Source organism: Anas acuta, chromosome 1 (genome assembly GCF_963932015.1).
Source record: "Anas acuta chromosome 1, bAnaAcu1.1, whole genome shotgun sequence".
Lineage (NCBI taxonomy): Eukaryota > Metazoa > Chordata > Aves > Anseriformes > Anatidae > Anas > Anas acuta.
This window is the reverse complement of record NC_088979.1, coordinates 143691883-143747170: the sequence shown is the minus strand read 5'-3', so window position 1 is coordinate 143747170 and position 55288 is coordinate 143691883. Positions and strand designations below refer to the sequence as shown.

The window sequence follows — 55288 nt, the reverse complement described above, 5'->3', positions numbered from 1 at the left end:
TAGGGAATACTGATAGCTACCAAAGTTGCTGTTAAACAGCAGTTTGTCATTACCATGTTATGATGGCCATAGCCCATCTTCTACAGTCTGTTAGAAAAAGCAAATTATTTCTAATGTTAGTTTCTATAAAGTCTTCCCAAACATTGATTCTTTTTGTGCATGTGCATGTATTTCCTTTTTTGTTATCTTGCATATTCTTTAGGAAGAATAGGCTTCCTAAAACAAGAATTCCATTAAGTTTTCATTGCTCCTTTTCATAAAGGAAAGCTGCAACTTTACATTTTACAGTAGAAATGTATCTTTTTTGTATCTTTTTTTTTTTTGAAAAAAAGTATCATAATTATATCCAATGGTTGTTTTCTTCTCTATTATATTAGTGTAAGGACTCTTGTGCCAAAGAATACTTCTCAAATATAACTTTGTCAAATTGCTATGAAAAACTATTCCTACACCTGATATCAATGCCTACACATTGATAAATCCTGAACAGTTAGTGTAAATAGAATACAGGAGGGAGATGTTGAGATGCCATTAGAACTGGGTTCAATACAACAATAACAAATTTGTTTTGTGACCATGCCCAAACCTCTCTGTATATCACCTGTTGATTGAAAAGCTCTTTTCTTTCTTTTCTTTCCTTCATTTTTTATTTGTGCATTTGGCCTGTAAACTGACTGAAGCATTATCTCTGAGGACCTGACACACCTTAAAGTTTTTTATGTGTTCTCAGTCAGTAACCTTCTCAAGAGCATGAAAGAGTTTATTTAACGAGAGAAATGAAACAGATGGGAAGCACACCAACTTCTAATGTCAGAGGTTTAAATGGTAAGAACAAAACTCAACCTTATTAATTAATGAAATTTCTGAAGATAGATTTAAATATTTACAAAGCCATATTAAATGGTAACTTGAAAGAAAAGAGATCCTACGCAATAAGGTTGTATATCCTGTACACTCAAGGAGGTGCTTCTAAGGCTGTGTTCTCACTATAAACAGCTGGGTATAAATTGGCTGTTCTCTCATCTGATTAAAAATAAAGAAATAAAACTGGCATTTAACTGACGGTTGCTTTGGGGGAATGGAATTCCCTTGATCCCAATTTGCAAAACTTGGAGGTTGAGGGTTTTTTTTTGTTTTTTTTTTTTTGGTTGGTTGGTTGTGTTTTTTTTTTTTAATTGCTGTCAGAAGTGAAATTTACTGAGGTATACAAAGTGAAACATACTGTAAATTAATGTTAGTCTCTCTGAGTAGTTTCTAAAGATCACATTTGGCTAGGCTCATTCATTCCCCACGTGTCCAACTTGTAATACGTGCTTTCATCTTCACCTTACCTTCCTTACTGTACAGCTTTCTAAAGCTGTAGTTTGACCCCATAAAAGATGCCATGTGGCATCTTTACTTCCAGGAATGGAAGTATCAAAATCATCAGGTGGTTTTAAAATGCAGCAGTATTGGTGGTGCCAGAGATCCTTGGTGCCACCCTGAAGCAGTTTGTTTGTAATACAGATGTTTTCACCTGCATATTGTTTGAGACCTGGATGGTCTTTTGACTACTTTTCTCCTAACCCTACAAGTCAATAGGCAGCTCTTCGTAAAAGAGGAGAGGGAGGAAAAGAAAAAAGAGGGAGAAAGATAGCTGTTGATAATCAACAGTTCACTGTTCAACTCTTGTCTTTTTCAAAGCCATCACAAACATGAATTTTCAGTGTTTTTTTTTTTTTTTTTGACAATGTTAGTAGAGGCATTTTTTCCCTGTTTATAGAAAAGTTTGCAGAAAGTTTAAAGCTTTCTACTAAAAGATTTATTTTGTCTAGGAATGTAGCAGGCACTGTTCTATGGGAAAGACTGAAGGAAATAAAAATTTGAAGTCATAAATGAGAAAGTGATTGGCCAGTTTAAAAAGAGTCTATAGTCTGGAGATATGTGGAATCATCTGTATTACCAAATATAGAGAAGAAGAAGAAAGGAAAAAAAAAGAAACAGAATGAACTTTTTAGAAGGTTATGAAATATCGCGTTGGTGGTATAGTGGTGAGCATAGCTGCCTTCCAAGCAGTTGACCCGGGTTCGATTCCCGGCCAACGCATGTCAGTTTTTATGGCTGGGAGATTGGATTTAGATGATCTCTAAGGTCCTTCCAACTCCAGCCTTTCTATGATTCTATGAAATAACTGCTGAACCTTGTGTGTAAGAAGTGCTTGTTTGAAAAAAAGTTGCCATTTCACATCTAAACCCCCAAATACTGGCATCATTTGAATTTATCTTTGATGGTAAATGCTGCTTAGCTTCTACACGTGGACCCAAATCTCACTCAGTTTAAGGAGTGTTCTGGACCATCCTTACTGATTGATACAAGGAAATGCTGAAGCTTTTCTTTCTGCTTTGCTCTGCTACTTGCAGAGCTATCTCATGTTACTGGAGGGAAAGGTGGGACGTAGTATAATGGAGTTCTATGTTATGGAAAAACACAAGCAAAGCATTATGAGCAATTTCACTGTTCAGTCTTGGGTTAGCACTGAAATCAGAAATAACTTTATTGTGAGCTGACCCTCTTTTCCAGGCATATATGTTTGCTCAATTCCACTTTGAAACCAGCCTAACTCACTCAGACTCAGAGCTTGGTGCTCTCTTACAATTCTATCAGCTGCTTTTATAAAAGATACTGCTCCTTCTTTACAAACTTGGCTTCACTTGTAGCCATAATGGCTTAAAGATACATTACATGGTGTAAATTAAAAAGTCATCTCAGCCCTTCCTCCTGAGCTTTAATAAATATGATTAGTACTGATGTGATTCCTGCTACTGCAGGTCACTGTTTTAAGTCTAGGATTTAAAATAAGGATATAAGACATGTCCCATGCTACTAACTGTATTATCCTGACATTCATTAAATGTCATTGTCGCAAAAACTGTCAGGATCCTATGCATCTGCCACATCTGTGTGAAAGAGCCTTCCCTGCATAACTACAGTTAATGCACAACCTATTTTGCCATTGTTCACAACACTTTAGAAAAAATATGCAGTTTTTCTAAATTTTCCCCAATATTCAAAGGATCACCATATTCATTCTGTGCTTCAGTTGAGCTTTGTGCTACTGTGCCTGTTTTCTGAAACAAAGAAATTGTAGCTTTGTCTGCTTTAGTAATCATGCTTCAAATTCATAATTGCAAACAGTTTTTGTTAATCTTAGCTCAATGAACTTCGAGTAAATCTTGTAGAACAAGTATGACATGCTTATTTATAGAATCATCTACGTTGAAAAAGAACTTAATCATCAAGTCCAACTATCCACCTTACTTACTGAGTCCCATCATTAAAATGTGTCCCTTAGTGCCATGTCCCACATACCTCTTAAATACCTCCGGGGTGGGGTTTCCACTACTTCCATGGGTAGTCCGATCCAATGCTTGACTACCTTCTCTGTAAAGACATTCTTCCTAAAGTCTAGTCTAAACTTCCTCTGACTCAACTTGAGACCATTAAAAGATTTCAAAATATGATTTAATTCAAAAATACCTGGGCAGATGCAGGCCTCCAAGACCAGACATTTTAATGAGCAGGATGAGTCAGCAATGGATATCTTATTTTTAATTAACTGGGCAAAATAGCATAGTAAAATGAAAACTGTATTTAAAAGACCGTCCATGAAGCAGAAGGTTAAAATGATAGACTTAGAAGCCAGGCAGAAGTGTGAGTAGGCTTGGCAGTATTTTAGCACTTTGTACCAGCAGACTAGAGAGGCAAGTGAAGGATAGAAAAATGACACAATAATTAAGTAGTTTTTCACAGTCTATTTTCTATTTAGAGTTCAGTTCCTCACAATTATCATTATTCATAAACACCTGAGCTTTGGGAAGGTGTGTGGGGAGTGAAGGAGGTGTAGAGGGGGATAAGGCAGAATAAAGAATTACATTAAGTTTTTGTGTTTAACAAGCCATCTTATTTTCCAGAACATTTAGAATTTTAATGAGCAAGCTTTGCTTGTGCGTTTGTGCATTTGTGAGATATAGTCCCATTATCCCAGTAAATGAAACATCTTGTTTTTTCTTATCATTAATATTTTGACTTAAAGTGTTCTGTAACACATTTTTATGCTCATGTTGAAGGCAGTTTTTATTGCATTCCTGTTCTGAAATGATAGATGAAAGATGCTATATGCATTTTTTATTTTTTTTTTCCCAGAAAAGCTTAGGTGTCCTTTGTTCCTCAACCATTTAGACTGAGAATTGTTGCTCTGTTGAGATGGAGGTCTGCTACAAAGTAGAGGCCCATGTAAGCAGAGAGCTGTCTGATGCATGTACAAGCATTTTCACTGCAGAGAGCAGCTGCAATGAATTGTGGAATTCCAATTATATTTTTCCCCACTGGTGGCTGTGAAAACCAATCACTAGGTGAAACCAGTCATTAGGCAGAAATGTGTCACATAATAAATACTTAATTAAATAAACTAAATAATTTAAAAAAAAAAAGTAATGGCCACTCGCTAGAATGAAGTAATGATGATTTGAAAGAGGTAATATGAGCTTGACCTGTCCAATATAAACACTTCTATAGAAAACAGTGTGTTCTTCTGGATCCTCTCCCAATGAAATGTTAAAACCATTACCAGGCAGGTGGTATATGTGCTAGGATGCACCTGCCAACTAGTCATATTATCTCATCTGTTTGCTGAGGATTCAGAATGTCTGTTCAAATGTTCTACATTTCACTGTTAAACTGATGAGTGAAACCAGAAGTCGAAACCTACCTTTGTCACTTGACAGCGGTGGTATTAAGAAAAGGAATAGTACTCAATGAGGGATGCTGGAGTAGCAGGGTTTAAGTTTTATTTAATGTAAGAACAGCAGTAAGAAAGACTAATAGCTAGTATGGGAGTTGACCTATTAAGGTATTTGACAAAATAAAAATAAAAAGCTTTTCTTATAGAGGACTTGAAATTTCATTGAACTTATTGTCAGAACAAGTTAATAGTAGGGACCATGGATGTCCCTTTTTAATGTGTTATTAACACTTGCTTTTTTCTAGGCTTACCTTTGTCTTAATGATAAGTTCAGTCAGCCTTCTCCTTGTGTTCACAATTTCATCTACCTATAAGGGTAGTTTATTGGTTATTCTGTCTTTCAGTTCTCTTATTTAAAATTGGGGTATATGTTTTATATGCTATTTGGATTAAAAATAATAATAAATAAAAAATCCTGTTTGGTCTTTTTGTTTGTTTGGTATTTGTTTGTTGTTTGTTTGTTTTTAAGTTACTTTGCTTTCTTTTCAGAGAGGGAGAGAGAGAGTAATTTTTCTTACTCAAGGACCATTGATAACAAAGTAAGGGATAGGAATTTCCCTGATCTCCGGACTTTGGTACTGTTTTCTGATCAAAAATTGATACCTTCTTCATCAAGATGTCTTTGGCAGGATTAGTGTATCAACAAGACCTAATGAATTTTTTCAGTTTAATTCTATATAAATGGATCATGTCATGGATCGGTTTGTTATAACATCTGGTACCTAATATGTAAGAATTTCCTCTTGAGAGTTGAAAAATTCAGGGCAATTTGTTCCAAGCACTTTCTTTATAATGAGGAGTTAAATTAATGTATCTGGTTTTGAGTGGCAGCTAATAAGCAGGCATGGAAATACCTGTGGGAATCTTCCACTTCCTTTGCAAATGACTAGAAGTGTTGCTAGAAAACTTAAAAAGCAGAACAACTGAACAACTAAACAGAAAGATGTAGTTCTGTGCTCCTGTCTGGGCTAGCTGGAAGATTAGTATTTTGTTCACCAACATTACAGATCTCATCTCTCTACCTGTGCCAAGAGTGGCAGCATCTGAAAGAAGTTACCATAACATTATGTGACTACACAAGAAAAACATGGAATATCAGTCCTTAAAGGTCTGTATATTAGTCATCTGCTTGCCATTTCCAGAGTGTCTTCAGACAAACGTTTTCATATAGCATTGTTTCAGTTGTTAGCCAGGCCAAGAGTCTACAGGGAGGCCAGGCCTTCTCAAAAACTGATGAGGGATGCTGGAGTAGCAGTATTTTGTTACTGTGAGATGTGGGGCTTCCCTTTCTTGAGAAATATTAGGAAAAAAAATATTAGGGGTAGAGCTAAATATTTTATTTCTTTTCATCTGAGTTTAGTTTTTTCAAAGCCAAAATTGGCTTGAATGTTGTTCCAATGTAATTAATTCATTAAAGGAACTTGTATTCAAATAAAACAGTTAAGAGTATGGAAAACTAGGAAGAAAATGTTGAATTTTGTTGTATTTTGGTTTTCCAAATAAACTATGCCACCAGAAAGTACTTTCTGCCTTCTGGATCATAGTTATTTAGCAAATTAATCCTTTAAAACATTGTTTTGGTCTTGTCAGTCATAAGTTTTCCTCTGGATTTAGTTGACTGAAAGTAGTTTAAGCACAGTTAACATGTGTAAAGCTGCACAAAGATGCCTCTTCCAAGCTGGAGAACTCTGAATTTACCCTGTCTGCATAACAAGAAAAGGTATTTGTATGGGGGGAAAATAAAAAATAAAAAAATAAATAAAAATAAAGAAAAAAAGTGAAACAGTGGAGCAGGGTGGGGAATATTTTGTATTGATGAATTTGAATCCTTACCTTTAAACTGATTAATTTTGGAGAAAATTACACTGGAATATGACGGCTTCAGCATTATCTTATAAGGAACATGAAGTACGTATCACAACAGCAGTTGGGGGAAAAAAAAAAAAAAGAGAATGGCAAAATATAGCCAGCATAGTAGAGGAAAGCAATGAGTATCAATCCTGTTTATTGCAGTACATTAAATAATAAACTTCAGGTTTACACAGTCCAAAGGGTTATGCTCCAGAGGATATTAGCTTAGTATGGTGAGACAAGAGTTGAAAACAATTTTTTATGCTATAATTTGGGGGAGAGAAAGAAAGAAGTCTAAACTTGAGGGCAGTCATTAGAATCCATTTTCAAATGGAATAATTATGTCTTTTCATTTATTTTACATTTTGTTTTCTCTTAGTTGTGACTTTAAATAAATACATGAAAGCTGAGTAAGTGAAAGTTGCAGCTTTTGAAGTTCTTTGGCTCAATGTTTAATTTCTAAACGGTGTTATTATTTAGTCCTAAACTGTAAAGGCCACTGTATTCTACAGTGTTGAAATTGTGAAATACGCTGTTGCAAGAAGCACAGGAAAGCAGTTGTAATGTTTATTGCTGAAATGGACAAAACCAGCAACCTCTCTAAAATGCAAGTGTGTTTAAATGTGCGGTTTGTAAGTGAATAACCCTTTCCAAGCTTTGCTTTCTATAGGCTTTCTATACACACATACTGTGACTCTCTTCTCATTGGGAATGACCAAGCTCCAGTTATTTATTTGTAGCTGGTTGGAAGCTGTGAAACTTTCTTCTGTTTTAACACAGATTCTTACACATTAAAGTTTGAGGACCCGTCACCAATCCAATAATCCTTAATAGAGAAATAATGAAGATAAATGTATATTTCAACAGAACAAACCCACACTAAACTTTTCTCTTTTGTAATAAGCAGTCCCAATAGACATTGGGAAGTACAAATCTATTTGTCAGTCTGGCATGACAAAGCTTTGGTTCTCCTGCCAGGGTCCTGTCCTTGGTGCAACTCCCTCTCTTCTAGCTAGCAGTGGCAAGAGTGCCGGTGTATGTTGGCTGCAAATTACTTAATTTTTCACAGCCATCACCTCCAGGCTTGCTGTAAGCAGTGTTAAATGCCTTGTTAGTATATAATATTGCAGACCTTGGCTGATGTGTTTCCGTGAACTATAGCGGAGGAAGAAGAAAATCACTACTCAAAAGGTGATTAGGGACTTGCATTAAAGATTCTTATGCAACTGTTAAGAGAGAGAGTGCTGTGAGTTGTCGCAGATTTTACAGGTGTGTTGTCATCATTGCAGCAGTGGTGGGAGAATTACAGATACCAGAGTACAGAAAGACAAAGTGGACAGCCTGATGTTGCTGGTCATTGCCTTCCTCTACTGAGATGGATGTTCCAAGTGACAAAGTGGCTGTCCCAGATTCAGGAGGGCTAACTTCCTCATATAACAGATTTTGCTTGATCTTTGGACAGATAATTTGTGGTGCAGTTTGATGGAGCAGTTAAAGTAACAAATGCTGCTGAACAGGCAAATCTTGTCCCTTGCCTTAGGCCAAACCCCAGACTCTTTTCCTGCATTAGCACTGATGTTCACCTGGTCCTGAGGAGAGCTGAAACAGCAGAAAATATTGCCTAACAGCAATAACAAAAATATGATAAGCCTAAAACAATATTTCAGCTGTCATTAGGGAGCAGAAGCAAATTTTCTTTCTTAATTTATAGCAGTGACAAAAATCGTATATAGCTATCTGTGGATTCATTGCATCTGGCACATTCCCCAGATATACTACGTCTTTCTAAAGTTTCTTCTAATTCTCACTGGCCACAATAATCTACTGTAATCCAGGGGATATAGTCACCTTGCTGCTTACCTCTTCCAGCTCATTAATACATCGGTGGAATGTCCTCAGTCCAGTCCTCATCGTGGTGCCAAGGTCACTCTAGTATTAACCTCTGTCAACGGTGAGAAATAGCTACTTACATGTATATCTACTTCTCTGTCACATTTTACAGTACGTTATGACTTTAACCCATGCTGGTTGCTGAGTTTCTCCAATAACTTCTTGTGAAGGAGGTTTTAAAAAATCTTTGGAAAGTTTAAACATTTTCTATCTACAGGTTGGTGTATTTTAAAATCAATCAGATAATGTGTAGGGAGTGGCAATAGAGAAGGAATAGCATGGGCTTTTTTTTTTCTTAATATGGTTCCTTAACAATCAATAATTACCTTGCAACTTTAAAGTTCTTCAGCTCCTTCAACTCTAACTTCAAAGGAAACAGGGGATGCAAGTATCCTTAACAAGTGGATAGAAGAGCAATTAAAATCTGGCCAGAAGTTCGATTTTTCCCCAAAGACCTATTTTCCCGCAGAGTAAGCATTGTAGTCTTTAAACTGTTCTTTACAAGGGTAAACTTTATGCTTAGGGTAGTGATCGATACCTCTTCTAAATGAATGAATTGATTCCCTTCCCCCTACCTCTTGTAGCAAGAAACAAATGATCAGCTGCTGTTGAGGCAACTTCAATACAAGACTTCTCACCTAAGTTTGGACAGATCATTGATATTGCAAACCCAGGAACAGAGTGAACTAGCATCTCTGCAATATTTTCAAGTTCTTTGCAATTGAAAATCCAAGTTTTGCCAACAGCCTGACAGTTCAAACAGCACAGCACAAGCCACCAGGCTGTCTTATACATCAATAATTTATCATTATTCTGTGAATATACTAGACAGTCATTTAAAAGTTAAACATACACTTTGAATGATGCATAATCACTTGAGTTCACCACTACCTTGATATCATGGGCAAACAGCTGAAAGTTATAATTAGTAATGCATGGTTCTTGTACACCATTTTGCGAGTGGGAGGTTGATAGAGGAAGCAGACACTTAGAGATAAAAATCTCACGGTCAAGGATAGAAATAAGTTCACATCCCCAAATTCTCAGCCTGATTTGCTGTTACCAAATCAAGTTAACACTTTATGGTGGAGTCCAGAAGCCCCAGTTAAAGGCTGATATCTCTCTTATTTTGTGATACAGTGCAAAAAGGTAAAATAAATCTATAACAAGACATTGTTTTACACCTATTGCTATTTCAGATAACTCTGACAGACCAAAACGTCCTGAATTTTGGTAAGAGCTCTGAACATGCCTTCACACATAGAAGACAGCAGCAAGAGTGGTCAGGGCTCAAGAAAACATGACAGACACAGACAGACTTTCGGATATGTAAAACATGCCCATGACTGTGGTGGATAAGATAAAACAGATACAAATTTCAATGAAGAATCTGACATCAAGAAGTAGATAATGAAGTTCTGAAACTGGTATCTGAGAAAGGTTTCTGGATGTTTTATTTCAATATTTGAATTTTAAATAATGTAGCGATTAATGATGTCAATAATGATAAACAATAAAACAATATAAAAAAATTAATCCACATACCACTCCTTTTCTGATACATATACCAGACTTTTAACAAGTTTAAAATATATAGATAGATAGATACACTTACATACAGATCTGAGAATACTTGGAAACACATTAAGACTTTCCTTCTCTAATATTTTTAAGTGTAGTTAATTTTAAAGTTCTCCCTTTGCTAGTCAACTGATAACACGAAATAGTTGTTTCCACACTTAACAACATTATTACCATAACATATTCTTCCTAGAATAATGATCCTTTGGGCTGTGCTTGCCTCTGACAACCACAATCTCTGGATGCGATAAAATGCAGCTTCTCAATGTACGTGTCCCATGCCACACACGATTCCGAGTGAGTGATCTGAATCATGTAGCTCTCAGTGTCATTTTTATAACATATTTTGTCTCATTCTGAGGCTGACAGAAGACATGAGAATCAATAGAAATACAGGAAAATAGAGAGGAAACTAGAACTAGGAAAAATGGGTATGAAGCACTAGAGATATACATAATCTTCAGTGAGATGAGAACATTTTGGCAAGATAATTTTGACAGATAGCACACCCCCAGCCAGTGGTTGATCTGTGTAAGAAAATGCTTGCTGCTGTTATTTTCTTGTTTGTTATCCCCTAGAGTTCTTGTACTGGTATCTTGAGAAGTTATTTTATCATTTATTGAAATGTTCCATATATCCTAACAATAAATAGTTAATGCTGTGATATTAAATGTCTGACATGAAAGGTCTCAGTTGCAGTTGTTAAGAGATGTGCACTTCAGTTTTCATTTTTAGTGTCCGTTTAAAGATATATATAGGAATTCACGAAGGTACTATATGTGTCTTGTTTACCCTAAGCTTTTTTTTTTTTCTTTTTCTTTTTTCCCTTCTGTTATTTTTGATATATTTAGTTGTTTTGTTTTGTTTTCATACAAACTGGTTGCCTGTATTTCAAGGAGAAAAAAATTTATCTGGTTAACAGGTTTAACAAAGGAACATAACAAGAGGATAAACAGTCCAACCTGATGAAATGTACATTTCTGATATAACCAACATTAAAATAAACAAGATTAAAAAAAAAAAAAAAAGAGAGAGAAAACCTTAGAGTACCTCAAAGCTTTAGGACTTCTTGCCGTTAAAAGGATAAAATATTAAAATTGCTGTTGTTCCTGTTTGTTATTTTCTGGGCATTCCTCTAATTACTTTTACATGTATTCCTGTATGTAAAGGAAATCTTTTTTCTTTTTTTTCTCCCCAACATTCAGAGAGATCTCAGGTCCTAGGCTACCAAACTTAGAGAAACAAAGGCTGGCTTTGAGATTTGACTTTATTTCTACAACTTTTTTAGGTGTCTGAAAAAAAAAAAGTGTGGGGTCTATTAATAGCTTACATTTAAATCAACCCATATTGTGGTTTGGAGAGGAATCAATATTTACAGTCCCAGATATTATGTAAGGTAGATCTTGGTTTATCCTTTACTGCTGGTAAGGTTTTCAGCTGAGTATCTGACAATGAGAAAACTTAGTTAGATTTGGAGATTTCATTTAAATGAAGTTCCCAAAAGTTAAATCTGATATTAAGCTGTATCTGAACTTACTGAAAACAGTGTTCCTTGGTAAGCTCTGATTTACAGGTAGTTCTAGCTTACCTAGAAATGAAAGTAGCTTATTTTGTGCCAGCCAATGCTGGAAATAAGCAGCACAGGAGACAACAGCAATGGTCACAGAATTATGTAAAAACAAATCAGCTTTATTTTGATTTGCTTTTTGTAATAGTGGAGAAAGTTCCTTTTGAGTGTAGCCAGTGTCATCAGTTACAATAGTAAACGTAAATTACTTAAAAGCCAGTTTCAACACATTTTAGGTAGCCTGACTACTCCATTCCATGAGTCAGTAACATTAGGACATATCATGCCCATATCATATCACTTAAATTGGAGAAGGCAGAACTTTCTAAGGTAAAACCCTAAAGTAGGTCTCCAGTAATTCTCCTCCTCTCCCTGCCCTGAGTTTTCTAGCCCTGCTCCCTTTTCTGGCCAGACATTGTGTGACTGACTGAGGAGGGACAAGAAAGCAGCTGAGCCCATGAAAATTCTTGAATTCTGGGGGAGAGTGCCAGGCAGAACTGATGGCCTCTGATGGCCCAGACAAAAGGGCTAATGCAAAGGAGTGGGTGAGAATATGTGTCTGTGGGTCACAGCTAAAAATGGATCATATGAAGCCTCCATGCAGCTGCACAATTATTTAAGTGTTATTATTAAAGTGGTTGCAAGCTGAGTATGGGCAGGAGACAACGTTTGGACTCAACAAACAGGCATGACACTGAGCTTCTGAATCAGACTGCCTAAACTTAAAGAACGTTTTTACAACACTCAAAATTTAGGAAAAATAAGGATTAAAATGCAACTTGTATTCAGTTTCTTCTTGCATTATTTTGTTTGCCTAAAATAATCAGTCTGGAGTACTAGAAGGAACAGCTCTCTAACACAAAATCCTGGAGTAGTTCAGACAACAGCTACAACCATATGATCTAATTCAGTTATCATTCAGGGGATTTTTTTTTCTTCTTTTTTTTTTTTTTTTTTTCCCTAATCCCATTTGATTGGGCACCAAACTCTTATTTATTTATTTATTTTTTGCAAAGAGAGCCTTAGTCTTAACAAAACCTTCCCTTGGACAGCTCTGTGAATGACACCATTTATTTCTCTGGTGAAGATTTCCCCAAGTGGAACACTTTTCAAAGGCAGGGGCCCTCAGGCAGAATCCCAGCACAGGTTGCATGTTCTTTTTATGGTTCTGTGGCTGACAGCATGTGCCTTCTCCACAGTGAATCATCAATGATAAAGAAAGGCAAGAGGGTGAGTATCTGTGCACTTTATATCTGATGTTTGGAAGGACCATGACTAGGGAGCTAATACGCTGCTGGAGAGCTCTAGTCACTTCATTGTGAATTATAGACCGGGAAAGTGAATCACATTAAAGACCTAACCTGCAGATGAATACAAATTTGGTTTTTCATTATAAACGACGTTTGTGAAATGCAGCTTTGCTTCCTAGCAGGAGAAGGAACAATCAAACTAAATGCTAATGCAGCAGCCCTATCCTGTCCTGTGACGCATGGTGATCAATTGCTTGTTCTTCTGCTGTGGACGTAACACATCTTCAAGCAGGGAAACGCTTTAGTCTAAGGTGTGGATTTAATTTGGCTATATTTCTTGCTGCTCTGTAGAGCGTTTCTGAGCTATGGCAAAGAATATATTTATTTATTTATTAGTTTGTCTGTTTGTTTCCAGAGATGTTGGTTGAAAGTAATTTTTTTTATAAGTGTACAGCTTTAAAGAGCTCATAACATTAATTGTTTTATGTCTTGTTCAAGCTGTTCTTTCTGATGGTCAGTGACATATTAGATTTGTTTCTGTGTTATGAAGTCATAGGCTGGGTGCAACATTAAATATCCTTTTTTCTCTTGATTTGGAATGTTTTATGTACAGACTGGAATTAGTGGGGATTAGATCAAACTATGACTGCCAAATTTCCTTTTTCAGTCAGGATACCTGCTTCCTCCCTAACATGCAGATTTGGTAAATTATGAGTCACATTTGCCTATTACTCTCTCTGCAGATGGCTTTGTTAGTGTGTTTTTTTGTTGTTGTTTTCTTTTTGAAAATGCCAGACAAGAGTTTCTCTACTGTACAAGTAAACAGCTCTGTGATTTGGTTAGTTAGGGTCATCTGAAGGAAAGAGAGAAATAAATGCGTTGAAAAGGACAGCTCTACTAATTGAGTTTTATGAGGACCAATGAAAGCTTGCTTCTAAACTTCTAAACTAAAGTTTCAGTATTACTCAGAAGAGAGTTTGCACAGGCTTGCAGAGGGCAGCTTGACTTTCTGAAAGCCTGTCAAAATTGCCTTACACAGGGGAGTGGTGCCTTTTAAGAGAGAAAAAAAAAATGTCCTCAGCCTTAGAAGTGAAGCATGCAGGTGGGGTTTCCTTTGTGGTCACATATCTTGCTCATTTGATCTAAAAATAAGAAATCTAACAGTAGATTTTATTGCAGTTTCCAACTTGTGCTCAAGTTCAGGCAATTTGCTTAAGTTTTGGAAGTGATGGGACAATTTGAACTGGAGCAACTAGCATCTGTCTTGCAAGCACATTCTCTGTTTGGGATGAAAAGATGAGCAGAAATTGAAAGCAAGGGTTAATTATGAACAAATGGGTAATTACCTGGATGTGGGGTTTTCTTTTTCTTTTTTGTTTTCCTGTTGCAACCTTCACTGTCATATAGCTACTGTTAGTTCACTTTCCATTCTGCACTGATACCTCTATGCATTCAAATGGATTTCCCCATTGTCTTTCTGATTAAATAAAATCCTGGGGATTCTTCACACATTAAATAAAATTACAAAAGCCTTTGCATATTGTGCAATTACCTCTTCTTTTGTTTTCCTAAAAAATACAGTAGACAGCTCCCTGTCAGGACACTATAATTATCAGGTGAGTATCACGGCATCACTCTATGGGAGAAATCTCCATATATAACGTCGCAGTCCAAGGTTATATGTTGATAGGCAAAGCCACATCAAAAAGAGTTGTTTGCACCAGTATCTTCAGGGGATGTAAACAGGTAGTAGTCTGTTCATTCCTATCATGACTTCAGAATCTATTACAAGCAGAAAAACATTTGTGATTTAGATCAAGAGGTTTCAGAGTAGACAACCTCATTTCCTGTCCTGCACCCCACACACTCCTTCCCATCCCCAAAGTCCTTCCACATAAGAGACAACCTCATCTGCACATTGCCATTGCCTGGAAACTGATATCCCTCTTCCAGCCTGACTTTAAACAGTGGAGCTCTAATGATGGCATTATCCACTCATTTTTTATCATGTCCATCTTCACTAATGAGTATTTTTCCTGTCATACCTAAGGTGCAGATAGTGAACCCCTTCTGAGAAAACAAATAAATACACATATATATGACTTCAAAAACAGATGTAATTCTGGGAAATTAAGTCTTTTATGTGATGATGTTTATGAAGGTTAAATATTCTAATTCAAACCCATCTTTAGTTCTGGAACAACTAATTTGCTCTAGAAATCAGAAATGTATCTGTATTTTTAAGTTGTATACCAGAAAGGAAAAAAAAAAAAAGAGAGAGAGAGAGAGAGAAAAAACACTTTTTAAAAGCTCTGATCCTCCTTATACATCTACACTTATATATCTATATCTACTGCCAGAGTAGATTGCAGTAGATAAGAGGTAGATGAAACCAAACAGCCAGTATAAGAGGGATCAGCAATACCCGGAGTCTGGTGAAAGAGGTTTTCACTAAGAGGCCTTCCACCTCCAACCTCCCCACCATGACTCTGCAGAAAAGTCAGGGCAAGCCTGGGAATTCCTAAATTCATAACACTGCTGCAGACTGAAATCATGGACAAGACAAAAACACCTTGCCTTCCATTCTTTTTGCAATCATAACAGGTAACTCTTAGCAGCGTTGTGCTCTGCCCCTTCTCAGCTGTTGTAAAAGCATTGGTCCTGTCTGTTTCTGACCAGGCTGAAAATTTGTATGTCCCAGGCCTTACCTTTTTTTCTTTTTTCAATGCACTCAATTGATTTTATAAAGCATTTGACCTGTCCCTTCAAATCTTACTTCTCTGGAAAGATTAGCAGTACTGAGGACATTGCAGTTTTTGATGCTGACAAGCCATTTGAAGGGAGCTGAGAATGTATGTGCCTAATCCTGAGCAGCAGAAGTCTCTCTTTAGTTTACATGACAGAACAGATATAGTTTGGGCATAATTACAGCTGGATGGGGCTGCATCTTCCTCATGTTCCTTCAGTGCCTTCATGCTCAGTCAGAACTGGATACAAACTTCAGTAGAACAAGATAAATACATGAAGGTTAGAGTGGATAAAAGTGTCAGACTGGAATATACCCGCAGTCTTGGCCCAGTCATCCCTCCCTCTTGCACCTTAGTTTCCTCATCTGTAAATTGTGAATGTTAACCTTCTCTTCACAGAAACATGAAGAAAAAAATTACAGAGGGCTACTGAGATCACCGTGGTCTGTAGGAGAAATCCTAGCACCTGGTTCAGTATTCTACTCAGGGAGCACCACAGTTACTTTTTGGTACCCCAACCATTCTTCTTGGCCTAGATTTGCAGGTTATTAGGAGATCTCAGTATTTTGTCTACCTCAGGTGATCTTGATCCACTTGTTCCTTTCTTTTCTTCTTGTGAAGATTGTGAAGATGTGAACTTGTGAAGATGAAAGACCATTTATTCCTAAATATGTGTGGTTTTGTTTGTTTGTTTGTTTCCTGTGCATAAGCAATACTCCGCTGCTACAGCTGCTGCACTTTCTGCTGCTGCTGCTAAAGGGAATCAGAATATTCAAACAAATATGCACTAATGTAGTTACAGCAGAGAGAGAGGGCCTCTGACTGTTGCTAGACATGAATCATGTGCAGAATGAGAACATGGATGTCCCTGCTCCTAGACATTTACAGCCTATCCAGGCAAATGAAATCACATGAAGAAAGAAGTGTGCTAGTAACCATCTCCAGAGAGCAGACAGAGCAGAATAAAAATAAAGGGATTTGCCAAAAACAGAGATGCGAAATGGAGGAAGAGCCTGGGACTTGGTTTGGGTTCCCGAGGAGCAGCCCAGCTCCCTGCCTCGCTCTGGCTTTCTGCCCTGCTTCTCTTTGCAGTATTGTTTGAGTATATCCAGTCATAACATCATACCTCCCGGGGAGGAGCTGTTTATGTGCAGACAGAAGAATCATGTAAGTTATTTCTGGATGAACAGATAATTGGATTCTGAAGTGAATAAAGGTTGCTTATGGTTGTTGTTGTTTTTGTTTGTTTGCTTTTATTTTATTTATTTAATTTAGTCTCATCCCCACCCCCCTTTCAGTCTCTCTATCTTATTCTGTCTTTCTGTTTATTTTTTCAGGTCTGGCTTTCATATCCTTGTATTTGATTAGGATCTCCAGGGGTAAGTGTTTCTTCTTTGCACAACACCTTCTGCTTTTTTTGGGGAAATGAGTGGAAGATAGGAAGTTAGCAAGGCAGAAACATGAGGCAACCAAGCCCCAAGGAATTACAACCAAGCTCACAAACAGGGCTCAGGCACGTGCACACCTTGCACCTTCCTGGTTTTGCTCTGCTGCTTTCAAAGTACATTTTGCACTCTCTATCTCCTGTGAAGTTATCAGGTGAAATCTGCCACCAGCTTGCCGAACACTGGTTACCTTGCAAAAGTGCTTGCAGGGTGTTGGTGCCAATTCTTTTTTCTACAGTGATAAGTGATTCCCTGTGATACAGTCTGCCTGAGCTGTAATTTTGCTCTTGCCAGAATAACTTGACACTGCTAGTAGATGGAAACAAAACCTACATGTTCACATCTGCATGCCTCCTCTCAGTGTTTGCTGCTGTTTGCTGCTCCCCCTGTTCTCACTTGTCTGGCAGTGCTCTGGCCACTTGATAAGCCTTCCTGCCCTGCACCCCAGAGGCTGCACATTTCCCAGAGAAGAAGTAATCCTGAACAGAGAGATAAGGTGTGGGAGTTTGGGCAGTGGTGCCAAGCAATTTATCAACAGCACTATCCCTGCTGGAAACAAGTCATCAACAATAAGAAAAGGGCATGATAGTCCCTTCTCCAGAGCAGCCAGATAGCCCAGTGCTGAATGCTAATGGCTTCATGAAGGTCTCCTTGTCCTCTGGTTTTGCTCTGAAGCACAAGAAGAAAGATGCTTCCACAAGGAAGCACTTTCAGCAAGGCCCATACAGGTGTTGTTACATCCCCACTAAGGGTCTACATAACTCCTTCAGCATTTTGAAACTATTGAGGGGTTTCCACCAGAACGCCAGCCAAAAAAAAAATGCCTTCATGTACCAGCAGGCAGCTGTTTCAGTCTCACTGTGTTGTGCAGTCATAGGCTCACTCTAGCTGTGGCCAAACACCTCTTTGCTGTTGCAGTACTGAGGACCACAGAACATGTGTTTGTGCACTACATCTCTGAGCCTGCATTTGAATCACAGCTGTCCAGGTTTCTGTTTTAGTCATAAAAGAAACAGAGTTTAGTTAAGATATTGTCCCTGCAAAGGGTGTGGGGGTGGAAGAACCTGCTCCTATCCTCTTGCTAGAAGTGCATTTCTGCAGAATTTTGCTGATGATACATTGTCACTACAGGTCTTTTAATCCATGCTACTCCTCTCCCATAAATCCCACACATACATGTTAGAATCTTCCACTCCACTGCAGTGTGGGGCCCAGAGACCTTTCCTGTAAGTTCTGAGTCCTATGCTTTGGTGGATATATTGGCTTTACATAACACTTGCTACTAAATGATTTTTCTTGATTCACCAAATCTCTAATTGACTGGACTTGAGCTGCCTCAGAGACATGCACTGCATCAATGGCCAAAACCCACCTTATTGACCACAAGCCAGAACAACAGTATATATATATATATATATATGTATACATACATACATATATACATACATGTATATACATGTATATATACACATTTTATTTTTTCAGAGAGAGAAAAGTGTGTGGGACTGCAATGCTTCTAACCCTATTATCTGTGGCCAAAGAGCTAAAAACAATCTCAAACATTTCAATGAAAATTTGCAGCTCATCTTGCAACTGTTTCTTCTTTAGCAGTAAGAAAAACAGTCACTTTTAACAGGGCTTATCTATCTAAATTTTTCTCTGCCTGTAACAGGGAAGAAGCTAAAAAACCTCAGTGGGATCACAGATTTAGAGTAGCTACCACATTTACAGTCCTGAGAAATGTTCTCATAACCAAGTGATGTATCACTCAAATATGTAAATAAGTTTTCCATGGGGAGCTCTCAGTCTCTGCCTCAGAGGAAGTTTTGCTTAAATAAGCACAGAACAGCTCTGTTGTTGCAACTTTATGGAGCTTATCCCTTCAGGCTGCTAGTCCCAGAAGCTGTGCAAGTCCTGGCCAGGCTCTCTGACAATCTAGCAGATGTGTTCAGCTGCAGACACTACCTTTCTAGCTCTGCCAGCACTCCTCTCCCAACTTTGTCAGAGGCTGCTGCTGCTGTGCTTTGCAAGTAATGTAAAGGTGTTAAAAGTGGTTTGTGTTTTTTTTTTTTTTCTTTTTTTTTCTTTTTTTTTTTCTTTTTTTTCTTTTTTTCTTTTCCCACAGAAGGACATCTGGGCTGTGCACAGTGAGAGACATTCTCAAAGAAAGTTTTCATGGGACTAAATTATAATAATTCAGCCTTTGGTTTGCTTTGAAGTTGTGCACTCACACTAACAGTTGTGGTTCATTTTCTTACCGAAAATACAATGAGAGTTGTCCCTTAAAATGGCAGTTCTTGCATGGTCCACTTTCCTGACAAAGAACAGTGGCATTGTTTTGCCATTATGTATCATAGAATTCCCACTTCTCCCTTTGGTTTTAAAACAGAGAGATTTTGGAGACCTCCTGTGCCAGCATCAAGAAATAGATTCAAAGGTAGAATTCAAAATTGCACATAAATTGTTTTCAGAAGACTTTGGAGGCAGATTCAGCTCAAGAGGTGCAGAGAAAACAGGACAGAAAAGTTATTCATGCATGGAAGAAAAAGGAGGAGAAGGCAGCAGAGCAGCAAGAGGAGATAGAAGCCAAAGAGATGGAACAGAAACTGAATCAAACCTGGGTTTAAGAAAAAAATTTACATCTCTTTATTTTAGTGTACATAAGTACCAAATCCCAAAATAGGACACTTTAATGACAATGATCACATAATTACGTTTAGATGTAGAGCTTAGGGATATAATTTAGTGGGGACTGTTAGTGTTAGGTTAGAGGTTGGACTCGATGATCTTGAGGTCTCTTCCAACCTAGAAATTCTGTGATTCTGTGATTCTGTGATTATGAAACTTGTCTTTGGGGCGAAAGGGATGAATATGTTCAGTGGCATTATTCCAGCCTTGTACTTGAGATAGCTTTTCTTCTACTCCCATTTCAAGCAAGTGCTATCACAAGCCACATTTAGGCACAAACAAAGCAACTAAGAAAATAGAAATACACATTTTTTCAGGCCATGAAAACAGAACAAGATGCAGATGGCCTTCTTCGAAATCTGGCTTTCTTTCAATGCGTGTCAGCACAGCTATATATCTCTCTGAGCTACTGTGACAAGAACAGAGAATAGATGGATGACTGTTTTACTGCAGGTTTTGATAGCAATTTTGAGAGATTAGGGCTGTTTTGGAAAGACAAGTTTCAGAGTCTTCTTTCTGAAGGTGTTTGAGATTAGCAAGTAACTTTAGCAACTCTGATATCTCCTTCAGAGACAATAGAGGTTGAAGGAAAATCAGTCATAAAAGAGAATTTAACTAAGTTTCTTATCCCCACGTTTGTTTAGGGAGGGCATTTTCAGAGGACTGGCAGAGCCAACTTCATAGGATGCATTTCAACAATGAGAAAGGGCTGTGATCAAAGGGAATTAATATACTCTTGAACGTGAAACATCTAAACATCTACACTGACATAGCATGTGGCCTCTTGCAGAAAGAAACGGAATCAGCAGCCAATAAAGCAGGCAATTTTTCTTTGATTGTTCTTATACTTTTTTTTTTTCATTGAACCTTGTGTGGTTTTTGTTGGGTTGCTGGTGTCCTAGGTTTACCTTCTACTCTCAGTCATCAGTCTCCCTGTCTTGATGGCAGTCACTTCATTCAGCCAATGTGGTAAATTTTGTGGGGGTGATTTCACAGAATAATTATGACGAATGTTGTTAGTATTAATCACTGTCTTCCTGAATTAAGGCACTTGAAGTAAAGCACTGTCTGGTGAAAGGAGAAGAATAATATCCATGCGATAAACTGCTAATGCTCTATCAATGTCGAGAGAGAGGAGCTGCTTAGTTCTGTAATGACTGGAGTCTCTTATTTCATTTAAGAATGTATTTCTCTTCCTTCTGACATTCATGTCTGCTTATTGATATTTATATACTAAGTAAAATCATGTTGTCAAATTTGCATCACATCAGCTGAATACAGTGGTAAAAGAGGGTGTCAGATTATAAAATATGTGTTCCTTAAACACTGCTGAGAAGGGAAATATTAATGTGTCCATCAGCGGTTATTCTTTTTCACTTGTGCTATTCATGAGTGATACAGAAACTTCCCCTGGCCTCACTCTTCAGATAATTAAATTGTGCTGTAACTCCTTATGGTGGATGACTACAGAACTATACTTCTGGGAAATCAACTGGTAGGGAAAGGCACCATCTTTTTCTAGACTTGCTGATATATTTGGGAAAAAAAATAATAATAATAAAAAAATATATATAGATATGCTATCAGGTTCCTCTAGCTGACTCTGTGCTTGAAATATTCTAGATCCAGCCTGGTAATGGATGTGAGCTGTGCTCTAAGTCCTACTTTCTCTGACTGTCACACCTACAACAACACTATTATAAAGCACATAGAAAATTGTGCTTTCCTTCCTGGATTTCCACAGGCCAGAAGAATGATGATTCTGTGTCCCATAAGATGTTGGGAGAGAACAATCAATGGATTTTGTATCAATGGGCAATGATTTTTCTCCAGCTGCTGCCTGGCATTGTCTTCTGATCACTCCAGTTCCCACTTGCTTCTGGGTACTGCCCCCACACAACCCACCATCAGGCCAACAGCTTCAGCTCTATTAAGACCAACAACTTAGACACACATTTTATAGCCATCAGCTTCTGGTATCAATTTTATAGACATGCAAAATAGCTTTCCTTCCCCCAGCAACCATATGCTGAACTGCCAGATTATACTGATTTTTTTTTTTTTTTTAAGTTTTAATTTGCAAAGTCTCACTAAATTGAGAATTAATTGTAAGTTTTGAATTAAATCACTTCTCTAGAATCAATGGTACTCTGCTAAATAAACCCCTAAAATACCTAAATGCAATTTCAGAGAAACCATTGCACTTCCCATCTGTACCTCTGTAATCAACCTTACATGTTAAAAAGAAACAGAAGTCAGGAGAGAAAATGGAGGCCATCAAAAGAAAACAGGTCAAGCAGAGGATTGGAGCTGGGGCAGAGCTGTCCCAGCCCAGCTCAGGTCGTGTGCCCCAGATGTTGCTCATGAGCTGCCTCACTCTTTCATATTTTCAGACAGCAATTTATTATGGCTTCACAAGTTGGTTTCCTGTGCTTCTGTGAGACAAGGGTATTGGAAAACAAGAATACAGGACCGTGTGATTTTCTCACTGTAAATTAGAAGAATAGAGTTTGTGCTTGGACATTTTTTCATGACAATTTTGCCAGTACGATGTAACATACTAAATGTAAGTATTTATACTAATGCACTTTCATAGTCCCACTTGGACCATGAAGATGAAGGATGTTTAGCAAACCCGTTAGCTGTTTATGGCTGCTATTTTTCTCTAAAGGTTATTGTAGTGATTTGTAATGTTCATTTAAATAACAACTTCCCATCTAAGACAGGCTGGCACCCTGACTTCAGTGACCTCTAGTTCACACAGTTGTGTTATATAGGCTTTGCTATATTTGCACTTAACCTAAATACACTTACAATGTTGGAAGAGAACTGTGACACAGCTTAAAATGTTTTGGGCCCATGTTATAAAAGCTATTTCAGAAACCATACCATATACATATGCCTTCCTAATGTTTTGGTCAGTATGCTTATAGCTACTCCAGATCTTTTTTTAGCAAAAAAAAAAAAAAAAATCATACAAAAAAATTACACCTGTAAGTACAAAATTACCTGAACTGATAACTGTAAGAAACAGGTTTCACGTTGAGTTTTAAGGGTTTTTTTTGTTTGTTTGTTTATTTTTTGTTGTTGTTGTTTGTTTGTTTTGTTTTTTGGCTGTTTGTATTTTCAGAAGAAAAAGTAGGTAGCAACTATGAACAACCCATTGTTTTTCTAACTTTGTCTTCATCCCAAATTTAGGAGCTTTTCAAGCAACTGGCCACCATAGTTCTATGTTTGGATTTAATACATTTAGTTAGGGCAGAGTCATAGCCTTAATCAAGACTGTCTCCTGATAGTCTTCTCTTTTCAGGTTAAAAGATTTCAAAAGTTAAAATGTATTCATGTCTGAGTACTCCTTGGATGCCATTTTGTGGTAGCTTTATAAAAAGCATGACTCAGAGCATATAATTAATCCCTAAAGCATTTCAGACTTTTTCAAGTTATTCAACAAATGAGACTTCGCAATAATGGTGAAATAATTTTGTTTCCAAAATGTAAGACTGAGTTCAGCTCTAACAATTCTTCTGGGTGTATAGAAATTTATTTATTTCTTTGATCAGGAAAGAACACAATAAAGATGGATAAATTCCACTTTAAAACAAGGAAAAAATATGAGATATAAGAATATGTATGTATATAGTTTATTATACACTTCTATAGTTAAGTTAATTTTATTGTAATTTGTTAAACAGGGAGAAGAGCTGAAGATCTTACTGAAGACCTTAAACTGAACATTAATGATTTCTTAATAGAAAAAGACTGTTAAAGTTCTGGGACAGTGGTCACATAATTACCTACCCTGCTTGAAGGTAACTATCCATATTGCTTTCAAAGTCTTGTTCACTGAGCATAAGAATGGCAGTGCAGTACCAGAATAAAGATTAATCTAGGTAATTTGCTGTCTGGGATAGTAGCAGATGCATAGAGATGAGCATGAGCTTATGGTTTCATAATACATAGAGCCAAGATAACACCTAGGTACTGCAAAGAGAGAAAGGTCCTGCTCTTTCAGCTTCTGCAACCCCAGATCCTGGATTCATAAACTTGCCTGTGCAGTTCTGATGCACACAACACACCAATTCACTCCAACTCACTGAAAGGGTAGAAAATGCACTTAAAAACAGAAGAGAGAAAAAAAAAAAAAAGTGCATTTGTATTTGGTGCGTTGAGCTTGCTATCCCTATGATCAGTCAGTACCAGAGCCAGACTGAGGTGTCAGGCATCTGGGGTCAGCTGATGTGGGAGGAAAGAGCAAGGAAGGCTGGACAGGAGGAGGAATTGAAGTAAATCTCTTTCCTGAACAGAAATAGCTAATTTAGAATTTATAATCCATACTATATATATCTTTTATTATTATTATTTACTTAAACGTGCATTACTTACAAAGTATTGCACTTGATTTTCATTGGCCATTTTATTATTTGGTCACTCAATGTCATGCAGTCTTTCTGTGGCAATTCACCATACTTGGCACTGTAGGCAGCATGAGGTCTTAGTATTCAGAACCTAGGAGGATCATGACAGTAACTGCTTTCTATTGTCAAAACTGACCATATAGTTGAATGCTCTCTTTCCTACTTTTTAAGCAGTCATCAGTCTTTGAGAGAAACTTTCTATCCAGCCTGAGAGGTCTAAAGGGCTTTTGATAATGAGAGCTGTTGCCACCTTTTCTGGAAGGTGGTAGATTGACCACTTGGGCATTGATTTCTGTCCATATGATGGATGACTTGCCTGAGCAAAAGTCATGTTGATAAACATAGTTACAATGCATTCACTTCTTTGTTTATATCACTGTCTCTCACAGCAGTTGGGATTTTATTTCTTTTTTTTTTTTTTTTTTTTTTTTTCTGTGAGTTTCATGCAGGGACAGAGAGCCTTTGTTAAAGATTGGTGCCATACTGCCACCTTCCACTCCTCTAGCACTTTGTTGGTGCTATGCTATAGATCACACCTCATGGCAATTCCATAGCTGAGATGCTTTAAGCTCTTGAATAAATATCATCTGTTCCTGGTAATTTTTCATTGTTCAGTTTCTCAATTTGTTCCGAGCCACCTATTGATTCTTTAAGCTGAGGCCATTCTTTCTAGTGAAAAATGTCTCCATTGTAGGAAATTCATGGACACTTTTAGGGCCATTAGATACTTCTTAAAATCTTTGAGGTTCTTTTATAGCTTAGCGATATGTCCAAATTTAAACATTAAAAAAATAGTCATTGTGGTAGGCAAAAAACTGCTCTAAACTGGCAGCAGATAATTGCATGTATGCATACATGTGCAGGGTGAATATCCAAACATCCTGACTGCAGGAATATCTTGGAAATAGGTGAGATTTACAGCTTGAGAACTGGCACCACCTGAACCTGATGAGGTTCAACAAGTCAGAATGAAAGTTGCTGCCCTTTGGCTGGGGCAATCCCAGACATGAGTACAGACCGGGAGAAAAACTCTTTGAGAGAAGCCCTGCTGAGAAGGACTCAGGGGTTTTGATGGATGAAAAGCTTGACATGAGCCATCAGTATGTGAGCCATCAGTGCAGAAGGCCAACTGCATCCTGGGCTGCATCAAAACTGTGGACAGCAGGACAAGGGAGGTGATTGTCCCCCTCTGCTCTGCTCTTGTGAGGCCCCACCTGGAGTACTGCGTGAAGGCCTGGGGCCCCCAGCACAAGAAGGGTGTGGACCTGTTAGGGCCACAAAGGTGATCAAGAGGCTGGAGTACCTCTCCTACAAAGAAAAGCTGAGATTGCTGGGGTTGTTCAGCCTAAAGAAGAGAAGGCTCTGGGGTGACCTCATTGCATCTTTTCAGTACTTAAAGGTACTAAAGTATTTAAAGTACTTATAAAAAAGATGGAGAGCGATGTTTTGCTTAATCAGATAATGACAGAACAAGGGGAAATGGATTTAAACGAAAAGAGGGGATATTTAGATTAGAGGTTAGGAGGAAATTCTTCACTCAGAGGGTAAATCAGAGAGTAGTGAGGCACTGAACCCAGAGAGATTGTGGATGCCCCGCCTGGAGGTATTAAAGACCAGGTTGGATGGAGCTTTGGGCAACCTGATCTAGTGGGTGACATCCCTGTCTATGGCAGGGGCATGGAACTAGATGATCTTTAAGGTCCCTTCTGACCTGAGCCATTCTATGATTCTATGATATAGAGACAAATGACAAGAAATGCCCAGGAACCTTAGCTAATAACACTGGAGACTGACACTGGCAAGCAGCTGCTCAGCAGGCCTGACTTGCTGCCTGATCTCCCCAGACTAGGAAGATCTGAGCAGGGAAACTAAGACCTAGGGAAGATGATGAAGGTGGGACAGCAAATGAGTATGTAAAATAACAAATTAGGGCAAAAACATGTTGGTTCTTAAATAGACCCCAGTGTCTAAATCCAAGAGTTGCTGTTTACTCTGTCTCATTAGTCAGATCCACTACATCTTTCTATTTATTTATTTATCTTGTATTTGCTTTACAACAGAAAACAGTAAGTTGAGGCTTCTTTTTGACCTTTATGTTCCAAGTCTTGAAGTGCACTTTCAATGTTTTGAAATATTGCTTTTAAATTAGAAATACAAGAAACCTCCTATATAAATATCCTATTTACCTGATTCCCATAACTGGATAATAAATGAAAACCTTCATTAACCCATATCTTGCCCTAAAAGTTGAAGAACTGTCAGTACTGGACAATGAATACAACTGTGAACGTAATCAGAGTTGCTGTAGCAATTATTTAAGCTGAAAAAGATTTCCTAGGGTATGAATACATCTAATTGAGCTGTATTTAAATTCAGTATGTTTTATTCTGTTCCATTAACTCACAGTTTGTAAGCCAAACTTATATTTATTCTACTGCAAAATTAATCTTTAGAAAACCAGTACGGCTTTTTCCAGACCAGAACTATATAACAGACTACAGATTGAAGTTTAATATACTGTCTTTTTTTTTTTTTTTTTTTTTTGTGTGTGTGTGTGTGTTTTTGTTTGTTTGTTTTTTAACCAAGATTTCATCTCGTGGAATGGTTAAAAAAACATTATTAATGGTCTTTTTCATATGCCACATATTAGATTCCCTAGTCAATGTTTTTTCCTATTAAAAAAAAAGAAAAAAAAAAAAAAAACAAAACACATCTCTGAAAATTGGGACCCTCAATGTTTTAGGTACAAAACTAGGCTACATGACATTCAACAGTGATGAACATTTTCAGCTTTTTTGCTGTCACTCAAGGTCTATTTCTTGTACTAGAACAGACGGGCAGTCTCTTGTTTTACTCTATCATATTTTTGACTCTCCTGTCCTGAAAGCAGGATAGGAGCTATTTCATTACACCTGAATTGGGTGCTGGCAGTGCTCAGTCCTTAACCCTTCTATCCAGCATATCAGTGAAGGTAGGTTCTGTTCCCTAGCCAGCCTACTTCAATGCAAGGAGTTTCATACCCAAAAAGCCTTCATTTTGAACTCAGTTCCTGGGGCTGACTGATAGGCATCTGACTTTCTTGTGGGCACACAGAGCTATAGGCAGATTCAGAACATCAGCTATTTGTTATGATAAAGCTAAACTGATTTGTTTAAGCCAATTTGATTTGTTAGTTAATTACCAACATTGTTTCTTTTTTTTTTTTTTTTTTTTTTTTCTTGGAGTTTTGTTCACACTGAGCTGCAGAAACTGCCTACTTACTCATTTATCTCTTCCAGTCAGCAACATAATGAATAGCAGCCAACATCATTGTAAAGGTATTGCAGATATTTTCAAACTTTATACCAAGCCTTATACTGAGATTTTTCAGCCGAATTCGGAAGTTGATAAGAATTACAATCTTCAGTTTTATGGACTGAGATACCATAATACATACCTGGGATTTAAATCCAGGCTAGCGATAACATAGTGATTTTAATAGTGAGAATGCTTGATCATTGAAACAAATTATCTGTTGATTAGAATGGATTCCTTGTGAACTAAAAATGTTCAAATCAAGATTGCAGAGGCTTTTAGAAGTATGTACTTGCTTCAGTCTCAACAAAATATTTATAGGAAAGAGTGGCGGTAGAAATCAGATTATTTTATTGCAGGGTGTTGTGTGGTTTGTTTTTTTTTTTTTTTTGGTCTTAAAACTGAATTTTATTTCTTAGAATGGAAATGTTTATCTTCTAAATTATTTACCAGTTTACCTTTTAATAATCTTTCTTCATGTCTTTACAAGCATAATAAGAGAATAAATAAACAAAAGTTTTGTACTTTTGTATCCAGAGGGCAGAAAAAATCCCCATTGTTCAATCCCTACTCAACCTCCCCCTTTCTTTCACCTTGTATGAATCGCTGATGAGCATAGATGTATGTTCCTCTCCTCCCTAAACACGTGCTGAGCTCAAATAGTCCATGTCTCAATGTGTCATAGTTACTTTTGGAGATAACTGTTATATGCCTGAGTGCTTGAGAGAAAGGACTGGGTTTATATTGGATTGGATATATATGTATTTTTTTTTTCTGCCTAGAAGGACTGGTAGGAAGGGTAGCAAATCAAACAAAATTAGTATGAACCCTACGGTGGAAAAAACTTCATCCAGCATACTGAACATCTTTGCCATAACAGAAAGATTTTCTTGCCAAAGTCCAAATAAGAGTTCTGGGATTTTTATCATGCTCAGACGGTTTTACCTCTTTGTCATTTATTTGAACCTGTGATTAGTTCAGCAATTCACTTAAGGAAATGTTAATTTCTGTTCAGTTCCTCATAAAAGGAGGGTATTTACCTCACACCACCAGCTACCACAATGGGTTAGCACCTTCACCTTTAATCTTTCCAAAGCCACTGAACTCTTGCGGTTCTGTTGAAAGCTTTGACTTCTCACAGAAAAGTGACCTTTACATGATTTACATGAACATACAGGATACTGCTTCTGCACTTTTTCTTTGATTTTTTTTTTTTTTTTAATTTTTTCATAACATCAAATGTTGCACACTAATTTTATGTTCATAGTTGTTAACATTTTCCCTTCCAGCCAAAGTTCCTGGAAGGAAGCACACAATATGGTGAATATCACCTTAACACTTTAGCTTGGTCAAGTGAAGAGGGTCTAGGTTACCACCAGAATTCTCTAAAGAGCTGTAGTTTTCTTTAACAGCAATAATTATTGTCATTTGATTCACTCTAATTAAAATTACACCTTAAAACTTTATTATTTCAAGTAAATGTTCCTGGTCAGAATGCAAGATTTAATCAATAGTTTCAGTGTTAAAAAGATGCAGCCTTTTGCCCTAGGAGACTGAAAAGAAGACATGCCCCTCTGTGCTTCCAATGGCAATGGATTTTTTTTTCTTATGTTGAATAAAAAGTGAGGAAATGTGTACTCACATTTTCTTGCAGGTAGTTTCCAACAGCCTATTTATCTAACCAGCTGTTTTCTCAGTTCCCCCCTCATGGCTTTTGTAGCAAATATGTTATTTTGAAGATTAAGATTTTGATGAGGGAAAATAGGAAGTTCCTAAGTCATTGTTTTCCATCAGTCTGCACTGCTGTCTAAGGAGCATAAGATGTGCTTATTTGACAATTTAGTGTAAAGGGTTAGAACTAACCAATTTATTTTCCACTGACAGCTGAAAACTACTACTTTCTCTCTCTTTCCTGCCTTCCTTGTCTTTGCGTCTGATTGCAAGAATCACTGCAAACTATCTAATAGCTGTGCTGTTAATTACTTTGTTGGCTATCCCAAACTACCCCAGTAGATAACATTTTTGCTTGATTTCCCACCTCTTCTTTATGTTTCCCCTTGTCCCTCAAGTGGGAATCAACAACTTTCCCAATGCAAGAGGTGAATGTTTAAATAATAAATATATGTATATTTAATTGCAAAGGGAGGTTTGAAGTGAAAAAAAGTACACCGATCTCACAAATACTTTAGTACTTCCTCTTTTTGATTTACAGCCTGAAATAAGTCATTTCTCCACCTATGACCTCTATAAGGCATCATAGTCAGGGAATGAGATCATGGTGTCTCCTGAAATTGTCAGTTGTATCCTGATTACTGTCTTCCATCCCTTAGAAAGCCAAAATTTATAGGGCTATATGACAATAAAGTCAAATATTACAGGCTTGTTATAGGGATGCATTTATGAATTATATACAGTATAAAAGCAAATACAAAGTAAGATTGTAGTTTTAAGAATTCCATTCACTCAAATGGATCTGATAAAATACAGAATTGTTAGGGCTTGAACTAAACAAGCCTACACTGTGTGGTTAGACCAAATACCACACTGATTTTCTCCCCAGTTCTACTACCTATACAAAAATATCTTGTGCCTATGAGTCAATTCATTCCCCTCCAGGAAGGCCGTGGGGCTGGGGGTGGCTACCTTCTGGGTGGATGCTCACTAGAAACTGATTACAAAGCAAGAAGGACACAATTCTTCAATGCTCTTCCTGCAAGTTCCCCAGAAATACAGAAAGCTTTTCATCCAATTAGTAAGCACTATATCTGTACCTGGGGTTGTAGGAGCCGTCTTTGGAGGCAGAAAGGACAGCTATTTTTTCAGGATTTTGCTGAGTGTGTTTCTTTCCTGTATTCTACTACAGAGGCTGCTGAACATCTATGTTAACACAGGTATTAGGTTTTTGCTTGAGATACCAACCCTTTCCTAAAGGTTTTGTTCTGTTCTCTAGAAGCATGTAATCTTTTAACTTAGACAATAGTTGGCAAAATAAAGCAAAGAAAACTTTAGAATTAAATTAAACTTAAAAGTGAAAGAGAGAGAAGTACTACATTCATCAGTAAATAACTGAAACCAATGTCTCAGAGTGGCTTTCATCCTCTTCTGGTAAAACTCTTTCCCAAAGAAAAGAAGAAAGAAAGAAAGAAAAAAAAAAAAAAAAGAGTACCATTGAGGAAACAAAGAGAGCCCTTGTGAAGTCAAGTTCATTTTGTAGAAAAGACAAAAGGGAAGTGAAATTATATTTCATGAGTGAGGGGGTTTCTTAAATTTAACTTTAATTGCACTGAGAAGAATAATTATAAAGATTCTGACTTCTTTATTGCTGAAATATATATGTATTGTTAAAAAGTTTAATAAAACATAGGAATAATTTGCCTGGGGGAAGTTGTGCTGTGTCCATTATCAGTGGCTTTTAATAATACATTAGACTCACATAAACCATCTGTCAATGTTGCTGTAATACAGTAGATCCTGCCTTGGGGCAGATGAACAAACTGGTTGATTTACTGAGGTCACTCCCAACCCTAATTTTCTATGATTGCACAACATCCCAAGGAAAATGCTTGCTGAGCTCATCACCCAGGTGAAGTACTTGGGGCTCTTCTACATGTCTGAAGCCTTTTTAATGTGCCTAATACAACGGGACGGTACGGAGCTGAATGCTGTTTCTGCCCTGCTAGTTGTAGTGGTTGACAAAACTTATGCAATTCTGTCCCCAGCAACTGGCTAAGCTTAGGCTGCACTGTAGATGGTAAACCCCTGACAACTTCTTGATAGGCAGGGAATTTGAGAAGGCAGACGTTTGGTGGGACATCCTTAGTAGCAATTTCACTGTTCTGTGGAAAAGAGCCACAAACTTGGGGGAATATATCTGTATATCCTGCTGCACTTCCTATTTATTTGTCTGGTATCACAGAATTGCTCAGAGACTTAATTCATATTTTTAACTTTGTGGTAGTTACCAACAGGTCCAAGAAAATCCATTTGTTTTCTGTTTAAAAACTCTGTAGTCTGTAGAATGTAAAATCATTTAAAAAAATAATCTTTTAAATAGTTAAAATAGAAAGTAAGTTAGATTTTCATAGGGTGTTACTTTTATCTTCTATTTTAAATTTGACTGATTTTTGAATTCCCCATACACATTGCATATGTATACTAAAAGCTTCTTAAGTGTGTGAAATGCTCTGCCTACCTTTCTGAGATGAAGAATGAGTAGATGCTGCTAGCAGCTGATAAAGAACATCTCACTTAAGTTTCATTTGTATTGTTTTGTGTCATTCTACCAAATTGCTTGGCATTCATTTCAAAATTTGTACTGACAAATTACAAGATAAATTTAGTACAAATGTAGCAGTAATGAGAATTAGGCTTTCTTAGTATATAAAACTTTGTGTGTCAAAAAATAAATAAATCTGTAACTGGATGGATTCAAAGCAGAAATTTCTTCATGTAATTCTTTCAAATGCAACATTTTACTGAAAAAAAGTGGAGTCAAATGAAATTTAATTTAAAAAGCGTTTCAGTTTTGGATTTTAAAATAAAATGTAAATTCCCATGTGCTTTAGCAATAAGTTATCTGGGCTAGAGAAAATTACTGTAATTCCCTACTTTTACATAGGACTGTTCATCTGGAAGAATTGTATGTGGATGTGGTCTACCTTGACTTCAGCAAGGCTTTTGACACCGCCTCCCACAGCATTCTCCTCAAGAAACTGGCTGCTCTTGGCTTGGACTGGCGCACGCTTCGTTGGGTTAGAAACTGGCTGGATAGCCGGGCCCAAAGAGTCCTGGTAAATGGAGTCAAGTCCAGTTGGAGGCCAGTCACTAGTGGTGTCCCCCAGGGCTCGGTGCTGGGGCCGGTCCTCTTTAATATCTTCATCAATGATCTGGACGAGGGCATTGAGTGCACCCTCAGTAAGTTTGCAGATGACACCAAGTTAGGTGCGTGTGTCGATCTGCTCGAGGGTAGGAAAGCTCTGCAGGAGGATCTGGATAGGCTGCATCGATGGGCTGAGGTCAACTGCATGAAGTTCAACAAGGCCAAGTGCCGGGTCCTGCACCTGGGGCGCAATAACCCCAAGCAGAGCTACAGGCTGGGAGATGAGTGGTTGGAGAGCTGCCAGGCAGAGAAGGACCTGGGAGTGATGGTGGACAGTCGGCTGAATATGAGCCAGCAGTGTGCTCAGGTGGCCAAGAAGGCCAACGGCATCCTGGCTTGTATCAGAAATAGTGTGACCAGCAGGGCTAGGGAGGTGATCGTCCCCCTGTACTCGGCTCTGGTGAGGCCGCACCTCGAGTACTGTGTTCAGTTTTGGGCCCCTCGCTACAAGAAGGACATCGAGGTGCTTGAGCGGGTCCAGAGAAGGGTGACAAAGCTGGTGAGGGGCCTGGAGAACAAGTCCTACGAGGAGCGGCTGAAGGAGCTGGGCTTGTTCAGCCTGAGGAAGAGGAGGCTCAGGGGCGACCTTATTGCTCTCTACAGATACCTTAAAGGAGGCTGTAGAGAGGTGGGGGTTGGCCTGTTCTCCCACGTGCCTGGTGACAGGATGAGGGGGAATGGGCTTAAGTTGCACCAGGGGAGTTTTAGGTTAGATGTTAGGAAGAACTTCTTTACTGAAAGGGTTGTGAGGCATTGGAACAGGCTGCCAAGGGAGGTGGTGGAGTCACCATCCCTGGAAGTCTTCAAAAGACGTTTAGATGTAGAGCTTAGGGATATGGTTTAGTGGGGACTGTTAGTGTTAGGTTAGAGGTTGGACTCAATGATCTTGAGGTCTCTTCCATCTAGAAATTCTGTGATTCTGTGATTCTGTGATTCTTTATCCCATATTGGTTTGCATTCTATTCACTTTGCATACATACCAAAATGCTAATATAAGTTGCAGATAAAATGTTTTAAGAGTTAGCTTTTTACTACTGCACAAAAGGACTAGAAAGCTAAAGAACTACCTGGAAAATAATTGTGGGTACATGAAATTTATTGATAGTCTTCTGTTGTCAGTTAGGATCTCCTTGTGTCCATTGCTTGAGATTAATGTCCCTTTACTCTAGCTGTTTAGCACTAGTCATTCAGGGACCCTCTGTAGTATACAGAAGGTCAGGGATACGTTTGGGAGGTGATGTACCTCAGGTGTCTGGACAGCTATCACAGAATAAAGTATGGTCCAGGAGAACCTCTCTTCCCTCCCCACTGATGGTTAATCATGACTTAGACCAGACCACCTAGAATTTGGAGGGCCAAGAGGTAGTCAAAGTGACCCAAATCCTGACTAGTTCACAGATAAATAAATCTTGTCTATTTCCACACTTTTAATTAAGACTCTTCATATAGTTGAAAGCCTTTATCTATGTAGGGAAAATCAGAGCATGTGGAATTTGCATTGGTTGAAGTAGCTCCTAGAAGCTTATTAAAGGGGGGGGGGTGGGGGGGGGGATATGGAATTCTAAAAATGCAGGTATAAATTCTAGTGCCCAGTGGGCCTATTTTCAAGAGCAGCAGAACTTAAGGTTAAAACTTCCTTATGGACTTTTCTTGGTTTTACTGCAAATGTCAGCTACCAGACACTGACACATAAATAAAGGAGAAAAAAAAAAAAAAAAAAAAAAAAAAGAGAGGTACGTTGCCTGATGTGCTTGTATTTCCTGCTGATGTAGGTGAACCATTTAACAACCACAATCTGTGCTGGCTCCTTTTCTTCCTTAGGGAAATAGTTACTGAAACCAGTCGTTTGCTAGAAAAATGAGATGATTGAGCTTTGAAGACTGTCTTCTCTGCTTCCCTCTCACTTGCTTTTCTGCTCTTCTCTGCTTCCCTCTCACTGTGCTTTTCTATTAAGTGCACATAGAGCTTTGTGTTGGAGAGTCCATGCAAACCAGAAAAGGAAATAAGGAAGCATATTGATAGCATCTCTCAAGGTATGAAGACCATTGGAGGAACAGAGAGGACAGTCATTCTCTTTTTAAATTTAATTTTACTAGGTACTTTAAAAAATATTGAACTTCAGATGTGAAATAGCCCATTTAAGCCAAAGTAGAATCCTGAAATGGGACCTTTGTCAACAGTGTTGTTTATGGAAGAAAACTTCCAGAGAGTGCAGTGAATTACTGCATGTACTAAAACAGATGAGCTGGTAGCCTCTGGCTCCCAGAGGGGAATAACTTACAATCATTGCATGAGTCATGGAGACAGGCAGATACAAATATTCTTGTTAGCTCAAATGAAAAAAGAAGTTCTGCACTGGAGATCAGCGTTCCCATCAGACCACCACCTTGCCACATCTTGTATACATTCCTTACTCAATGTCGATAAATAGGTCATTTGGGAACAATGCATTCCAAAGAATTAGAAAACTGTAGTAAAAGGTATGCACTGCCACACTAACTATTTTTCTAATTATTTTCAAAGATACTGCTCAAAGGTTTGGGTTTATATTTAAATATAGTAAGTCTAATTCAAAGTAGAAATTCTAAGGTAATGTGATTGCAACTTTGAAAAGGTTTGCACATCCTTTCACAGATGACTTAGAATAGAGAGCCCTTTAGAATAGAAGCTGGTTGCTTATTTTTTCTGTTCTCTAAAATGAAGTCTTTTGGCTTCTCAGAATGGAGGTTTATAATCCCACTAGGGGGAAGAGCAGAGAGAAGGAACAGGAAAACACTGACAGACTTTTCTTCCATGAATTTGTCTCCTTGCTTCTGAACTCTACACATTTCTTTGACCTCCTGAGATTTCAAGCCAAAGATTTCTACAGTGTAAAAGTTCTTCCTTTTGTGGTTCTTCCTTTATCTGTTGTCATTTTACTGCCTGTCCCAACCCCCCCCCCCCCAAAAAAAAAAAAAAAAAAAAAAAGACCTTTTAAAGCCTGGGGAGATGTGTTTCTGCTAATGTTCATGCATGTTACATAGCTGTTGTTTAAAAATGGATGGATTCAACTTTTTGGACACTTGAAATGATAAGTAATGAATCATTCTGGCTGATTACTTGAGTAATCCACGAACAATTGAAATATGCATGCAAAGAGGAATGATATAAAACACAATAGTACAGCCAGAGGCAGGCAAATTGGAGGAAAAAAATAAAAATAAAAAATGAAAGGGGTTCTTTTTCCAGAGTTTTATTTCCTGGAATTTTTTTGTCAGGTTATGGTCTCAAAACTGCATGGAGGTTGTCCTATGATTCCTCTTTGGGTGACATCACCTCTCTCTACAGCTGTTCAAATAGGATTTGACTGTCTGGCAGAAGTAGCCAGATGCTCCTATGTCTGCTCTGCTTGCAGGTCACAAGTATCATAGGGAAATCACTCTATGCTAAAATCAGAAACAAGTTAGCAATAACAGTCTCAGCATGGACAGGTTGCTTTTATTGCAAGCAGCAGTTCATGAATGTGTCAGTAGCACCCAACATCTTTCCTTTCTTCACCACTGTATCTTCTGCTGTAGAGAACAGCTTTAATATTTTATTTTATCTTATTTATTTTATGTTGTTATGTTATTTTTTTACATTTATTATTATTATCATCATCATTATTATAATTATTATCCTTATTTATTTATTCATTTTCTCTCCTAATGAGAGAGAAATTAATCACATCAGAAGCTTTTCAAAGACAAGAGATATGGTGAGTATGTTTGAGTACCCACCACAGTGTTACCAGACCTATAGATTTGTTTGAAATAAGAGTCTAGGTACTGAAATATCTATTTGTTACTCACGTTATGATCATCATATTCACATGCTCATATGTTAAAAAGCTTGCGTGATATTGTGGCACTACATCCAAGACAGCTTAAGAGGTTCATAAGAAATTCATTTAAGTTTATTCTCTGAGGTTTTGTCTAACTGCTTTGCAAGTGTTTAAGTAAAAACATAGAAATAACAAGCTACAAGCTACAATAGTAACTTGAACTAAGTGGTTGTCTTTCTCTTTTCATGTTTCTCTTTCTTTGGTTGTTTACATGTTTGAAACTTAGAGACATAAAATTAGATCTCTTTCAAGAACCAGAATACCGCCCTTTTCTTCCAATCCCTTTGTTCTTTAGGGACAAAGGCACTGACTGATTGCAGATTCAGATCAAACAAAAACAAGGTACTGTAACATAACAGAAACAGCCTCTTTTACTGTGTAGTTTACTATGTAATCCCTTGAGTACCATGCAGAATATCTCAACTAGGCTGGCTTGCATTCTCACTCTTCCAGTATGCCCCATATGCCCTACAAACGTTATAATGAGACTTATACCACTGATGATGAGAAATTCACCAGAAACTTGACTTCTGGAGACTAAATATTACTGAACTGATCTTTCTCTTTATAACATTTCCTATCTTTTTAAGGGATCGGCACATTTCAGACTTCTCAAAAAATGTGTGGCACCTTCTTGACTGAAATAACCAAGATTTCTGTCACTGATGATGGCAAAATGAAATAAAAATACAACAGAACCTGGATTTATGGCCACCCTGAGTGAAAACTTTCTTTGTACTATTTTCATGTGTTTTTTATGAAACATACTGAAGAAGTGACAGTCAAAAAAACATAGTAGCATTGACTGTCATTAAATTCTAAGGAAAAAAATATCCCCATTTCCTTATCCTGACCAATAAGTTTTAAATCTCACCAGTGTTCATTTGTCTTTGTCTTTGGTGAACTGGCTATAAGGAGGAGTGGATTTTTGAGACTTATTGAGACACTTATCTCAGCCTGAGCCAGTCAGAGGTTACTGTCTCTTTGAAATACCTTCTGTCAGACATGAATTCTAATCAACCACAGATGTTTATTTTCATTCACTGAAGACTTGAAACCAAAAGCTAGAGGTGACTTTAGCTCATTCTTGTTAATCTCCTAGGTCCTCACTTTGCTAAATTTAATCAGTGGCTACTGGTACTGACTTTCTTTCCCTGACATCAAGAAGAAGACGGACCTACTGAATTCATCTCATCCAGCCTGATGAGGAGGCCTACAGTTCCAGGAGAGTGTAGGATGTAGATAATGACATTAATTACTTCTCAAATGATCAAACACAAATGACTCCGTTGGTACTGGTTTTGAGGGGGACAAAAATCCACAATGCTGGAGTAGAAACAGAGTGAATGCAGCACTAGTGCAGATCCTTCCCTGCCCCTGAAGAAAAGTGGAAAAAAAAATTGTGCGTGTATACAGAAAAAAATTATATTCTGGAAGTTATAGAGTTTTATTTTCTCTTTTTTGAGACTAACTGGGATGCATACATTTTTACACATGAGTAATACGGAATGTTACAGTATAAGTGTATATTTGGAATCAGTCTGACTGTCTAAAAAATAAATTAGAACATGATACAAAAGTCTGAGGTCCATATTCATTCATACGAGACTTATTCTCAAATAAACATGAAAATATTTTGTTTCCCTTCTCTTAGATGACTGACAACTACACAAAAAGACCACAACATTTGATGACTATGGAAGGAATAAGGAAGAGGAACAAGAGAGAGAAAAAGCTGAAATAGGCTTTGAAATATGTTTGTGTTCTAGGGGAAGCAAATTACTTCCAAAATATGGAAATGAAGACACAGGGGTAAGATTTCTCTCTTTAAGGATGTATCTTGGAGAAACAGTACTTCTGCTTGGGAGCTGGATCTGAATCCAGCTCAGTCTCTCTCTTCTTCACCTATCCTCCCTCCCCCCCTTCCTCCCCAAGATATAAAAGCAAGCCGGGTAGGGATTTGAACTATGTTCTGTATATGATTGTTAGTGTTTGTTGGTTTTTATTTGTTTCTTTGTTTCCTTTTAAATACAGTTTTATCTTTTTAAACAAGAACATCGAGATTATGACTTCATAGTGACAACAACTCTAAACAAAAACTTATTACACAAAATATTTGAGAAGCTTAGCAAGTCAAGACAGCTTTTGTGATCCCAGTGATTACAAACCATTATCTTCATCTTGGTTTGGTAGCTGGTTTTACCAGGACCTGGGAACAGTTTTTCTGACAAGCAGTATTCGTATCCCTTCGGCCCATGAGAAGCAGAAACAAGGTACCAATATCTGCAGGAATAATGCTTATTGATGCATCATGTTTCTGTCAGGTCCAGATAGCTGTTGTAGGGTTTCACTTAACTTGAGTTGTTTTCTCCATGGACACTTATGTCTGTGTTCTTTTGTATAACTTCCCTGTGAATAAGAGAAAAAGACATCAACTAATTCACTTAAACTCAAAGGGGCATGACAATCAAATCATGACAATTCAACCATTAAAAATGTTTGGTTTTGTTCTTCAAGTACAAAGAGAGCCTAGACAGACATCTAGAGCTAAGCAAAATTAATCTCAGCCTTCAGCAGGAGGTACATAAATTAATAGATGACAGACTTAACATTAATCAGATCATATGGCCCATACACCTCCAAACACGCTTGAGTGGCAAAACAGTGAAAACTACTGAATTTTTCACATTTAACCCAAAAAATACCCTTCTGCAGATGTAGCTATAATATGGCTTTCTGCTTCTCCAGAAGATGAATTCAGTGGTTGCTGGGTGTTAGCTACCTGCTGTATTCTTTGCTTGTGGCAGCTAACCAAATGGAATGCACAAAACCTAACAGGCCTTTTTAGCCTGGTGTCAGGGTATGAAATGACCCTATAAACTGTGGCTAACTCTTCTCATGCCAGGGTGAAGAAATCAATCTGGTAATTATTTTTTTATATTTTTTTTCTTAGCTATTCTCATCCTCATCCTCTCTGACCAAGATGCTGCCCTGCTAGTGTTCTCTTTCCCATAAATATACATGTCCTTTCTCAAACATAGCAATCTGAGTATTATTAGCATAGAAATGATATCAAGAAGTATATGTAAAAGCCATTTCCTTTACTCTCTCCTTGAAATTGTGATTTAACCACTTCAATAAACAGCAAAATCATTTATTGCACACATCATTACCATTGAAAAGATTAAGATAGTCTGGAGATCAGAAAGAAATAAATCTCCCACGCAGAGGAGCAACTTCTGCTTGCACCCATCCATCCCAAATTCCTACACGTTGCTCCTCCTTACTAAGAAATGTCTATAGCTTTCCAGAAGCTGTCTTCTGGATGGTGTCTCCCTGCTTCTGGCCAAGCAGTCCTGGAGGTTTTGAAGGATGAGCAAGGAAAGGCAATAACAGGTCATTAAAAACCCACCGTCAACATACACAACTGGGAAAGTGCTCTGCCTGTAACCTGCCCAGAGATCAAGAAAATCAAGCAGTCTCTAATATGACTTCCACAACCATGGAAGAGGCTGAGAAGGGCCAATATTTCAGTACCTACTCCATTTTTTATTTCAGCCGTGCCTGTTTTATTACACAGAAGAATGTGTTATGATTTGCAACGGGTAGTGATAGTTTATTATCCTGAAGAATGTGTTGGACAGCTTCATTACACAGACAATAGATTCATTTAGCTGGTGCCTATCTTTTCTGAGACAAGTTTTAAGAGCACTCTATTGCTTCCTGTGCATTTGATGAAAATACGTTTAGACTGTTTTCTCTAAACACAAGTTTGTTTGATAGGTTCCATGTCCTAATTATAACATTTCACTGCACATAATATTGAACTCAAGAAAGAGCTATTATCCCTTGTCTGCTCAGCACACAGTACAGGGAGGTCATTTTCCTGATTGAGGTCTCACCATTCTATTATGATGCAAATTATTTTAGAATAATAATAGAAAAAGTATTTCTCATTGATTATGAAGTTTAAGCTACTTTGTAAGGAATATATGGTAGTTTGCATTATGTTTTATACAGTTATGCAGAGCAAAATAAGAACGGTCCCTATCTTATGCATAATGCTATATATGAGGCATACTGTTTTTCTCGAGCCTGCTGTGTCTTTGTCTGTAAGTCTACATTGCATTACAAACACTCATTTGCTAAAATAACTTTAGGTATGTCATCCAGAGCTATGTACTTGGCAATCTCACATTACTGCTGAAAGCTATGAGTCCATTCTGGCAATCTTTGATTTCACTTAGTGAGCTCCTCAACTTGCAGTGATGTTGGTAGCTGGTTGGCAAATGAGCTCCAGCAGTATTAACCAGAAAAAACAGGCTGCACACAAATACTCTTCAACTGTGCACATCTGACCTTCACTGGTCAAAGCCACACACTGTTGGATAATCTCTGCTGTTTCTCACATTTTGCCTCTCTCTCTCTCTCTCTTTTTTTTTTTTTCCCTTTAAAGGCAGGAAAGTAGTGCAAAGAGAAGGCATTTTTCCCTGACCTCATTTGGATATCAAGGACAACTCCTATATCCTTAGGGAACAGATAAGTATGTGGGTTGAACATGCTGCTTCACACAATTCGTGTTCATGAAAACACTTGACTTGTCAAAAGTAAACACCTGCAAAAAAAAACCCTGTTTGGGCCTACTATAATTCCATTGCTCAATTGGCCATATTAAGTGCATTTTAAGAAATTTATTTTGTCTCTCATAACTGCACACTGCTTTGTTTTTGTAATTTATATCTTAAGCTTTAGTCCCAGTGTAGTCACAAAACCTGCAGTATTTAAAAACCCAACTATTACTGTGCTAAGCTAGGGTAGAAGGCAAGTTTCAAGGCTGCTTGAATTAGCTGGTAGTTTCTTTAGACTTGGAGGTTTGAGGGTTTCTTTTTTCAGCATGTTGGTAACTTGACACCTTTTTCTATATTCAGAATGGGCTTGGAAAGTGATGAGCCACAAACAAATTGAAAGATTTGTTTCCCAGCTTAAACAGCATGATCAGATTTGTTTACTCTTGTGACTACAGTGTCTCCTATTATGGGTGTGTACACCAGAATGCTATTTGAATTTTTTATCCCAGGATAACTAGGGAGACAATAACTGCACAATGCTTTGTTTTTGTTGTTCTGTAGCTTTAGATATGTTGGATTGATATGAAAGACAGAGAATATAATTGGATCATTCAGAATTTAAAGTTATCGTTTATCATCAAAGTGCTCATAAACACCACCAATTATGATTAAAGAGGTTTATTATTTGTTCTTCCACAGGATAGAAAAAAATTTTCATAAAATAATTACTGGAAAATATGTATTTTCCCTGGATAATAGTTCTATACAGTTGTTTGAGTTAAAGTTTAAATGTCTTATATTTCTTTATCATAATATGCTTACTCTCTGACTTCCATGGGCCTGAGGAGAACTACAACAATGGTGTAATGATTTACTTCTTAGCATTTTGTTACTAGTCCACACATACAATTTTAAGTGAAATGTTATTCCATCAGTTTTTAAGAATAAATTATTCATATTTAAGCACTCTAAATAGTGTGGCACTATAGATTTAATGTGTTAAATATGACAGATACTTTTCAGTATTTCTAAGGATCTGTTGATAGTAATATTCATTTTTAAATCTTTTAATTAATCATTTTTAATTCTTTTAAATTCTCTCCTAAGAGAATTTAAATTGTCTTCTAATTCTCTTCTCTTCCCAAGGTAGTGCAAGGACAACAGCACGTGGTGGACAGTGAAAGCAAGTTCCCAGCAATATCAAGTCACTTGGGAAACATGATGCAGCCAGTGGTGAAGCCCTTGTGTAATTTACAGTTTCTTTGCTGTCTGGGATGAGTAGGGTATGTTGTGGGGTGTGATAACAGAGTCATTTCAGGAACACCTGCAGAGATGTAAGAAGTGACCCTGTCTGTGCTCTTTAGCCACTCAAAATGAAGTTACCTCCTCCTTCACAAAAAAGGTCTCTAATCCAATTCACTGTAAAGTCATCTGGGTTATGACTTACCCTTGCTCATGATCTACCTGCTATTACTGTGAATTGGAATGGGAGTGTGTGTGTGATTCTTTGCAGTGTCTTGCAATCTCCAGCCTGGTAATGTCTTAAACCATTCTATCTAGACCCAGAAAAACTCCATTACTGAGACTATACTATATAAAAGATGTCAAAAGAACCCATGTCCCAAACAACTCTGTACTTAAAAACTTCACAGTTCCTAACTTATTTCTGGCAATTCTACCTCATGCAACCAAATACCAGTTACTGGAAAACCTGTGGTAGAATTGCAAAAGCTACCAGACCTCTGAGATGAGCTTTTGCACTGGTAAGAATGAACAACATTGACAATGAACATTTCTTCTTCTTGTTTGGGAAAAAATAACATCTCAGCATAGACAATTTTGGAAAGAACAAGCCTCCTCTGTGTCTAGCTTGGGGCAATCAAAGTGTTTATGTGCCCTCTCTGTCCTGGCCTAGGAGGCAGATGCATCAAAACAGTGAATCCTCTTCTGCATCACTTTTCTTAGTGCTTCCTGGTTCTGTTAGATCTGGAAGATGGAGGGGAGACATGAGTACAGGTGTATTCATAGGGTCTCAAAGGTCAGAGACTTGTCCTGTGAGTGCATGTTTATGTTTTGGTATGGACAAATCTCAATTTATCATTATATTATCAACCAATTCACTGATAAATACTTTCTTGCAATCTTACCTTCAGCCTCTGCAAGAACTGAGGACAGGGCAATAGATATCTAAGTATGATATATCATCAGCATGCTTATTACCTGGAATTTTTCTGTTAATCCTATGGAATTTGAGTAAAAGCTTTTAAGATGTTCCCAAGATCTAATAATTCTTCAGTCTCTTCTGCCATGAAGACTGAGAGACAAACCAGTAATCACAACATGAAATATTGCATGCCTTAGAAGGTTCATTTGCTTAGACTTGGTATCCTCAAATGTTAATGTAACATCACTACAAAACAAAGCCTTCTATATACCCAGGTACTGGACTGGCAGAAGAATATAGTTGGGAAATGTGACTTCCTTCTCTCTCCAGCCCTTAACTTGACAAAAGCAATCAGGACAGCTATAAGCAGCCTTCCAAGAGTAAGACAAAACAAAATGCCAGCTATACCTAAGATCTTGAAATATATGTCCTGGTTCCCAAAGATTCATCTGGCTTTAAAGTCAACTGCTACTGCTGTGACAATTGGTGAGTGACCAGCAGCCTTGGAATGTGTGGTGCTGTTAGCTCAGGACAGTGACTGAAAGTCTTGTGTCTCAAAGAAGAAATGGCTATGGTTCTTAAGGTTAGTTTGTCCCTATCCCATCTTCTCCCCAGTGAAGATCCAGCAATATGGAGGCTGGCTCTCCCCATCTCTTTTATTTTCTTATTGGCTATACATAAGCATTTTTTTTTTTGGGGGGGGGTGGAGGGGGGAGAAGATGGGAACATCCCATCTCCACTGCTGTGGAGACAACAATGAGGAAAGGTAATTTCAGGTTGGAAGTTTCCTGGAGCTTCTCACCTTCCATCTCTCCAATGTCCTGAATGCATTTTGGACTGCTCTTCTGGCTTATTTTACAAATGCTGATCCATCCTTCCTGCCCCCTGACTTAATGCTTCCAATTTATTTAAAGATAAGCTCTGTCAGAAGTTTGAGTCTCAAGGTGGATTCCCCTCTGACAATGCCTGTAAGTTAGGTTTTCTCTGCCTTTCTGCTATCCCACTCCTCTTATATGTACCATATATCAACATTGAGCCCGCAAAAAAAAACATAAGGTGATAAGAGAAGGAAAAAAGATTAAACTAACACTAATAAATAAATAAATAATAAAAAATAGGGTTTATCTATTCCTTTAAATAGCTCAACTTCCTAAGACCTCCTGGTATGTAATTACCACAAGATAAGCTCTGCAGAAATCCACTCAAGCCTCATCCCAGGAACATATTGGTTTGCCTGCAACTGCTCACTCTAGCAGATTCTGGCTTTGTTTACCTCTGGGTAAATCTGGACAGATTGATGGACTGAAGATGTGTGACTGAGATACAAATCAGCTTATATAGCACATCCTAACATTCTGCTCCCTTCAAGGAGCAGATGTTATATGTCACAGCAAGATAGGATTTTGGTGTAAAAACAGACTCCTGGCCTCTGCCCTTTGTAGAAGAGGGATTTTCCTTAACCAAGTTTGGAAATAACAAGTGCAATGAGGCAGTGCTCTTTCACCCTCCCAAAAGTAAAAGAGAAACAGAGAATTGTGACTTTGCATCCTTCCTTTCTAATTTAACCACTTTTTTTTTTTTTTTTTGAAATTACTGTAATGATTTTCATATATTGGGTTGTGTCTGTTAATTGTATATTGTTTTCAAGTCTACTGCCTTTAAGTCACTGTGCATATTCTCAGCTGTGTGTACGTGTATTGGGAGACTTACCCAATAAATAGGTAAAATAATAGGCTCACTAGATATGCTACACAATTCACACCTACATCAGTGTATTCACAATTTTCTTTGTTTCCCAGTGCAGCTAGTTTCTTCTTTAGTTTATAACAGTGTGATAGTGATTGCTGAAGTTCAAAGTCCTATGCACTTTTTCTCTTGCGTCAGCCAATCTATCACTCATTTTTTAAGGTATGAGAATAACAGAAGTTAAAATCAAATCATTTTTAATGCTCACCGATAGCAGATTGAATCTTATTTCCTTTTAGTGACAGAAGCGTAAAGGTCATACAGTAAAACATTCTAGAAACAGCTAGAAGAATCTTTTGTTTGTCTTTGTAGACCTAATTGTGTGATTTCTTCTCTTATTCAGACCAATAACTTAAGAGAAAAAAAAATAATAAGAATAATAATGATTAAAAAAAACAACCAACCAAACAAACAAAAACACACAGCTCTGTGGCATGGGACTCTCTTCTACTGCAGAGGCTGAGACCTCATTGAAGACGTTCATTCTCATTGGTAGCACCATAGGAAGATATCACCAACAAAGAGCCAGAAATTCTTACCCCTGTGAATAACAACACCTCAACTAGCATTTGATTTTCCCACTGTTAATTTGCTGTAGGTCCTTAGAACAGCTTCTGTCTATGTTCATCATCATTTCGTTTATCTCTACCCATGTAGAGCTGTGTCAGCTATGTCTTACAGTCAGGACAGGCTGTAGAAATTTGAATAGCCATTTCATAGTATTTATATATGTGGTTTTTGTTTGTTTGTTTGTTTTTTCTGTGAGATACTTAACATGTGACAAATGATTTAAATAAAATTATTGTAAAACATTTCTGTCTGTAGGTCCCATTCGAGTTACTAGATTAATATTGATAGTTGGTATGGAAAGACATAGTTTAAACCAGCCTATTAATTTTTGTGGGAATTATACAATGATTTGTCTTCATCTGGACTTTTATCTAATGTTAATTCCCATAGTACAGGTAAGAAGATTGTTCAGATCTTGTTTCTTCTCTTTCTTTCTGAGAAGAAGACCTTATATTCTCCTTGAAGAATTGTATGAGGCCATCTGTGCATTAGGTCAACACCAAAGTTAGAGGTTATTCTTCTTGATTTCTTCTGGAATATTCACCAGACTTGCTCAAAACATATTAAAATGGGCAGCTTCTCTTTTAGAGATATAAGATCGGAGAGCAATCTGTACAAGCTAGAGAGTGATCAAGCCATTGGGTGGTGGCAGATGGCCTTCCTGATTCCTGAAACCTCAGTGACTGCTGGTTTCTGCAGTGGTCTCATGCATTGTGCTTACTACCCACTCTCTTCACCTTGTATCTGTTTGCTCAGCACCCTTTTCCTATAGGCTTCTGACTCCAAAACATCCAAACTCTTATGCACTGGGGTAGCTTGCTTATTTCGGGAAAAACATGTCTGTTCTGTAAGTCATGACTCTACTTGACAGCTTTACCAGATTGAGACCAAAATACTCAACCCTTTTGAGAGTGGGATTGACCTGGTGTAATCCATGTGGTTGCCAATTAAATTAAGGTTCTGTTGCATTTATAATTAAGAATCAAATCCTGATTTTTTACATGGCAAGGTGGGAGTTGAACAACTATATCATAAAAAATAAGGAGTCACAAACTTGCCTTGGGACTAATTCCTGTTTTAAGTAAATTCTTTAAAATGCTGGCTTTCAGTTCCAGTTTATACATCTCCAAGAAGTACAACTGTTGCTGTCAATACCACAGAGCTAGAAGAAGTTCTGTTTCCCCTCCTGCCCTATTACTCAGCAAAGGACTATTCATAACTGCCCAAAATAAATATGACTTTATAACATAACGCTTTTACTATGTATTGCCATCCATCCATCTTTTTGAAATATTTCACTATTTATGTTCATGCATTTATACTCTTTCTTCTGGTATACTGCTTTTTAAGTAACATTGTCTAGGGTTATGAATTCATGTGGAAAGGAAAACACTTAAGGACTTCTTATTTTCTTCAAGTGAATGAGAAAATGCACAGTTAATGCAAGCAAAAAACATCACCAAGACAAAACAAAACAACAAACAGACCAAAACACTGCTATGCTTTTTCATCTCTTGCTAACAGCACCATTATTAGTGTTTGACCATAATGGTAAAAGAAGGTAAGGGGTACATCAAAAACAAGAAAATACAGGTCAAACGTTGGCTTTCAGGAATGGTGTCAGAGGCAAACTGCAGTAGCTGTTCTCTTTCCTCTAGTATTTGCTCTGCAACAGAGCTCAGACCTTGAGTTCAATCCTATTCCAAAACAAAAAACATTGATTATTTCTCTATAACTAAAAGAAATTTCCTTTTCACACAAAAATGTCAGGATGAATTTCATATTGTTATGTAGCTTTGTATGCTCATTTAAAAAAAAAAAAAAAACTTTTTTTTTTTTTCACCATTTATAAATTATGAAACATAATGTTCATTTCTTCTTTATTCTCAGACATAGTACTGACCTGAGTTCAGGAACAAGAGAGTTGCAGGCAGGGTATTGATATATTTTGATATTGCAGCTTACAGCAACAAAGAGAGAGAAACTGTTGCATTATTTTGGATATTTCTAATAAAAAATAAAACATAAAAAATAAATAAAATAAAAATAAACAATAAAAATAAAAATAAAAACAGAGAGCAACAATTTCTAAGAACAGAGAAACCTTACCTTCCTCAGCATATGTGATATTCTTCCTTGCATAAAATTTCTAATATTTTCTGCAATATATATATATATTTTTTTTCTTTCCATTGAGGAGTAAAAGACTGGATTAACATTTGGGCTGTGCTCTAGGTTACTACATTAGTAAAGTTACAATGCAATGCATTTGATTCTACATGCTACACAAAACCATTTTTTAGTTTCGTTTAGTTGTAAAAAGATAAACTGGAAAAAAAAACACACACACAAAAAAAAAAAAAAACACAGATGGAATATATTCTCCAATGTAAAACTTAATTTAACTCTACTATAACTCTAGTTAGAGCACCTCTCTGATTATATTCCTCATCTCAGAGGGAAAGAGAAATCAGAATTGTGTACTCTTTAAAGGTAAAATCCACAGAGAGAAATGTTAACATTTATATTGTTCCAGTGCCCTTTAATTCAGATCCAGATTTAACATCCTAAATTACCATCTTTAGGTGATCTATTCTCTGAAAGTCAAAAAGTCCTATTTTTTATGCTCATTTCAATGTTGTTCAGCCATTAATGCTCACAACAGTGTCATGAAGTTATGGTATGGTTCTTTATTTGCCAAGATTTTAGCCTTCTTCTACTCAAAGTTAGAGTCACACTGGAAAAATCAACATGGCACTTGGGTGTGGTTTCCTTCAGTATTCAAATTCCCAATAATAAACTTTTTTTAATGTCAGCTATACAGAACTCCATGCAGCACAACTGGCTTTTGTAAAAATTCCTTGACCATGTATAACAACATGTTCTTTCCAGAGAAACACAGTATTTATAATAACCAACAACCAGCAGTGTGACATAGTACTCTAAATGTGGATCAACATTGCAGTGCTCCAATAAAATTTGATTTGCCTCTAAGGTGTGGCTGTGTCAGTGGGGATCTGGAGCTTTTCCCTTGGCATAGGAGTTCCTGCCTTGGCAAGTGAACACTCATCCACTACATCCATTCTTTTCCAACAGCATTTCCCAAATGTGCCTACAAATGATTTGTCTGGGTGAATGGTGCTTGTAGATACCTGAAAGTCAGGCAAAAGGAGGTCATCCAGTAAGGTCTTCCCAACTGTAAAATGAAGTTATTAATCTAGTCACCATATTGGATGATGTTGTGTGATACCTGAAACCAGGTCTTGCATTCCTTTCTGCCCTGGAAATGTCCCCTACCATCCACTGAGTTGGATGGGACCATATAGCCCTGTGTTTTGTATCCCTGCATGCAGAGGTTAGTGGCTCCTCTCATCACATTCCTCCTCTCAATCTCACTGGCTCATTTCACCCTCTGTTTCCTCTTCCTGCTCAAGCTGGCATTAGTGATTTGTCAGGAAAAGGTTTAGACTAGCTCTGCTTCCCTGAATATGGTGCGAACGAACCCATTGAGGTGAAACAGACTCTCAAGTGATGGTGAGGGGCTTCCTCTTGTAGACACCTTGGATGGTCACGTGTTCACTGGAGAGGATTAGGTGTGCCTGTGAAAGAAAATGAAATCTCTCCCTATCTTTCCCCACCCTGAAGACGATAACCTTGCACAGGAGGAAGCTCAATGCTTATGCTTGAGACATAGGACACAATATTGCAATCATATTTATTCTTTTAATTCTCCACAAATTGAATACAATTTGAATCCCATATGATTAGAATAAAGAAAAGCAGGAAGGAAAGACTGTAGAAGAAGACTAAATAATGGAAGAAAAAAATAAAAGTGCACACACACACTGTTAAAAACAAACAAAAAAAACAAGGAAACAAACACCTCTCCCTTAAATTTAGATACTTAAAAGGAATCTTAAAATGACATCTATCCCCTCCACAGACACATTTCTTCTCTAGGGCTTGCTGGGAAAAATGTAGTGGCAGGAAGGTAACTACTGATTCACATAGAATTGCCATGGATGTCAAGCAGGTCACCAGTTGTTTTACTGATGCCTGTATTAGGAGTTTTATTCCACTGTTTAAATTTCATTACAGAGAAGAAAGAAATAAAAAGTTATTTGGTGGTATAGAGGTGGCTTTACATGCTCTGGTTTCCATAAGATGGCACTGCTTATTCACATACCTCTCTGTGGGTCTTGAAATAGGGTGGGATTGAAGCAGTAGGTGAGGGGTGAAAGTGTTCCTGAAAATACCTGTACAGTAGATACAAAAGCATTATTTGAAATGCCCTTTTATTTAACTGACAGCAAAAAGTAGTTTTAAAGGGACCTTTTCTCACCCCTACCTCTCTCCATCTGGCAGTGAAGCCTGGAAAATGGAGTAGTCTGAGGACTCTGACCTCTGGAGACCTGATTTGAATATGTATCTTTGACTAAGAGTGTTCTGGGGTATGCTCATGCTGTTTCATCTGAGGATCTTTGTTCCATGCTCAGCCATACTGCATACAAACTTGTTCTCTCCATGGGTAACAGCTAAACTGAGCCAACTTGCGTCTTTCAGAAAGAAAGCAAGCTGCGAGCAGCAGGATCATTTGCTTCTGGTCCTTTCCAGATTAGAAAGATCAGCCATGATCCAGAACAAGTTTGTTTCCCTCCCCCAGCTCCTTCCCCATAGATATCTGTGTCCTTACATATGCCATAACATACATCAAGATAGACTACACACCTTCAGCATTCTGTAGCAAGGAACCTGTTGGAGGCTGCATTACCACTCTTTCATCATTTTGGACACAGAAAACTTACAAGCACACAAGGTCAACAGGGGCACCAAAGAGTAGAGGGCAATGTAGACCAAGGCTTAGGCTGTAAGCACATTGCCGTTGCACTCTAGAGGCTGTGAGCTTCTAGTCCTCAACAGCTTGGAAATGAACCATTCCACAGTATTGTTTTAGGGTCTGTGGTCATCCTCAGATGGCCAGGCCCAGTTTGGTGATGTTCCCCTGTCTACAAAGATATCTCTGCTCTCCTAAAGAAAAAAAGCATGGTTGGCCTGTGAATGAAATAGCATTGCTGGGTCTGCTACAGTCACCCAAAGACTAAGACAAATGCATCAACAAACCAAGATAGGAAAATCTATAAAATCCATAAAATCCACTGCCCACAAAAAAAAAAAAAAAAAAGCCAATGTAGCAAGAACAAGGGTTAGACTGTTCTATCCGTAGAAGCCAACACTTCCCTGTCTGACTGGCTTCTGCCTGACAGACGTGAGGCTAAAGGTGGGATGTGTGCATCTCTCTTAGGCTGCTCAATAATTTAATAATTACCACTCACATGAGAAAGAATATTCAGAGGGTTGTATGTTGGTGGGTCATGGTCATGCTTAAGTAAGTGACAGAAATTATTAAAACCTGGACTCCTGACAGCATCTTGTCATGTGGCTTTATGTGCAATCAGTTGGTGGTTTTGATATTGTCTTGTGTGTTTCACTATCAGTAGTTGATGGCTTGAAGAGCAGGGTTATTTAAATATTCCTTCCTTTAATTTTGCTCATTCACATAGTGATTCCTCTTGCCCATAGACAAGACTAGGCTGTGAATCTGTGAATCAGAATTTCTATCCCAGAGGGATTTCTGATATCTAATCTTTTTTTTTTCTTTTTTTTTTCTTTTTTTTTTTATTTTTAATAATAATATTTTGGAAAGTTAAAATGTTTTGTTTTGACATTTTTTGACTGAAATGAACAGTTTTTGTGTTCCCAAATTAGAATGTTTTATTTGTTGAACTCAGATGAAGCTTTTTTATTTGAAGTTCATTCAAAATTAACATACCTCTGCCAATGGTGCTGCAGATTGCTGGCTTGCCACTTGTTTTGAGAGGAAGCTGCAATGTGTGAAGGGAAATAGAGTGTGGGATAAAGGAGATTGGCCTGTAATGGTGCATGAGAAATAAATCATGTGAATTCTGACATAACAGAATTTAAAGTGTTCAAGATGAACATGTTTCTGAACAAAGTATTATGCCCTACAGTCTGTAATGTCTTGGAGACAGGATCCAATGGCATAGCAGAAGCAAATAAATGGGACATTCTGACCCAGCCAGGAACAGCACTAAGTATCCAGGGGTGCTGTCTTCACAGAGGTAAAACTTCTTGCAGTAGGTCATCATGTGTTTTGTGCCAAAAGGCAGTCGTAGCAACCTTTAAGAAAGAAAAGGTAATTTTATGGTGTGGGAAAAGGGAAGGGAAGGGAAGGGAAGGGAAGGGAAGGGAAGGGAAGGGAAGGGAAGGGAAGGGAAGGGAAGGGAAGGGAAGGGAAGGGAAGGGAAGGGAAGGGAAGGGAAGGGAAGGGAAGGGAAGGGAAGGGAAGGGAAGGGAAGGGAAGGGAAGGGAAGGGAAGGGAAGGGAAGGGAAGGGAAGGGAAGGGAAGGGAAGGGAAGGGAAGGGAAGGGAAGGGAAGGGAAGGGAAGGGAAGGGAAGGGAAGGGAAGGGAAGGGAAGGGAAGGGAATTTTTTTGATGCTGTTGCAGGGTTCTCTATTTACCATAATAGAAAAACCTCAATACATAAGGCTTTGGTTACTAACTTGTCCAAATCACTGGCAAATGCTCTTCATCCTATGAGACACTCAGACTATTTTTTATCCTATTCCAACAGGAAAAATCATTTTTGAAATTTCCTGTAGGCATTTCCTTGTTAATAGCACAATGCTTATTTTTGACATTTTTTAAACAAAGCTAAGTCCCAGATTTCAGGCTGTTAAATTCCTTCCTTGACCATAACCCCTAGGACCTCTAAGTTGTCTTGCAACTGGAGCACTGGGAGTTGAGATTCCCAGGCTCTGTGGCTCTGCAGCCTAGCAGCTAATTGAGTCTGTTACAACTTTCACTTCCTCTCTGTATTGACAAACTCTTCTTTTTACTGTATTTAGCCTGAATTTTCTGAGTGTTTTGACTCACACTGGAGTTTCTGAGTGCTTTGACTCACACAGGGCATCTCAGTGTTCCAAGCCTCTGCTGTGGAGCTTGGAGACCAGCAATGACTAAAATCTCTTCTGAAACCCTCTACCAACAAGGTACAAACAGTCCAACAGATTAAAAACCCTATTTAATTGGTGGAGAACTAAGACACCTAGCAGAGAGTCTCAAGCGATACTGAAAGCTTTGGTGGAGCTTAGACTTCAATGTGACCTGTGAAGTAGAGCACTGTAGGACAGTGGCTCTTTGAGATAACTACTAGCTATGTGTCAAAAAATTCCATACATAAATTACTCCTTATACTGTAAGAATAATATCATCTGTCACTGGAAGGAGGTGTTCAATACCTTTATGCAGTATGAAATTCTCATAATCAAAACCAGCAAATCACATAGAATAGAGAGCAAGTTTCATCATTCCATTAACTTATCCTAAATATGTTTCATACTAAAATGAGATTTTCCCTCTGTCTTTGAAGAACACATTTGATAATTGTTTTTGTTAAAGAACAGGCCACAAAGAACCTTTCAAGTCTCTAGGTGTATCTATGAATCAAGGATGGTCACTCAAATCTAGGATGACAGTGGAAATATTTATGGATACTCATCAGCAAAATATTCTTTATTCTTTATTCTTTAATAATAATATTATTTATTATGTCTGGCAAACTTCTAAAGACTAGATTCTAAGTCATGCTGCTCACACACAGTACAGACTAGAGTTAGGTGATATAAAGAGCTCAACATTGAGAATGTAATTTGAGCCATTAACCAAGGAAAATTGACTAAATATTTGGTACATTTATCCACAGTATCTGAACATTTATGTAGGACCATACATTAAAAGTTTTGTTCTTGGGGTGGTTCAGAGAGTACGATGCCAGAAAGAAACAACTGCAATGGATGCTTAACATCAGAAACTAAAAGACATTTCAAAACTACTTTTGCTTGATGTAGAGCCTACCTTGAAATAAATAAATAAATAAATAAATAAATAAATAAATAAATAAATCCAGTCCTGTCAACCAAACCGTGCACAGATCATTAGCAAAAATATTGGATGACAGCCACTTTCTATGCAGTTTGTAACTAGCTTGTCAGTAAGCCTGGAGTATGTCAAATACATTGTCACAGAGGGAAATAAGGGATAGCTGGTGGCATGTTTTGGACACACCCAAAAAAAGACAGACTTAAAATTTTCCAGACATATTTTGATGAGGATCTCCCTTGTCCATGCTTTTCTCCCTGAGCTCAGGATGTAGATCAGAGTATTCATCTAACTGATCAGCAAAACATAGTTTGTCCTTTACATATAGGATGAAGTGCTCACCAAACTAAGGAACACAGTTCCCAAAATATGTTCTTCAAGCATCACACAATAAGCCCATAGAAACCCTACCTAATGTTGACATGGACACGGGTTCTCTGAGGGCTGGGAAAGCGATGGAGTACAGGAAGTTATGCAATTTCTTCTAAGGGTAAATCCAGGTAAATCAATTAATTAAGAGTGAAATAAAACAACGGACTTCTACAAAGTAAATTAATATGCTGTATTATTGTCACATGGTGAAGGGTTTATGCGTTTTAGCATACAGTGTACAGTTATCATATGAAAAGTGTGCCATCTTGTGGGAAAATACAAAAAATATCAAACAATGCCCTCACATGCATTCTGCATACATTATGCAAAATAAAGATTGTGAACACATGTTTGAAGGAATATTCAGGCTGAACACTAAAGGAACAAAACCTTCAATAGACAGGTTCAGCCTTCTGACCTAAAGACTTACTTGGGTTTTGTAATTTTCAGATTAAGATGATGAACTCAAACAGTATATTTATTACTGAAAATTCCAGACTAGCATATTTTTCCCAGTAAGCTGTGGACTCCTACAACAGGGTAATTCTTACCTAAAATAAATCAGCATAACCCAGCTAACTCATACCATCGTAAGCTGTCAACTTTTTAAGAAAGGAGTATGTATACATGTTGATCAAAAGAGACAGAAATAAAAGTTAAGGGAAAAGGAGAAAACCACTTGCAGAACAAAACTTATATCACCAGGACCTCAGTCTCTGTGATTCTTGGCAAAAAACAATCTGGAAAGACTTCACATTCAAAAGAATCTAAAGATATTAGCAGTAAAAAAATGAAAACTAAACAATAGCAATGAATGTCTTGGTCAAAGATCAAATGCTCTACATCTTATCCTTGGATTTGTGTAGTTTGGAAAAGTAATGCTTTTCAAAAATATGTTTGGATCTAAGTATTGCTGGACTGCTGTTGCTAAGGAGTCCTGCTGTGAGAAGCATCATGAGGCAGTGAAGATGAGAGAAGAGCAACATCCATGTGTGGGGTCAGGGCAAAGAGGCGAAGAAGAAAGGTAGGGGAGGTTGTTCTTTAGCAAAGAAAATAACAAATAGTCGACATCTGTGAGGAAAAAAAAAAAAAGTCCATGTTGCATTCTTTTTCATCCCAGTTGCTAGAGTGAGTGTTTTCTCCTGTGGCAGAGTTTGCCCAAGGCCCATGCTTGCATGGAGGGAACTCAAGGCCACTGCTTATCTCCTCTCCTCACAGCTGGCTCAATAGCTGTGGCACAGAGCTTCTAAAATATGAGGTTAATCAGCATTTTTATGACTCAGGCTGCTCGAGCCTCCAAGTGGGACTTACCCTTTGACGAGAAAAAGTGTCAGAAGGGTCTCATTAGCTGTTCTACACTCTCATGCCCTTTAAAAAATATATGAAAGAAAATTCCACTGGATTGAATACAAAAGGAAAATAAAACAACAAACAAAAGCACAAATTAGGATAAAAAGCATTGTTATAAAATCATATTTGGACATGCATGCTTCAAACTGAAACATGAATGAGAGATGCTAAATAGTGGAAAGAAAAAAAAGATATTACTAATGACTGTCAGAAAACAAGACTGTCAGAAGTGTTAACAATGAACAGAAAAGGTTATTTATTTATTTATTTATTTATTTTGTTTTTCTATTTTGTTACTTGGAACTCTTC

At 37.6% G+C, this 55288-nt stretch overlaps 1 long non-coding RNA gene and 1 other non-coding gene across 3 annotated transcripts; both read left to right on the top strand.

Annotated features, from left to right (window-relative positions):
• The first annotated feature begins 2013 nt into the window (after positions 1-2013).
• On the top strand, positions 2014-2085 carry TRNAG-UCC (transfer RNA glycine (anticodon UCC)). Its single transcript has one exon. It is a non-coding gene; the product is annotated as a tRNA-Gly (tRNA).
• A 3117-nt stretch (positions 2086-5202) lies between these two features.
• Positions 5203-43028, top strand: LOC137845461 (uncharacterized). Of its 2 annotated transcripts, XR_011090217.1 has the most exons (6): positions 5203-16833; positions 17004-17045; positions 23492-23608; positions 37904-38061; positions 40706-40792; positions 41964-43028. It is a non-coding gene; the product is annotated as an uncharacterized lncRNA (long non-coding RNA). The 2 variants fall into 2 exon arrangements; XR_011090218.1 differs by lacking the exon at positions 23492-23608.
• Positions 43029-55288: the final 12260 nt, after the last annotated feature.